The sequence below is a fragment of the Amphiura filiformis genome, chromosome 2 (assembly GCF_039555335.1).
Source record: "Amphiura filiformis chromosome 2, Afil_fr2py, whole genome shotgun sequence".
Lineage (NCBI taxonomy): Eukaryota > Metazoa > Echinodermata > Ophiuroidea > Amphilepidida > Amphiuridae > Amphiura > Amphiura filiformis.
Genome location: NC_092629.1, coordinates 60,844,859 through 60,916,947, shown reverse-complemented (window position 1 = coordinate 60,916,947; position 72,089 = coordinate 60,844,859). Strand labels below are relative to the sequence as shown.

General features: G+C 36.4%; 3 protein-coding genes across 3 annotated transcripts; all 3 read right to left on the bottom strand.

Annotated features, from left to right (window-relative positions):
* Positions 1-11,311: 11,311 nt before the first annotated feature.
* On the bottom strand, positions 11,312-23,624 carry LOC140136474 (b(0,+)-type amino acid transporter 1-like). Its single transcript, XM_072158197.1, has 12 exons — positions 23,339-23,624; positions 21,360-21,507; positions 18,638-18,892; positions 18,288-18,413; positions 17,968-18,073; positions 17,262-17,306; positions 15,791-15,914; positions 14,712-14,815; positions 14,192-14,288; positions 13,823-13,972; positions 12,587-12,755; positions 11,312-11,679 (listed from the first exon to the last, which is right to left on the bottom strand). The coding sequence occupies exons 1-12, from the start codon at positions 23,453-23,455 to the stop codon at positions 11,618-11,620; spliced, it is 1,503 nt and encodes a 500-aa protein (XP_072014298.1). The 5' UTR covers positions 23,456-23,624; the 3' UTR covers positions 11,312-11,617.
* Positions 23,625-32,623: 8,999 nt separating this feature from the next.
* LOC140141856 (b(0,+)-type amino acid transporter 1-like) lies at positions 32,624-48,588 on the bottom strand. Its single transcript, XM_072163730.1, has 12 exons — positions 48,475-48,588; positions 46,172-46,319; positions 41,627-41,881; positions 40,395-40,520; positions 39,171-39,276; positions 38,666-38,710; positions 37,355-37,478; positions 36,461-36,564; positions 34,183-34,279; positions 33,860-34,009; positions 32,882-33,050; positions 32,624-32,685 (listed from the first exon to the last, which is right to left on the bottom strand). The coding sequence occupies exons 1-12, from the start codon at positions 48,586-48,588 to the stop codon at positions 32,624-32,626; spliced, it is 1,500 nt and encodes a 499-aa protein (XP_072019831.1).
* Positions 48,589-50,804: 2,216 nt separating this feature from the next.
* Positions 50,805-59,368, bottom strand: LOC140141847 (b(0,+)-type amino acid transporter 1-like). The gene is made up of 12 exons (XM_072163718.1): positions 59,255-59,368; positions 57,425-57,572; positions 56,149-56,403; positions 55,908-56,033; positions 55,312-55,417; positions 55,090-55,134; positions 54,286-54,409; positions 52,964-53,067; positions 52,636-52,732; positions 52,102-52,251; positions 51,544-51,712; positions 50,805-50,866 (listed from the first exon to the last, which is right to left on the bottom strand). The coding sequence occupies exons 1-12, from the start codon at positions 59,366-59,368 to the stop codon at positions 50,805-50,807; spliced, it is 1,500 nt and encodes a 499-aa protein (XP_072019819.1).
* Between the last annotated feature and the right edge of the window lie 12,721 nt (positions 59,369-72,089).

Here is a 72,089-nt window from a genome sequence, read left to right as displayed (position 1 = left end):
TTATTGTACCGTTATTTTCCTTCTGGTTTCTTCAGTTATTGTATATGGTCATGTGTCTTATATTGGGACCCTTAAGGTTAGCAACTATTTTAAACTGTTGCGATTGGTAGTGAGTGATCATTTCATAGCGAGTTGTGTAGAAGAATTCAAATATCACAGTTATACTTATGTACCTCCTTCTTTGACCAAAAGCAGTTACTGGAAAGTATTTAATCACAGCTAATTAGCATTGAATTTAACCTTTTGAATAATTAACAAGGTCCGATAACGAAGCTGATTTTTTATCACCCTGAATACATATATAGAAGCAAGCATCGCACCTTATATAAAATATATATTTTTGGTGGGATTTTCAAACTCTGTTTGATTTTGTGGTCCTCAGATTGTGAAGGAGAAATACGCACAAAAAAATTGCAACAAGTGTCAACTTGTAATGTAATAATTATTCTCTTCGAATAGAGATAAACTTGTTTTTGCTATAGACCTGCCCTTCAAATGTTTCCAAAGCTATTGGCCCTGATGGGATATCTCCCAGGGTCTTGAAAGAATGCGCTCATGAAATTGTTTTTCCTTTGTGTCACATTTTCAACTTATCTTTAAGTTCTGGTATTATGCCTGAGGCCTGGTTGAAAGTCAATGTTGTTCCAGTTTTTAAAAAATCTGACAGGCAATGTGCTGAAAATGACAGACGTGTGTCATTATTGTGTATGTGGAAAAGTGATGGAGAGAGCTATTTCTTTGCACCTTTGATGCAACTTGCATTCTCCCCCTCTAAATTTATGTTTCCCTTCCCTTCTTTTTGGATTTGGTGGGGCGGTCTTAGAGGTGCGTTGCACCTGTTCGCTCCAGCTATTCACTGGACTTTTTTTTAAATTGTTCCTTTTATGATACTGTGTAATTTTTGATGTAACTTATGTGCAATATTATATTTGTGTAATTCTGTGCCAGTGTTAAAGTGTAATAAATAAATAAAAATAAATAAATAAATAAATAAATAAATAAATAAATAAATAAATAAATAAATAAATAAATAAATAAATAAATAAATAAATAAATAAATAAATAAATAAATAAATAAATAGTACACCATGAATATTGACTTCAGGTTTGGGTCATTAATTCTGTTCTTCCTGCTTTTCCAGCAATGTATGCTTTTACATACCTGTAATTTGTACATAAAGTGGTATATTATAATTCATCTCAAAATTGATGGTTTCAGCTATGAAAATAGCTTATCACGAAAGAGGGTCCGAACATGTGACACATGGCACATAATATTGTTAGTAAAATCAAACCTTTTGTGATCTATTTAGATATCATTATTCAATATAAATATTTTTTCTATATTTTGTATATACCTTTGTATATATTCAGGCATTTATTCATGTTGTGGCTCGTTATGTTTGTAGATCCTGAAAGCTTGAAATAAAATGTTGACCAAAGTTGCTACTTCCGACTTGAATTTTTCCTTATGCGAATACAAATGTATTTATTCAAAGCTCTCAACGGTTTTCGAGATTGCTAAACTTCTCATATAGAATTTTATATTTATATAGTATTAAAATTTTATTTTTTTATATCACTATTTTATTAGGCATATTTTATAGTATTGTTTTATTATGTATGATAGAACTTTTAAATTAACGATTACAATTATGACCATCGTTAGAAGTAATTGCTTTTTGATAGGTATATTTAATATATATTTTTTTTTTTTGTAGACAGCTGATTTTATTAAAAGTTTCTTAATACATAATACTGCCACTAATCAGTGACCTTAATGTACATTTACATGCATTTGATTAATGACATAGGCATTAACAGAGAGTTATAAGAGGATTGGAAAAAAGCAACACTTCAAATTAAAACTAATCAATGCAGAGCAAAATGGGAAACAGAGCACCAAAATGAAGCGAATAGAGCCCAATGCTGACAACTACTGGATTACGACTCAAATTGAGTAGGCCTATCAAACACACAATCAACACTGAGCTCCACCTGTCTCACCCGCTGTCCCGCTCCCCCTCACTCAACATTAAGCAATTTTTACTATTTAAAAAAAATTAAGAGTGAAGCGAGTTTACAATGGTTAAAATACACAGGGATTAAATTTTTATCATGCCATTAACAGTTACCAGGATTGCCACCTTTTATTAAACTTTTGTAACGGTAAGCTACATTTTGCTTGGTATTTCAAAACATTGTAATAACATTTAACTTCCCTTTTTAAAACATCGAAATTTGGTCGTTTTTCTGTCATCTTTACTCTATACAAATGAAGTTTTGCCATAGTCAAAATCAGTGTTAAAATAAAATCATGTGTTGATCCAAACAGAATTAATTGAGGGGTCATAGCTAGATCTATATTAAGGTTCTCTTTTATCCAATCTTTAACGTTATCCCAAAAGTTTCTAGAAATAGTGGAATCCACAAAGAGATGCTTGATTGTTTCCGGATTTGTCTTACAAAATGTACATAAGTCATCATTTCTCGTGTTCATTTTCAACAACAAAGTGTTTGTGCCTATGATACTCTGATTAATTCTATATTGAAACCATCTCATTTTAATATCAGTAGAAAATTTAAAATTTAAGGTACATTTTTTTCCCAATCATCATTGTCCATTCCAAATTCCGTTTGCCACTTACTCATTGTATTCTTCATCTTTGATCCAATAGAAATATCATAGAACACTTTGCACCCTTTTCGTTGCTTAAAAAGTAATTCCATATTATATGGCTGAAAAGGCGAGGCTAGTTTGGAGCCTATAGTACCATTGTAATTAAAGTTTGATTGAATTGCCCTGACAATACCATTGTATTACAAGAAATTGGGCTTCCCTTTATAAAGTTTTGTAAATTCTGCACTAGACAAAAAAGATCCGTTTACTTTTAAAAGATCATTTATAAACAGCACACCCCTTTTCTTCAATGGGCATAACAAACTGATTTACCACCAATCTTTATTTTATCGTTCCACCACAAGTATTGTTTTGCAATACGATTGAAATCAGATTATTATAATTTACAATGTTTATAAGCGAGGACCAAGAAAGCAGAGTATCATACCAGAACTTGTTATCGATCATGTTTTTCATGTCATTAAAACGATTCATACCAAAGCAACAAATATCATCACTTATTACATTCAAACAAAAACGAAATAAGCTTAACCCATTTTTGATCACCACAGGCAACTCTCCGAATCAATTTACCTTTAGAGCATTTATATGCATTTCTACATTTGGCATCTTTACTCCACCATTTTCATAATTTTGTATAAATTGGCTTCTTTTTACTCTGTCTGGCTTGCCGTTCCAAATATATTTATATATCTCATCATTTACCGTTTTGATAAACTCCTTGCTTGGGTTTGGTAGCATTTGAGCAATGTAACTTATTTTTGGCAAAGCCAATGATTTCACAACTACAACCCGTCCCAACACAGTTAAATTTCTTTTTTTCCAACTTGATAACATTTTTCTTATCAAAAGAAGTGCATTATCATAATTATCATTTACCATTTGAGCAAGGTTTATACTAAAAGAAATTCCTAGAAAATCAAAGCCACCATTGAAATTCCATTTAATTCTTAAATTGTTACTAATTTTAGTATTTCTGAATTTCTGAGACCCAATCCAAACTGCAACCGTTTTATCTATATTAATTTTCAAACCAGACATCTCATAAAATGATTGCAATGTTTTAAAGGCACTTTCCAGTGATTTTTCTGTACCATCTAGTATTAATGTAGTGTCATCTGCATACTGCGCAATTTTAAAATTTATGTCATTTATGCAAATTCCTGTTATATCCTTATTTTGTCTTATGGAAGCTAATACCTCCGCACATAAAACAAAGACATATGTTGAGAGAGGATCGCCTTGTCTACAACTGCGCTGAATTTGGAATGGTTTAGATATATTTCCATTTATGATTACAGAAGAGGATGCATTCTTATACAAAGCTCTAAACCATTTGCAAATGTCTGATCCGAAATTAAATGCCCTTAAAGTTTTAAGAATAAAATCATGTGAGACCGTGTCAAAAGCTTTTTCAAAATCAATCAGTAAAAGCATCCCAGGAATTTCTTTAACTTCGGTATAGCTCAACAAATCATAAATAAGGCGAATACTTTCACCAATGAATCTATTCGGGACAAAACCTGTTTGGTCCTCCGAAATTAAATATGGCAAAACCGATTTTATGCGGTTTGCAATACAGGCAGAGGCCAATTTATATGATACATTTAGAAGTGATATAGGCCTCCAGTTTTTTAAGAACTGGCGGGGCTTATCTCCTTTCGGCAGGAGAGTAACATGACTCCTTTTTTGAACTTGAGAAAGAGACCCATTTTTAAAACCTTCATTTAAAGATCGAAGAAGAAAACTGGATATTTCCAACCAGAAACATTTGTAAAATTCCACTGTAAACCCATCCGGCCCAGGTGTCTTATTGTTCTTCATGTTTTTCAAAGCATAGGTGAGCTCAGAATGAGTAATTTCGCCCTCTAAGGTATTTGATTGTATTTGCGTTAATTTGTTTATGCAAGCATAATCATCAATTTTAACATTATTATTTCCACCTTTTTCTTTATACAGATTTTCATAAAACGATACTACTTCCTTTTCAATCTCATTTTGAGCCGTTACCTCTGTGTTGTTACTTCTCACAATTTTTACCATTTGTTTGTTTACAAAGTTTCTCTTTTCAAGATTAAGAAAATATTTGGTCGGTTTTTCTCCCTCCTCTATCCATCGGGCCTTTGTTCGAATAAAGCATCCTTTAATCCTTCTACTACGAATATCTTCAAGCTCATGTTTAGCATTATCTAACTCATTCTTTAAAATTTCAACATTAGGGCTATTTTTCAATGAAGCTTCCTCGTATGACGTATTTAAGTTTTCTATTAATTTGTCAAGTGCTTCTTCAGACTTGTCTATCTCTTTCTTTCTTTTTGATGAGTATGCTATAGTAGCCCCTCTGATTTCCAAAAGCAGTGTTTCAAAAAACAGTTGGTCATTAATAGTTAATTCTAACTCATTTGGATCAATATTGTTTATATTTTCTCTGTCATACGGCGAAGCAGCATAGATTTGTTTCACTTTAGTTATCGAGTCTTTAAAGGTGAACCTCATTGAAAATAAAGTTATATATCAATGGAAAGCTTATGATGTCAGGAAGCAGAAAAGAATATTTTTTATTTGCATAGCGTACCAGGCTAGACATAATCTCCATGCAAAGATTGGATATTGGCACCCCCCCCCCTAAATTACAAAACGAAATCGTTCAAATTGGGCGCTTTCGTTGATGACGTCAGCCCAGGGACACACAGTTACTTCCGGGTGTGATTGTAAACACAATGTCCGTGTATTACTGTGGCATGCATCGGGCCAATGCAAGAATTCAGTCATTGTCAACTTACTTTACATGAAAAATATCTTCAATAAAATAAGAATAACATGAAGGAAATATCATGATCAAATCAAGAATGAAGTTCCTGAATAAAGTGTGTGGATTTAAAATGGGAAAAGTGCTGGCCGGGGTGATTTGGGATAGGCCAAGCCATCCACGATATGCATAGGGAATATTACAGTAAAGCACGAAGAGCGGAACCGGAATGAAAACAGATTGCAAAAAATAACTGCTAGTGCTACCAGTTCAGATCGTCACACCAAGTTGAGATGAACTTATCACAATGAGAAAATGAAGGAATAGAATAAGGTACATGTACAGGATTTTTTAATTATTTCTTAGCTTTACAACCGGTCATGTATGATAGGCGAACTCGTATAGATACATACGGGATGAGCTCAGTGACTGACTGAGTCTCACTACGTCGAGTGTTCAGTATCCGCGACTGTACTGTACTTGCAGACAAAATGACCGATTTGATATTCACATTCTGATATTTCCAACTTATTGCTACTTCATCAGCAAAATTTATTCCTGTAAATGTTCCAAATATAAGGGAACGATTGATCAAATCTGCTGAAACACCCCATGAAACACACAGCGCAAGTGCTACCGGGGAGAGCCCCGAAGCGAGTCGCTGTGTTTGTGCATATCCGTCCCTGCAATTTCTTCAGCAATTTACGCATCGTGTTCGGTAATCCATAAAACATGAATGTTTCACTTTTTCAGTACCGTACACTGATTGTACTATCATTAAAGAATCGTGACACAAGTGACAATATTTTAATTTGATTCAGATTTCAGAATTCCATCAAATAACGGTCTACTAAGCCTAAATTGTATTTATTTTATAATAAAGTATCTGCCCGAGTATCTGTTTCTTTCAATCGCGATTGTGTGGAAAGAATGTATTACCGCAATGCGCTAAATATGAAAACCTTTATATGGGCTGGATTTGATGAAATCGGCGGTTTTTTATTATTTTTTTATTACTGCAAGACGATCTTTTTTTAAATCAGATATTTTAAAATGAATCAAGAATAGGGAATGTCACAAACAAGTATTTAATTTGTTATTCGATCATGTTTATTCAGTCCATGACATGAACGGTAGCAGCAAGCATTTGCGCATGGAATTGATCCCAGCGCGAAATTCAAACTCAATTAGCCAGTTATACCCAGCCAGTTATGACTGATTTTGTCAAAAATTTACGGAAAATTTATGTGTTGACAATAATTATATTATTTCTAATATACATAGAAGGAACCAGCAACTTGAAGATTCCTCTAATTTCAAGCTTTATCATGTTTATTGTGAAAATCAGACTTGCCGGGCAGCTTGCAAAGTACAGGAAGCAAGTCTTGTTTACGTGTTTCCGAGTAGGATCACGTGACTGCGAACCCTGAGCTCACGTCACGAGCATTCTCAAGGTCATAGACGATTGATTTGGGTGCTTTTTGGGCGCCTTAAAAAAGACCAAAAATTCAATAATTTTTTTAATTTTTCAGCTTTATTGGCCATCAAAAAAATCGGAAAAAATAATTTTTAGTATCCTGACATCATAAGCTTTCCATTGATATACAACTTTATTTTCAATGAGGTTCACCTTTAACCACTTTCACATATTCATCATCTTCAATTAAATCATTATTCAACTTCCACGAACCTCGTCCCTTTTGTATATTATTGTTCTTACTTAGACCAATGACTACCATGGAATGGTCAGTCCTATAACCTGGTAGAATGTCTGTTTGACCTATTATATTCAAAATTTCAGAAGAAATCAAGAAAAAATCCAGCCTAGCTTGTTTTATGGGATTGTTTCTTCTCCAGGTAAAACGTTTTATATCTGGGTTCATAATTCTCCAAGGGTCACACAGACTCAAATCTTCTTTTATTTGTAAAACAGTTTCTTTTGCCTTTGGATTATTAATATTCAAATAATTAAATGTATCTTTATTTTGATCTTGGACTAAGTTAAAATCACCACATATAATACAGTGTGGGTTCCCAACGTTTTTTAATATTTTTATGGTTATATTGAACGCTAGTGTTGCGCGGCTTCGTGCCTTTATCATCTAGCATAACGGGTGGAATTGATAAATTCACGGTATGCAAAGCATTGACAATTCTATGTGCGGTATACAGTTATTTTAACTCATGTTATTTAGATAATAATAATAAAACATACGAGCAATTATGTTATACCGTAGATCATCTATCTATTTATGATCTATGGTAATACGTATGTGAAAGATATGCCAGATGTGCCAGGGGGAATTCTTTGTTTCTTTGTGTCAAAACCTAAAGATAACGCACTCCGGAAATACTACATGCTCACATCGCACACCGACATCGCCTGGCTAATAATTACTTTGTCAGCAGAGATACTAAAATAAATACCCGGGATCGATACACGTGAATTTGCTATGCACGAGTTTGATATGAGAAGAAAATCTTTGGATACCGGGGTAGAAATTGATGAATATCTCCCGTAAATGATTTCGTATAAAGAAACCAGATGTGGTTCCTTGCACTTGAATATATATTTTGAACAGATATGATAGTCGTTAGCTTGCGTCTTGAGAAAGTAGCTTGCGTCTTGAGTCCAAAACTGACAATAATTCTGCTTTATATGTGCCGAATTATATAGCGCAGTGTATAGGCCAATCGTAGACTATGCCAATACCAACTATGCTAATACCAATTTTATTAAAAATATGTTATTATTAGTCATGATGAACCCATTTCGTTGAACTCAAAATTATACAGATGTTTATTAAAATTAAAGTATTCAATAGTAAAATGGTCATAAAGAGTTAAAAATATCAGATGATTAGTGACAATAAAAGTAATTGAATGCAACATTATCTTGCATAATTATAATGGCTCACTTTAATACTGAACAATTCTGATTTTGGAATCTACCAGTTTATTGATAGCGAACCCCGAAAATCCGACTATGGACTTTGAATTTTAAGCAGAACTTTACCCCGGGACTTTGCTCTCTAAAAACACACTGTCAAGCATACTTGTTTATCAGTCCATTAACCACAAGTACTAAGCATGGTAGAGTACAAGACGCGCTAGATGTTTGATGAGAGATTAACTTTCGCGTCAACACAAAAGCGCCGCAAATACCACAGATAGTTGTGTACGGTGTAGTTAATTGTAATGACGCGGGCCCGGAAGATTTTTATAGCGAGATATGGGCGACCAATCACAAGGCAGATCCATTTAAAGATGCATTACATCATGGCCAATTTTAGTTAGGCCAGAAATTGGCCTAACTCTCCATAGAGTCCCGTGTTAAAAATATTAACCGCAAGGCAAAGTCAGTAGTTCACTTGGGAAGCTAACAAACAGAGGGAGTGCGGTGACTGAAAAGATCAGATACAGATATGTGACAATCTATCAGCTGCACACAAATCAATATAAATCAGAGTTTTATGCTTAAATGTAATAGCCAGAGTATGGAAAATGGGCAAGTGGACTACGGAGAAGTCTAAGGCCAATCGTGGAGGTAGTCTAAAAGCATATGACCTATAGCGTACCATGCTGGACTCAAACACAGCGAGGTCAGTCACCGAGCTAATCGGCGCTATTGTCAGTAGCCTTAGTCAGATGTCCTTCGGCCCATTATGCGACTCAAAACTATTAAACAGGTCGATACAAAATGGCCATGCGTGGCGGTGGATTCAACCTACCATGGCGATTTCTGCCATGAAGATATCGGGGCGATGACACTGTGCATCGTGCACAGGGGTATACACGTTTTGATCTCAATCTATTTCGTTAGGGTTCAATTTTTAGGATCATTATTAGAATATGACCAAGGCTTAGGGTCATGACTTAGGGTTTTGATTTAGAGATTCAGATTAAGGTGTAGGTAACCTATAGGATTTATTGTTATGATATCTGAACATATGCGCCGGAATCAGGGCGGGGAATGGGGGTGATGGAGGGACACTTTCACCTAATTTTTTTCTACGAGGGACGCCCCTAAAAATGCTAATAGAAGAAAATTCAAACAATATTTGTCCCGTGCATCTTCCTTTTGGACCCAAAAACAACATGCTTTCGCGCAAAATAGTACATTATCCATGACGTCATAAAGTAAGTGCGCCCTCGCAAAATTAGGAAATCTTAAATTCTTTAACCTGGGACACTAAATCAGTTAATCATCTGTTCTTCCTTGAGGCCTATATTATTATTATGTGAGCGTAGCGAGTAGAAACTTTTAAGACTTTAAGTCCCATATTCAGTAATCCCAGCGCAAGTGTATCAAAATAACACAATTTAATTGTTTATAAATTACTTAAAAGTGAATTTGGCAGCAGTATTGACGAAGTTGAAGCCCCATTCAAGTACGTATAGCTAATTTATATACTGTCAGCATGGGTGGTCAGCATATAAGTTATATAAATTACAGATTCATGTATAAATGCCTTGTTTTGTCCTAAATACACGGCTTTGGGTTGAACCACTAGCAGGCTATGTTAGCACATCTATGACAATCACAAAGGTACCAACATCTGAATTTTGATGATTTTTACGATCATCCGGATGAGCAAATCAATGAACATGATGAATGGGCCTTTAAATTGTTTCTGCCCAGCAAACACAAAAAGTTTTAAAAAACGTTTTAAATAAGTTATATTTTGGCTTTTGGTTTAGGTAAAAACATTAACAAAAATAACATTAAAATGTCGGGTTATATGAAGGTCATGAAAACGTTTTAAAACGTTTTGTATGAAAACACACTACAACAATATTTTAAAAACGTTTTCAAAATGCTATTGTAAATTATTTTTGCAAACATATTTTGCCAAATATTTGGTTAACACTTAAATAACACGATATTAAAATAGTTGCACCCAGCAAACACAGAAATGTTCTTAAAATGTTTTTTTTTTCAAAACGTTTTAATAACATTTAAATGTCGGTTTATATAAAGGTCATGAAAACGTTTTTAAAACCTTATTGCAAATATTTTGGGCAAACATTTTTTGTAAAATATTTTTTCAACCCCAAAATATCAAGTATCAAGTTTTCAAAATTGTTTTTGGAATGTTATTAAAAGTTTCATACCCTTTATATAACCCGACATTTAAACATTTTTTGTAAAACATTTTGTGTTTGCTGGGCAGTAGATTATCAAAAAATGTTAATGTTATGAAAACGTTTTATACCCTTAATACACCCTTTATATAACCCGACATTTAAACGTTTTCTGACAACCTTTTATAACCTTTTACGAAATGATGTCGAAAACGTTTTTTGTTTGTGGATGGGTGTATGCTTTTTTAAATTGTAATATTGAAAATGTTCATCCGACAATATCATGGTGACGTAAGTTGCATGAAAAAAAGAAATCCAGATTTGAGACCGCCTCTGGTTCAATGACAGAATTAAAGATATTTACTCAATATATGATCAGTAATTTTAATACTTGGCCGACTTTTTATTTAAACCCAGGCTGAGGGACCATTGAGAACAAAATGTCCTTCTCACCGATACATGTCTTTGCTCATCAGAGTGACATAACTATTTTTTCCCAGCTTTAAAATTTACTCAGAATACACAAAAATATACTAAGCCTTGCAAAGCCTTGACTGAAAATCCCAAGGCCATGGTCACGACTTTTGTCAAAGCCGAATGCCCTAAAGTAAAGCCAAGAATTTTCTGCTTTACAAATGCTAAATTCCGCTTTTCTCCGCTTTGTAATTTTAGCACATTTCTGACATAATAAAATTTCACAAGAATCTTGTGACGATCATTGCGATTTGCAAAGTTGGGATGGGTAATTGGGTATCATGGCTGCAATGGGGCGTTGTACGGTAAATTTTATGACGGATTTTACTTTATTTTGATGAATTTTGAAGACCCATTTCATTTAGTATTTTATTTATTTCTTTTCAATTGTATTTTTTTCCTTTTTCTAGGTCATTTTTGATTATTTGTTTTATTTTTTTCTCAGAAATGCGTTTTCCGCTTTACCTCCGAATTCCGCGATTTTCGCGGAATTTCCGCAACGCGGAAAATTCTTGGCTTTACCCTAAAGGTAAGCCTTTAGGCAGCCTCAAGGCCAAGGTCTAGGCCGAAAGCCCTATAAAGGCAAGCCTTTGGAGGCAAGCCTTTAGGCAGCCTAAAGGCCAAGGTTCAAGGCACTACATCATAGAATAAATTACTTCAATCATAGTTCAAGTGTTGTAGCCTGATGGTGCAACTTCAAAGAATAATTGCAAATATAGTGTCAGCCAATCTGTTGAGTAAAATCAGCGTAAAAAACAACGTATTAGTAATTGTTATTGTTGATATTAAAGATGATGAAGAGGGGTATTATGATGATGATGAAGATGATAATGATGATGAAGATGATGATAATGACGATGATGATAACGATCATCTTAAGGTTGGTCTGAACCCTGGAATTATGGAAACTTTCGGGCCTCATAACTGCTAAAGTGTTGGTGTAAAGTATATAAAAGTATACATATTTAGAATGGCAAAGACTTGATAAGTTCATCTGTGATGTCAAATTTGGGTCAAAATGCTCATTTTTGGCCTAAAATCCCAAAAAACGGTTTTTTGGCCCCTTTTTTTTCTTCGTGCAGCGTAAAAAAAAATTCTTGGGCCAATTTTTTTTTATTAATTTTTAAAAAACTAGACAAAAATATCTAGGGACCGTTTTTAATTTTTTTAATTTTGACCAACTTCACCAAAAATATTTGAAATTTCGGCGAAAATCTGGCTTTTTTACGATTTTTTGAAAATTTAACATTTTTTTACCGTTTTTGGTGCAAATTTCTTGAAGTTGGTCGAAATTCAAAAAAATGAAAAAACGGTCCCTAGATATTTTTGTCTAGTTTTAAAAAATTAATTTAAAAAAAATTTGGCCCCAGAATTTTTTTTACGTTGCACGAAAAAAAAAAGTGGGCCAAAAAACCGTTTTTTTGGATTTTGGGCTAAAATGAGCATTTTGGCCCAAATTTGACCTCACAGATGAACTTATCAAGTCTTTGCCATTCTAAATATGTATACTTTTATATACTTTTTAGACCAACAATTTAGCAGTTATGAGGCCCGAAAGTTTCCATAATTCCAGGGTTCAGACCAACCTTAATTATAATACACGTTCTTTTGTAATAATTATTATTCAAAAGACATACCCATAAATGGTGGTCTGTACTTGTAATACGCAAGAGGAAAGTAGACAATTAGCCCAGCTAAAACGAATAACGCCGCGAAGAGGTATTCTAATGACGGGTTGTCAATAATGGGTGCAGCAATCAGATATAAAGAAGCTATAATCATAAGAATAGGGACGATGAGCGGAACCTATGGAAAGAGATAAGTATTGTCATGATTGTAGAGCATTTGTGAGCCAATCAGTAAAATGACGACAATGTCAGCAAAGTTGTTTCTGAGATGAGCTAATTTACACCTCAAATCCTTGTGTACTTATTGTTCTAATACCTAATGATTTGAAGCATCACATTTTGAAAATCATGCTGATGATCAAATTACAGGCTTTTGTAAAGACCTTTTGCACTGCTGTCGAGTGTTAACCGATCGCGTAAAAGAACTAGGTCGCGCCTGCGTCATGTGATGCTATGCAGATCGATCGGCGAATGTGGTCATATGATGAAGATGTGGTCCAATTAGCCAACCAGAACACGACTTCATATTTACGCCATAAACTGCGGATAATCGGGCACTGCGAAAGGTCTTTGTAATTACAGAATAAAGGTATTGTTTTTAGCCGCTGGAGTGTATCTATCGGCTCATATAACACGGACGACATCATTATTTTAAGTTGTTTTACGCCAAAAATAATGATGTTGCGTGTTATATGAGACGATAGATGCACGACAGTGGCTAAAAACAATACCTTTATTCTCATTCTTAAACACTTCAATTAAAATAAATAAATTAATCATAAGTATTATATAGGCCGACCAAGTGTTAATCAAATTAAATCCTACATTTACAAGAATTACCTAGGGCTTAGAATCGATCAGTCCCATTGTTACTATGCACCTTCGATTGGTTCACATAACGCGTACCGAGTATCCCGTGGACACGCAGGCGCTAAGTGTGTGTGATATCGGGTCATATCACACGGGTAAGAACCAATAAGATTGCAAGGACATTCTCAAGTGTATAAGAAATGAGTGTAAAGCCGATTAAAATGTCTTTATCTGAACAGAGTTATTCCCCAATATTGTCATCATTGCCTGCCATCACCACCACAAATACCAAAAAGTAACAACGAAAAATATCGATGTAGAAAGAAGATAAATCATAATGCAGGAATGCACAATAATTACATTGCAATAGTGACTTAAATTGCTATAATTATCAGTTAATTATCTTTATAGAAATAAAATAATAAAATATTACACCTTTATAGGTCTCTCCCATTCCGGATGTTTGTAACGAAGCCACAGCAAAGCAATGAATGAGCTTCCATAAACCAACCAATTAACAAAGCTGAAATAATTGAGGAGAGTGTCTATTGTTCCAGGTAGTATCATGATAGTCACTAGCGATACCTAGGAAGATAGGAAAATAAAATCTTGGGAATCATTATATTCAAGTATTTACGAATATCACTTTTGATATTCAGGTTAAAAATTTATCAACATGAAATTCAAATAGGACTGTTCTTCGATTGAGAATGTAACCGAAGTTGCAGTTAATAACATGAATATGAACTATGTTGCATGGTTAAACCAGAGATATGAGACAAACATATCTATGGTTAAACTTACCAGAAATACAAGTGCTGGTACCGGGGTGTATCGTCTAACGTGAATCATAGCTAATATTTGAGGCATGTGTCCCTCGCGTGCTGCTACATACGGTAATCTGAAATAAGAAGAGACAAACTACGTTCCAAAAGACTACTGTGATAAGAAGTTGACAGAAAGCAATTTTAAACAAACGTATTTTCAATATGGCACAGTTGCGTAGCGTCATAAGGGCACGCTAAATTGCAAAATTTAGAAAATTCCATAGGAAAATTGCCAAAAAACGGCTAACCTTGTGCCCCCCCACCCATCAGACCCGGTGCCCCCAATCATGGTCCCCCCCCCCATCGGATGACCCACGCTACGCCACTGATATGGTATTTTGACTAAGCTAAGCTTGAGGCATAAAATATGCCTAATATGACTATGTTCCTCGACTTCGCCTCAGGGCATAGTCATGGTTTTGAGATCACCGCAGGCCTATAATTTTAACCATGGCCCCGAATATAAAGCAGACAATATTTTGTATAATATACTATACCTCGCAGAAAATATCAATCCTGTGGTTATCACGCCGAATATTGATAATATTACTCCAAGAGGAATTATCCATGATACCGGGCCTAAGGTCCTTAACGAAAACGTCTGTATTAAGGTAAGAAAATACACAATTATTGTGAAAAAACCCCATTAAAAGTCATGCAATAGATGGTTGAAGAAGCCATCAGGCATGATGACGAAAGTATAAAACTAGTGTGTATTTTGGATTAAGCAATACAAAAAAATCTATTGAAACAAATTCATCAGGTGAATATCGAGAATGTGGCTTCATATCGCAGTGATTAATTTTTAAATAGCCCCAAATTGCAACTTCTGTTAACCATAGCGGTCAAGGATCATTCATATCCACCAAAATACAATTGCTTAGATTTTATTTCTCAGGTCACAAGGATTCAAGAAAAGTATAGTTTGACCTATCTGTGATATACCGTTTTCAAGTTATTGGCTCCGATAATCATGGTCTCAACGTCTTTACATAATGTTCGTATTAAGAGGTTTCACATAGGATGCTTTATTCTAAGCTTACATCGCAAAATAGATAATGTTCAATTATGTATCAATAGGAGTAAATGGTCTTTGACCTAATGTCCTTATTTTGATAGGTAAAACTATACTTTCCGTGAATCCTTATGATCTGAAGAATGCATTGGTGTATTTTTGTCACAATAATGATATTTGCAAACAACGGATTTTCCTCCCAGCTACATCCGCTTTAAGTACATATCATTAGATTTAGAAAGTTTACTCCGAAAACTGTTTTAACGAAATGTAAAAAATGTGAATTTGTATCAAATCGAGAATTAAAAAAAATTGAAATTATTTAATACCAGAAGGCCATTTCTCGTATTCAGAATGCATTTGGATGTGTCTGATGTGCTCTCATGTCCCACAAAATACTGTGTAAACTTGGCTATCCGTGCCCTTAAATCAACCAGGAGTATGTCAGAGGGACAATATTAGTGATCTTTGTCCTCTTGTAAATTGCGCGTGCTACGACAGGGATTTTTCCTTTTCACAGCAATTTCATTTGTTGTTGGGAATTTACCCCAGAAAGCTTACCACTGCGACTGCATCTGACTGTAGCAATTCTCCCGGTGACAATACCGTGAAGTATGCAATATTCGTCAATATATATACCACCGTAACTAAAGGTACGCCCATTAAAATCGCAAGTGGTAAATTCCTTCAGATAAAAGTATTCACGATAAATATTTGCATTAATAATTGAATACATGAATACAAAAGCCACCCAAGTCCATGGGAAGTGATTTTGAGAGAAAAACCTGTGTATCATTTTAATTCCTTCAGTTAGATTTACCTGGTCAATATGGTAAGTTTTACGTGCAAATGAGTGGATTAACCTGTATTAGGTATGACGATTAGCATTTCAGGGACTTCGTGGGGTTCATTTTAAATTTTGGACTTGGGTGGTTTTTTAATCATATACAAAGACAACAAAGTTATAATGAGATTACCACTAGTAAGATAATACAAAATAAAGCGCACAGGTATGTATAATGTTGATAAGCATTCTGCCATGTAATATAAACCACACACTTTCCTTTATTAAACCCATTTTTTTTTTCAAAAGTCACTCTCTAGCAATGAATGTGTTACAAGTGGACTTTTATACATACTGGATTTTAATCAATGTGTTACAAGACTCAAATCATGGAATTGGGTGATTCTTTCATACATGCTATTTTTCACATGCTCAATAGACACAGAAGATGAATTTGAGTTGTTCTTTCATACATATGACAGGCCTATGTAAAGCAACACTTTCCCATGCTTAACTCAATTTGGCTTAAGTATGGACTTGGGTGGCTTTTGTATTCATATATTCAATTATAGATCAGTAATATTATGTTACGTAACATTTTGTACCAAATGCTAGTATAAAAGTCTAAAATGAGTTTGAACAGGGCCGGATTTACCTTTTTGGGGCCCTGGCCAGGCCAAAATTTGTAGATCCCAAAACTCACTGTGAGGAAGGCATGTGCAGTAAATTGACCAAAATTAGCGGCTGAATTAGGTTTAAGATCAACAGTGGACATGGAGGAGGCGCAGTGGATGCATTAGAATTTATAGTATATTTTGTTCAGATTTTACTATGACATTTGCGCGACAAAAATGAAAGTAAATTTTGCTTCTTCAAGGGCCAGTGCTCGCGAAGCGCACAAAAGTTTGCAATTTTACCCTATTTTGGCCCAAAATATGGTGTTTCTCGGGCTAGGATGTCTCGAAACTACCAACATGCGACTTTACGCTTATTTCGTGGTAGCAGGTGACATTTTGCTTGCAGATACTTGCTTTGTGGGTAGTCTCGCAAATAAAAAGGCAGTATTATATTTTTAAGACATTTGCAGATGCTATTTTACTGAGATAAATGTGATGGTAAGTTCGTCATGTTCACTACTTCATTGATGTTAGTCTTTATTATCATTATTATCCTTATTATTATTATCATAAAGCAACATAGCATAAAAGGCAAAAATAAAGAAATAAGACTCGTATCTCATTTACCTACCTATACGGGTTAATTAGTTCTTCAGTTAGGTATGTCAATGTATTCCTGCGTATAAATAAATTATTCTCGTGATTTTAGTAGTGTGGAAATGTTATATTTTGTTCTTAATTTATTCATATTATATTTTTTTTAATCAGGTAATATTTACTCAATGAAACAGCTTGCATAGTTTCAAAAATCCAATGTAACATTTATTTCTGGTGCGCTCTTTACTGTCATAAAAATACCAAACCAGTCTCCATATTAAAATGATAGTATAAAGCATTGTACATACAGAACTTGAACATACAAGCAATTTAGTGTAGCGCCATATATTGAGAAATTGGTGACGAGCTGTCTATACCGAATAAAAATGATATCCATATCAAAGAAAATCAGTTACTATTGTTTTTAAAATGACCCATTGTTTGGAACGTTCAATTTATAATGTGTCGTACATGAATTAGTGTTAAAATCGATCGATAGCTTGCCTCCCGGGTTCATGGATTTTTCGGAACCGACGTAATTTGTCATAGGTTTGCATTGGTAAGAGAACAATGTGAATTCATATGATACACCACAGTGAATTCATATGATACCCCACATATGAGTGGCGTGAAATCGTTATATCATATAACATCATAACGTGTTCAATATGAACACTTTAAGACCTGTTTGTTTTTTTCAAATCATTTTAGTTGAAGACACTGGATTGCAATATACATACCATCCATCGTACGGAAACAGACCCTGGTAAAAAGCCACACCATAAGCAAACACGTTCGTAGCTGAATCGTCAAAAGATGTTTTAGGATTCAAATGCTCCGTATAACCTGATAGAGAACAGAAGTTGTATCACTGAAAGTTTATATAAATATATAAATATGAAAGCTGTGAGTCGTTTCCTCAAACCTTGATTTTTAAGCACTTTACAATCGTGTAAAATCAGAATATAAGATAAAAAAGAGGGAATTCTCCTCAGCAAATATTACAATATTGTTTCAATTATGTTTTTTCATTGATATCCTTCAGACAGCTCAGACTTACCCTGTGAAATCCTGACAATTCCAACAACTATTATAATGGCGAGGGCTATTAATTTCGATATGGTGAAGAAATTGACGAAGTTGGTGCTTAGCTTGACGCTGAAACCGTTGATCATCGCTAAAAACACTACAGGAAAAATAACACCGATGTCGTCAGTGTTTTTTAAACATTGTGACCAAGTCATTGGACTATGGAGTGTGTACATGCTATTCTTCTTCTTCCTATTAGTGCCTCCCTCATATGTATGAGTATTATATCGTACTGCGTACAGACAAGATGTACTTATTTTTTAGAGTAGATGAGTGTATTTTAAAGTACAGTTACCTCAAAATTCATGATAATTTACTTACAAAGACAAGTTATTGCAATCAATTTCATTGCATTATCTGGCGGATCACACGTATTACCCGTTCCTTCCAAAAATGGCGCCACGGCATAGTCAGCGAAACTGATACATACAATAGCCAGCCCAGCCGGTCTTATTATGAGATTGGATACCCATGAGAATAGGAATGCGGGTGCGCTGCCGAATGCGGTGTAGAAGAAAATATATTCACCACCAGATTTGGGTATCATTGTTCCTAGCTCAGTGTAACACAAGGCACCTGTAAGATGGAGAACAACAAAGAATGCATTAAAGATGCGTTAAGTACATCGATATTATTTTGTCTTGACTTTTTCGTTCTCTGGATTTCGCCGCATCTGGGATTAATTAAATCCATTTGCATCTGGCCAGGGAATAGAGGTTATGCACTTTAATCATGCGTGACTTCTAACAAAAGGCGCTGATTCCCGTAGTATTCCTCATTCAAACCAATTCAATACACGACCTCGGAGTTACCTGCATGACTTTGGCGGGCTATTTTGAAGCAGTCTTGTTTGCACATGTAGGTACTTCTTTTGAAAGTCCTAAACAAGGTATAGCAGTCGCTGATAGGATATGCAACTTATAGAACACGGATGACCTCTATTGCCTCTGACTCAAGGTCACACAAAGTCACGTGGTCCATAAGTGGTATACCATGTCTATAATAATAACTGACATAGGCCAGCATACGGCAATAGTATATTGACATAACCAGCATAAGGCAATATCCGTCCCGACATGCTAGCTCATGCTTAGTAGCCAAGTCCGTATTGTTGTTTGTTTTATTTCTTCTTTTCATTCAGTGGATGTTTTAAGGAAGAATAATATCTTCCGTAGAAGATATTATTCTTGTGATCCACACACTATGTACAAATAAATGTACATTTAGTCACATTTTGTTATACGATAAATACGGTTAGGCCCTATACGATGGAACTGGTAGGCATAGGCCTATTATAAATTCGGGATATTAAATATCCTCCTGACGAGCCAGAATATGGTATGGGTGGAGTTTCGGTAAATCCCATAAGTCTTTGCGAGTACACCTGAGAACTCGTCATTTGACGTCATGCCGACTTGCAATGCGCAGTAACAATGTTCGATAAACGATGTGCGCATTGGCGCAGATCGGCGTGATAGGTATCAAGCACGTCAATCATTTTTATCTGCGCATGGTCATTTATCTGCGTCCTGGAATTAGTTAGAACAGGAACCATTCGTATAATGAACAAAATGGCTGTTGGTGGTATATATTGTTTTCGCATCGACTATGACCTTTAGTCCCCGACATTGCCCTTATGAACTCTCATCCTCCTGATCTGGCATTGTTAATGGTGTTCAAGTTATTCCGCACAATTATTTGACCTCGCAATAAAACCTCATTTGAACCCATCTCGATCTAAGTCAGTGTTGCCGATGCCTTATATAAGCATTGAAAGCACAAAAGCGTGGCGAGTCATCAACCGACCTCCCAGTCGGCGCCAAATGTCCTCGGGTTAAAAAATGTTACGTTTAGCCAACGGAGGAACACTTCATTGATAAACCATAATACCTATGCTCCACCAAATCGTAAAGAAACATACTTTCAAACAATATCCAAAACCGGGATCTAAAGTTAAAGAGTCATATATTTTGGTGAAATCGTGGTAAACGATTTTATGTGGCGCCTTAACAGCGTTGTTGGCAATATTGTACCTTATTGTATCGCTTTTGTTCTCGATCGATTAAAATCGATGCAGAATCTTGTTAGCTTCAATTTCATACCAAATTTGCTACCAAACACTCTAAACACTGATACCAGTATATGAACGTTGGTGCATTTTCAAAAGTTGCAAATCCAAATTGCTATGCGTGGTCAAACTTGCTTGCCCGCGATGAGTCCGTGCCGACTATCCCAATTATTCAATTATTAATTTGAAACGCATGGATGATGAGAATGAAGGTTTAGCACATCAAAAGGAACAATATTAGAAAAGCAACTTGTTATGATAACGGGAAAAACAATTAAAATAAAGTCCAGGATAACGTTTAAACAGCCTTACCCATCCTAACCAAATCAAAACCATAATACACGCGCTCTAGAAATGTTACGTTTAACTGGGTATTAAGAAGTTGCTTTCTATCGTTCAAGACAGAAAGGTACATACAATTTAAAAACTCGTGGAAGCATGCTTTAACAATTAAAAGCATAATAATGACTCTGTTCAAAAAAAAAAGAGAAGTAAAAGTGTCATTTGATTTCTGTTGGTTTGTAAAAATGGTTCAACTCAATATCTTTTATATCCACAATTGGTGTGTACCACGGCCACACAGCGGCACCCCATTCTCATCTATTATCCATGCGTTTAACCGCGCATTGTACCAACATTTGGGATATTTGCCCATCGCGGGCAAGCAAGCTTGACCACGCTTAACAATTTCGGCAGTGTGAATGAATGAATGAATAAATAAATAAATAAATAAAAATAAATAAATAAATAAATAAATAAATAAATAAATAAATACATAAATAAATAAATAAATAAATAAATAAATAAATAAATAAATAAATAAACAAATAAATCATGCGTTTAATATACTCTATTGACAAATTGTCATAATTTAGTGCAAAAATATACTTTAACATAAATATGATGTAAGTATTTACTCAAAAACAAAGTAACAAATGCGAACAACAGAAGAGTGACTTTCAAATATCATTTTACCTAGCAACGATATCAGTCCACACAATGACCAAACAACTAGACTCATTCCCACACTTTGTGTCTGTCTTAGAACACCTTTTGGTGAGATAAATATGCCAACCCCGATGATATTTCCTATTACTAGGCAAGTCGCTGTAAAGAGGCCAATCTGAAACGAAGGAATATTATCGGTTAAATTATCGTTTATTTAATAGTCCAATAGCGAGTTATTTAGTGTTTACAGCCTCTTGACATCAGTAAACAAAGTTCTTTGTACCTGATCCTGCAAGTGCTGAGAAGTGACTGCTTACTGGCAACTGACGTTGTTCCCAGAAGCAAGAAGTGATTTGTGCAAGTAATACCATTTTGGAAATTGTCATTGTGCAAGAATGCAAGTTTACAATGCACTTTGTTGGACGAGTTTAAAACATCGACGTCCGGAACATTCAGTGCAACAGAGCTTTTATTATTTGTTAAGGTCTGTGATTTGTATGATTTATAATGTCCATGCATTGTCCATACATACTGCACTTGGCAATAAACAGTTTGTTAGCCCACATAAACATAGAGGTTTGTTGTGCTTTAGTCATGTTAGTGAACTTGAGTAAAAGGTGTTTCTTGCCCGGGTCGTTGCAACCCGTATAACAAGACATACAAGCGCTGAATAAAGGAGGCTGAAATAAGACATAAACAGAACATTGATGGACAGTATCACCTTGGTCACATTTTCTATGAGCTTCTGCAACAGGAATCAAGCTAATAAATCCCCAGAACAAAAACTACCTGGCAACTCTACGATCAGTGCTAAAATAGGAGAAAACCAAACGCTTATAGCAGGCCTTCTCAACTGGCGGCGCGCGCGCCACATGTGGCGCTTGGAGTTAGTCGAAGTGGCGCATGAAGTGACGCACGGTAAATTTACTAGATTTTTCCTCATAAATTGTTTACAAAAAAGGGGTGAAAATACCACATCTGAGCCTTTAGATAGCCTTAAAATCTGAGAGCTTCCGGGGGCACAGCCCCCTGGACCCCTACGGCTGGGGCTTTCACACTGGAACCCTACAGGGGCCATAAGGCGCGCAGACCTCCTGGACCCCATCCGCTATATGCGTTCGATCGCGCACACGCTCCCTCACAAAATGCTCCCTAAACATGTTGGCACTTCATTATCACTAAAATATCGTTGGGCCAACGTTGTCTTGCTATCTGGGTGCGGACTTTCTTTATTTGAGGTGTTTATTTAAAATTAAGAACAATTAAGCAGAATGCTTCTAGTTAACATTAATAAAAATCGAGTGCCCAATGTTTATGTGCGGGGTACTCGTGGTTAAAATAAACTAAACCTGTTGAATGAATCAATGGTATAGCTTTAAAATTATACCAATGGCAGCATTATAAGGTCAAAAGGGTCGATCAGCAGGCCCCGCAGCAGGTACTGTAAAGTTGCACCGAGTGCCAATAGAGCAAGGAAAAATATAAAAGTAAAAAAAAAAAACCGATTGGTTAAATGAAAATGATGTAGGGTTTAATACCTAAAATACAAAACACGGGTTTACCATAAACAACGTGTTTCCATCTGTGATCGTGGTTCATGTAGTTGTAGAGTTGACCATCTTGTTGAATATAGTGCAAATCAAACGAAATTGAATGTGTTAACTCTTGTGAAGAGAAGGCATATATTACCACCGACAAGTGTGTAAGCTTGTGTATATTAACACTTTAAATGTTAATATTATCACACGAGCCTGTTGAAGCATGTTTTAAATACAATACGTTCGTGTGTTAATATTAACACTTAAATGTCTTAATCGTATTCTTTAAAACGTTAATGATATGTAATAAACATGAACACATCTATGTATTTATTAAGCTTTGTGTGCAGTGCGGGATGCAGCGTCAGCTATATTCACAGTTATTTACAATAACTCGGAGCGGGCAATCTACAGAGCAAGGAGTGGATTTTCCTAATGATTTTGTCCTTAAACTTACTGTCAACATACCTGCCTCTTGAGGTGGACTTTGTGATCGTCATGGTGCTCATCATTACATAAGGTTGGTTCCTCAGTGTGGCTCTTGCCTTCTTCGCTTACGGATTTCTTCTGCCTTTGCGCGGCCATCCTGTGTTCTTTTTTGTTTCAAATTCCAAAGCAATAACGTATCTGTATTGGAATAGGCAAACTATTTTACGTTCCACAACTGTTCGGAGTAACAGCTAGTAACCTTTATATTGGTACAGGTATTATTATCAATTGACGTGTTCACCGACTCTATGCCGCGGGAGGAAATCAATAATACTTTTTTCGACAAGAGTCGAAGTCCAATGCCCTTTAACCTTTTCCCAACACTCCAATGTATTACAGAATCTAGTATTAGTCGAAAAACCCAATTACATTGGGTCTTGTGTATAATATTATACCTATCACCGAGTCATAGCTCACATAAAGCGACTGTTTTAAATGGACGTGAGCTGCGTTATGAGCATGCACAGATTCCGATATGCTATACGGTGGTTTTAACGGCTACGATGTTATGCACGGATTGCTTGAAAATGATACAGGATATGCAGATGAGTGAGTGATCTGCCAATTTTGATATTTTTTCCAAAAGAGCATTTTTGACTTGCATAATTTTTTGTGATTAGAAACCCTAATAGTCTTTGTACACATATTATTTTTGGCATGTTGGCAAGTTCATCAAATCAGCTTAATTTATGAAAACAGATCATTTGTTTAAATATGATTTTCCCTCCTTTATAGCAACTGCATAAATCCAGGATATTGGTCTTAACAAAGGAGGTATTTGATGGTAAAGTCAACGGTGAAAGCTTGATAATGTGTGCCCAACTCGTTTTCTGGACAATTTAGTTAGTTGGGCATAGCGTTTCAGCCTGAACTAGTAAAGAAACCAACTAAGTTTTTCTTTTATCCAAGATACTAGTGATTCCACTGCACATATCATTGATGGCATGATCCCTTTTAGTTTTTTCTGAAAGGTGAAATTGCTATTTCATATATTTTTTGTTCTGCACTTGGTTGTTACGCAGTAATGATAAATAACATTGTCGCAATCGTAGAAAACTTATCGCGCAGAAATGTAGCATTAGAGAGCGGCGTGGCTCATTGGTTAATGTCTTCTGAATCTGGTGCACAAGGTGTCCGTTTCAGTCCACGGCGATGCAAATATCCGCTCTCTCCTTTACCAGTGTTTAGTGCATTTGAATTATGGGGCAGATGCAATGAATGACAAAGTCCTCGCAGCTCAGGGTACTATATATAGCTGTTTGTACACCACACCGTGGTCCCTAGGCATCATGAGACATCTACCAGCACAGTAAACATGGTAAAGTTAGACGGATATTGGATATTGGACATTCAAAGTACACAGATAATGATGTTCGTTCTAGATGGATTGGATACTAATAAATGAGATTACTCATTCTGTCATAACAATGTGCTAGCTTTCCATGTACAAGGACGGAGTACTGAATAACATTTGAAATTTAAAAGAACTTTGCCAATGCACTTTTTGAGGTAGAGGGCGCTGAATATTCAAAATGGAGCTAATATGAGAAATTTTCATTTCTTTTCGAAAAGCAAAAAATTGAGTCCTATAACGACAATTTTTTAGCTTTACACGTACAAGGGCGGAGTATTACTATATGGAAGGAAATGTAGTTTTTTCTTCAAATTTACACCATTTCAAGTGTTCAGCGCCCTCTATCTCAAATCTCAAAAAGTGCATGGGCAATTAAAGGGCTTATATGCATTGCGTGTAAGTTAAAGCCTTAATGTACGATCTTTTTTCAGAATTTACCTTTATTTTTTTCAAAACCTATTTTTTTGCATATTTGTAATACTTACACATGTTCTAACTTAAATCTATGAGCAAACTGTCAAATTCGCCCTATTTGTAGTAAAACGGGATGATTTTCTGTTGGTCCGACATAAAATCATAATTTTTAGATTATGATTTTATGTCGACCACGATCGCAAACCGTAGTCTCCTACAAAACTAGTTTGGTTACGCTCCCTCCACATGTGGAGGGAACGTAACCAAACTGGCCGCGTAGGAGACTAACTCTGAGGCCGCACTCGCTGTCCTAATCCAAATAGTGCGCGATGTTTCGAGTGATAGAGGTGAAGTTTATGATGTTGTTTCTTTGCAAATTCCCAATGTTTTTCGCGTCCAAATGTATTGGGAACTTTCATAATGATTGCATATTATCAGTTTGGAAGAAAAAAAGAAAAATCTAAAAATTTAAAAAGATCGTACATTAAGGCTTTAAATGCTGAAAAATTGATATGCTACGCCCCCGGCTACGCTTCACTTTTTTGCTATATTGTTAAATGGAAGGAAAGGTACTTCAATCTTTACAAACTTGAACCACTTTAAGTGTTCAGCGTCCTCTATCTGAAAAAGTACACGGACAAAGTGCTTGAACGTTTTCCAAGTTATTCAACACTCCTTGCTTGTAAGTTAGATATTGAAAAATTTATACAGGGTGTCCCAAAAAAAGATGCCCCTCATTGCGCCCTCTTTTTCGCCTATTTCTGAAAAGTTGATCAAATATATTTTGGTATGTAAAGAAACCTTTAATTGTTATCTTTAATAAATCAAAACAATTATTTCAATCGGCTCACAACTCTTGAAGCTATGCCCTTTTAAAGACAAGTACCCGTTTTTCACTCTGTCCACGGATTCCAAACAGAGTGGTTGGGATGGGCCATGCTGTAGAGTGGCCTGCAAGATCACCAGACCTCACAATGTTTGCCCGTATGTAACCTATGCAAATGTTCTCATACGTTCAGGGTTGATTAGTTTTGATTTGCTTTATTTCAGCATATGCATTATAACAATCAACACATATAAAATGTTGCATGTAAAATATAGTTTCATATGGAAAGGTTTGGCTAAAAAACAATTCTCTTATAAACGCATCTATGCATAGTTTCCACCTCGATACACCCGAGCACAAAATTTCGTCCAAGCAGCAGTACATTGTAGAGAACACAGTCTGTGTCTACTCTACACGGTTGAGTGCATAGCATCATAAGAGCTGTGAGCTCCTAGCTGGAAAAATATCGAACGAAAGCTAACACTTCCCGCTAAAAACACTTTTTTATTAGGTCAACAGATGGCGCAATTCAAGGCGAATGTGGTAAATATGTTGAAAACAACATATTCACGCACAATTTTTGACCAAAATGTAGGTTTTAAAAGTCATGGAGCTCAACCAACATGGAAAACCACCTGAATGCAGACATCTGTCCCAAAAACCTCATCTTAAAAACATTATGTTTCCTAGTATTATGAAATAAAATCGAATAGCGTGCAACTCTACTAGTCTCATTACAAGACTACCATACCCCAACCATAATCCCTAAACCTAAATTCCGTAAGCGAGAACTGGACTCAAGTCCAGCAAGTTGTACCCAGTTCGGTAATTGTACCATGAAATCATAGCAGATCATGAGATTAAACCCTTAATGTACGATTTTGATCAAATTTTAATTTGGTTATTCTTTGCCAAATATTATTAGTAAAAACTGTCAGGAAAACTTTTGGTTATTTTAAGCCAAACTGATGAAGTAAAAATAATGAAAGAAAACTCACTTACTATCGTAGCCGCTTAATTGTGGTGTTCTATGTGGAATTTAAAGTCATAATTATGACTTTATTTCAAACTTGTTGTCCAAAAAACACCGTTGGCAAAATTCAATTAGGAGTAAGTTGAGACATATGTAAACATTACAAATATTATGCCAACAAATTAGAACAAATATACCAAACCCATTTTAAAAGATCGTACATTATGCTTTAAGACGAAAGACCCAACAGGTTGTTTTTCTATCCGAATTTAGACTGTCATAATGTTGTTTATAAATATAATACTCGTATAATTTATCTCACCTTTCAATCGGATTCCAGCTTAAACCCAGATATGGTTTTTACCAAAAATACAGTACTTAGTTTCAGAAAGCGCTATAATACAGGTGGTGGATGACATGATCGAGCCGGCAACTTGTGAAACCGCCCGGCCGTATGGCATTTTCCAATATACTCGGTTAGTTTTATGGCGTTCATTATCGAAACCCAACAGTTTTAGCTTGTATTTATATTATTTATCAACATAGGCCTATTTGTTTGTGATATTTCAAGCGTTTTAGAATTTCAAAATAATCCCATTCAATTACACGGTTGACGATGAAAATTTACTGAATTTAGAGAATGCAATACGGCCACCACCTGCTATAATACGTGCGTGAAAGGTCAACATTGACAACTGACCCGGGGCCACACAGTTCCATATCTAGTCAGCTATCTCTGCACAATTAGTGATGCCAAATGTGATCTTTGATCCAGGGCCGTATATTTTGAGTTCGATGATCACTACTAAATGACCTTTTGTCATCTGTTTTATAATTATTATTATAAAATTATTATTATACTCCGACTTACTTGCGGACATTCTGCCGTTTGCGTTTCGGCCTTGAATTTACGCGCATGTGATTACCCTTGTTCAGTGCTTCTAAACATTTTAGACGCTGCGGACGACGCTGGTGGGATCTAGCCTCTGCGTCTATCGCTAAAGTAATATACCGGCAAGACGTCCAAATATACGATGAAGGCTGTTAACAGAATGTTCTTCTTGCCAAAACCAAATATATACTGACCTAACAGTTTCGGCCATCTTGGTCGAATGCCATCATCGGAGTGATGGAACTTGATCTTTCCTTTTGGTTGATTGGTCACCAACAGAGGGCGCACTAGCGCCCAGAAGTGGATCGTATACGTGACTGAGAAAATGGGCCCCTGATCTCTGTTCATGGAGTTTGGAGCTCTCTTTCTTATCCACATGGCTTCTTTGATGCGGCGAGTCCCCCAGATCACATTCCTTGTCGAGAACTTTTGCGCCATCCCAATTGATAACATGATTATGTTGAACTACGTGGTCTGTGATTGCTGATTTGGATTGTTCGCTTTCAGACTATTTCCTGGTTTGTCTAGTAAAGATTCCTTTACTTTGCTACTTTCCTTGCTACTTTAAGTTGTCCGATTCCTTCTTATGTTCACCCAATCTAGTTTCAAAACGACGATATGTTTCACCCACATAAGAAGTATCACAATTGGCGCAAGGTATTTCATACACACAATCGGTCATGCAGAGAGGGTCTCTTTTGTCCTTGGGGTGAACTAACAATTTTCTCAGGGTAGTATGAGGGCGTATCGCGGTGGAAATGTTATGCTGGTTGACCAACAAATGTTGGTGACCAATCAACCAGAAGGAAGGATCAAGTACCATCACTCCGATGATGGCCTTCGACCAAGATGGCCGAAACTGTCAGGTCAGTAAAATATATTTGGTTTTGGCAAGAAGAACAATCTGTTAATTGTATCAAACAAACCTAATGAAGTTCTTCAAGAAGGTGAGGGCTATTGTATAATCCGACGTTTTACTTGTACAGGGTGGTCCAAAAACAACTTTACCCACTTAAAAAGGTTCATATCTCAAAATTGAAAAGTCTGCTTCAAATTATTTTTTAAATATTCGTAAAGAACATCTTTTAAAGAGTATTTGGTGAAAAAACTATTCAAAAATGTATTAAATTAAAAACGTGACGCTAGTTTTAAATCAAAGGGTCAAAATTAACTTTGTCCACGCAAAGGCCTACTGGTTGTTGCGTCACATCACTTGCAATGAGAACCACTCAGTATACGCACACTTTGTTCAGCAATTTTATATAACACAATCAAATAAATCAAACATAAACAATTTAATTGTCAAGCTACGATATTTGTTCACGATATGCAACTTTCATGCTGCAAAGATATAAAGACAATTCTCTTCAAATATGCACAAAGCAATTGTAACCTCAGACCTCATTTTTTGTCATTGCGAAATGTTATCTATAACATGTACAAGAAAGTTAGAAGTTATTACACTTATTGCGTTCGTGGTATATTCGGCAAATTATTACGTCGAGAACTGACTCTGGGGTTAGCTGCAAGTTCCCTTTGAACCGCTGCAATATCTGCAGCTGAACGGCCAGTTCTTGGACGTCCGCTTCGTGCTTGGCATCTATATATTCATCACACTTTCGAAGTTGTGAAAGTTGTTCGTATGTGGAGTTATGGTTGGTTTTAGCCGGACTCTTACGTTCGGGAAACAAATCCGAAATTGACGTTGCACTTCCAAAAAGCTTTCTGTTCTTAAAGGTCAGGTATATTGCTCGGACAACATCATATCATTGGCAAGGTAATATTATGAGGACAATGAAAATGACTCTTTTTTGGAGAAAATAAGACGTTTAAAATTGATATTCCGCAAAAACCAACTTAAGCGATGAGTTCCTTCGAACGAGACAGATTTGGCCTAGAAAAAATTGAAATGACTGTGCCTGCTAGAAGGGACTATAAACATTCTCAATGCACAGAACGTATACTGTTGTTGTTCACAGAAAAAAACTAAAACAATTCATATGTATATCAATATCATGAGATATATTTGGGCTAAAAAATAAAAAAAATAATTTGAGCTTAGAATTTCAGTGTGATCAATCTGAGACTAGCATATAAACCGTGTTAAGTCCACAAACTCATGTATCTGATTTCCCTGTGCGATATTGCAATATACTATAGTTATTATAGTTTCAGTTGGATGAAATATTACAAAGCGAACGCATAGGAACAATAATGTGTAACGCATTGTTCCCCAAATGAGAACAATTATAGTCTGCATATTGTAATGCAGCATTTTTATGGTAAATAATATATAGTACAACTCATTGTTACTAATGTCAAACTTGTCAAAGTGACTGTGATTGTATGATGAGAGCATGATATAGTGTCCGCTTCATTTACCTACGTCATCAGCCAAACGGGGGAAGAACATGTACGCTTCAAACGGGGGAAGAACACGTACGAGTCTGAACTTTACGCACACAATTTCTCCTTTTTCAGGAGAAATACGCATAAAAAAATTTGCAATAGACCTGCCCTTTAAGTAAACCCGCCATAAAAGTCCTCTCTTGTGTTGTGAATTGCTTTATCTTGACATCTTGCAAACCTATTTAGAAATAAGCCTAGCAGTCACAAAATGCACGAAGGCCTATTTAAAATTCAAAAATTGCGACAGGTGAAACCTTTGTAATTATATATATTTTTATGCAAATTGTTGGTCAATGACAGGAGTGAAGTTCGAGTACATGACATGTAAATATGGATTAAAATCGAATTACAACTTTTCAAAGACGAGCCAAACGTGTTTACCAATTACACGTATGCTTAACGCATATGCATTACTAATTAGCAATCGGACACATCCCATCGAATTACCTGTGGACAAAGTGATTTTTGACCCTCGGACGTAAAACTAGCACAATTTTGTTAATGTAGCTTGCCATCTGGTCACGTGCGCATTTATAAAAGCGCATTTATATATATAACCGAAGTCCACTGATATGTAACAATATCATGAATAGCTTTTCTAGAATTCGAGCAACCACCCTCTGAAATTGGGTAAAGTTGTTTTTGGACCACACTGCATTTTGCCATTGTGACACACATATGCAGATGTTAATTGTCTGGAGCGTCTCCCGCTGCAGAAGACGTCAATACACAGTATTTTTTTTAAACAAGTTGTTTAATAATTTAAACAACCGCTGACAAACGGACCAAACAGTTTACCAACACAGGTATTGGTATTGTTGGTCGAAGCAACAAAAAAAAATCGATTTTCATAATCCAAATCAATATATTATTGAAAAATAACACTTGCAAAAGTTCATTCTACAAATAACATACTTTGAAAACTTGCTTGATTATTGTCGTTAATGAGTTACGTATATGTTTTACAAAACTGTTGTTGTTTCAGCCCTCTTTACAACATAACTCAAGAACCACAGGACCTACAAAAGTATATCTGTGATATTTGAATTCTTCTACACGGTCCCTATGAAATGATCAATGCAATTTTTGCCAAAGCTCACTACCATTCGCAAGATGCTGTAAACTACCAAATCGCAACAGTTTAAAATAGTTGCTAACCTTATACAAGACAACAAATAAACACGAATCCCGATCGGCACAAGGACGCCCCATCCATTGTACCACAGACACCTTAAACAAATCTGTCGCATTTTAACGTTCTAGATGAAAAGGCGATATGCCGCCTCATAACCCATTCACCCATACTATATCTACGAATATGTTATTGAACATTGAGTGATAATTATGTATGTCGAGAATTATATATAGAGAGAGAGGATGTCGTAATTTGTTGGCAAGATTTACTGCAATAGATTAGATTAAGAAAAATATTTTGTTTGTATGAAAATATGAATAAATAAACATAATTTTCACCAGGCTCGCCGTCGCCACCGTTTTTCCATGAATATCTACCTATCTTTTTATTACATATTTGATAAGGCCAAAAAAAAAGGTTTGTCTCAAAGCTCGCGCACGCATTTGTAAAATCGTGAGATTTGGAAAAAAAGAAATGCGGATTTTTTTTATTTCATTTTTTTTTTTTTTTTTAGTTTTTCCAGAAAATCACCAAATACCATGAAAAAAGTCAGGAATAATAATAATAATAATAATCGCATTTCGCATTTGTTTTCAAACCACTCGTGAGCTTTGAGACAAACCATTATTTTTTTTGGCCTAATGCCGTAAAAATCTAATAATTGCACTTCCTATCCACGTGTGCATTTAAATGGCAATAGACCGTGTAGAGTAAAAGCGATTGTGCAAAACACATTTATTTCATAAAAATAATAGTAATATTTATGTATGATGTAAATGGACTATAAAGATATTATTTGAATGCATTATTGTGCGCTAACCATAAAATTCAGCTGTGACATTAGCATATTTCCAACATAAAATATAACATAAAATATACTTCTTGCATGAACGCTATTTGGTTATATGCCATAATACTTTTTGTCTTCCAAAAGTAACGAAATGAAAGATGTTTCACTTCGTTACTTTTGGAAGACAAAAAGCATTCCATGCAATAGATTCACGCCCTCTACAGATGAGTTCGGATTCCCGGACTTTTAACCAGTTGTGATTGCTGAAATCTTCAAAGTTTCTGTCTGCGAAAAACAATCCAGCAAAAGATAGTTCGCAATCCAAAATTCAAATTCCATGTGCTCACTTCGGACAATTCCGGGATCCTTTATAATATTGCATTTCTAAGCATTTTACAGTAACATTGGCAACTGGAATTCCAGTCGTTTTCAGGATGTAAACCTGGAAATCCAAACATATAGCCCAATATATCAAGTGTTGTAGCCTGATGGTGCTACGTAAAAGAATAATTGCAGGCATAATGTCAGCCGATCTGTTGAGTAAAAATCAGAAACAAAGTAATACTATTGCTGTTGATGATGTTAATGTAGTATTTTGATGTAAATGGTGATGATGATGACGATGATGATAATGTTGTTAGGTAAAGTTGATGATGATGATGGTGTCAGATGCTGATGATGATGAGTAAACCAATACATCTATCCTATATTATTATTCAATAGACATACCCATAAATGGTGGTCTGTACTTGTAATACGCAAGAGGAAAGTAGACAATTAGCCCAGCTAAAACGAATAAGGCCGCGAAGAGGTATTCTAAAGACGGGTTGTCAATAATGGGTGCAGCAATCAGATATAAAGAAGCTATAACCATAAGAATAGGGACGATGAGCGGAACCTATGGAAGACAAGTATTATTTTTTTTAATGTATGGTACATATATTAAATATGTGTAAACGTATTTATTACGCAATTATACCTAATATTTTGAACCACCATAACTTGGCTAGGGAGGTCTGATGAATTATGGGAAGGGCGACTGACATTACGTCACGATTCAAGAACATGTTTCTTAGGTCCAGACTATAGGCGCCATATTGCAGGAGGGTTAGTGTTCATAGAGCAAACGTTAAAGGTTTCGTCGTTTAACCTGTTGATTGGCAGACACTGTCTCTAATATTATCCACGTGTTGTAATACCGGTAGGTAACATTGATTGTTAAAAATGGTCCCAATTCCTATTATTGACCCCCGGCTCCCCCTGGCTACGCCACTGATAATATTGCTGTCATCACGGCTGTCAACGCCAAAAAGCAAAAACGAAAAGTCGATGTATGGAGAAATGTATAAGAAAGGGTATAAAATATATATGATGGTGAGAGCAAATTGGGATCGTCACATCAACCATAATTGTTGTTGTTTAATAGTTTATGGAATGATGTGGGCCGTAGTATTCAGCGAAAATCTGTAAAGTGTGCTGAGGTTTGTGGCTCAACGTCTAGGCGTTGTGCATGTGCGTAGCGCACTATAAATCACTGCGCTTTTTATATATAATACTAACTCTAACCATGATCTCTTAATCCCAAATACTAATTTTAACCATAAAACCTAGTCTCTAAAGTTTTGTTACAAGATTAGTCCTATAAAGGAGATTGGTATATGCGTAAGAAGTATATTGCAATTAGATCAAATAATTAATATATTACACCTTTATAGGTCTCTCCCATTCCGGATGTTTGTAACGAAGCCACAGCAAAGCAATGAATGAGCTTCCATAAACCAACCAATTAACAAAGCTGAAATAATTGAGGAGAGTGTCTATTGTTCCAGGTAGTATCATGATAGTCACTAGTGATACCTAGGAAGATAGCAAGATAGCAGCAACATCAACATAATCGCAATGGCAGGATATTTACGAATTTCTCTCCTGAAGTACAAATTGTAAATTGGACTGTTGTTTATGGTGAGATTGAATATTAGTTTCCGTTAATTATATGTAATTACTTTACTTATTTCTTTGGTTAAACATACCAGAAATACAAGAGCTGGTACAGGTGTGTATCGTCTAACGTGAATCATAGCTAATATTTGAGGCATGTGTCCCTCTCGTGCTGCTACATACGGTAATCTGAAATAAGAAGAGACAAACTCTTTAATGTTGGGGGAGCGGGAAGTGGGGCACTTAAGACAAATCACCATACGGGTTTGCTCCCCCGCAAAGACCTCTGATTTGGACATCGCAGTTCCCAGAGACCGCAGAGTTTGACCAAAACAAGCGCTGAAAGACCCTTGATTTTGATAATTTCAACTCTAAAAAGACCCTTAAGTTGCTCATTGTTGGGGGTTTCAGCCGATTTTCAACCAGAAACCAAGAAAGACCCTTGATTTTCACCGTTCGAAGCTCTGAAAGACCCCCCTTTCACTCTTAAAAATATTTTACTCAGCTTGAGTAAAAAGGTCAACACTGAGCTCATGTTAATAAATAATACCATTATAGCAGATAAAAGCTAAAAAAAACTTTGGCATGGTTGTAACGCAACTGTTAATAAGCACCGAACTACCGAACTTGTGGCGAACCATATAATAGCACACCACTCCACGCCATACATAAATTCTCCCAGTCACATTTCCCCAATATGAAATTTAAAAAAGTAAAATTTAAATTTTGCTTCTTTTAAAGTTTGGCAGAGGCGGGGTTCGAACTCACGGCGCACTGCGGCGCTTATATGCTCTATGAGCCTAGCGCCTTAGACCACTCGGCCACTTGTCTTGATGGCATCCATTTGAAACTTATTTGAAGATATAATCGCAACTTCAATATAGGCCTACCACGTGACAAGCAAAAGCAGAAAACGTACCATATTTTGGAATTTGATTTGCCTAAAAACATTAATGTGTATTAATAGCGCTCAATTGTTGTTAATCCGACCATAAACATGATAAATGCGCGTCTATATGGACAATACATGATATCGATTTTGACACGTGCTCTCACGGTGTCAGTACATTTCCATGGTCAGTAAAATAGTATAGAGGAACCTACCATTTTTCTTGTATACACGTTCGATGTTTTTATCAATTACATAAAAAATCCATTTTAGACCCCAAATGTTTTTTCAGGAAATAAAAGATTAGATTACCATAAAAACGAAACAGTAATCTTTTGCCGGGTCTAATGTTATTTATACATAGGATTTTCAACGTTTTTTCTATCCTTATTCTTGCTCAATTAAAAAATATTTTGGCGTATATAAAATTGAAATAAAATTCTCTGCCTCATAAACGACATCAAATGTGCCACAATTGGGTATCACGAATCGTTATATATGATGTGCAGTTAATATTCATATTTTCTTTTATACAGAGGATGCTTCAGTTTTGACAGGAAAAATATTTTCTTGAAAACCCTCTCACTCGGTTATTTTAAAAAGGTAACCACGCTTCCCTAGAATGTGCAATAAATTAGCATTAAAATTTTTCTTATTCTGACAGCAAGCGTTTCTAGAATGTATTATAGCGAAATGTGGTGTATTATAATAGTATGAGATGAAGGCGGAAGCAAATGAAACGAATTATATACCTATAGATTCCTGTCATCTGATTGCCCGGGCAATAGTCTTTTTTACCATTGCCCGGGCAATAGTCATTTTAAAATCTTTTCTTCTCGATGGAATAACATCGCTGTTTACAATGCGTCACTGCAAAGTGCGATATTAAGACTGTAGAAGAGACTGATTTTTATATTGGATACGCCAACACCGCGAGTCTTGAAGCTGTGAGCATTGTGCAGAGCAGTGAAATATGAAAGGAATCTTTTAAGCTTTAGCGAGTTTAAAAACTCGCTAAAATTAGGCTTAGGCCTAAGCTTCAAAATAATCGTCACGGAGTTTGAATTCTAGAAGAATTCACATTGAACGAGCCCATTATATCGATTGAATGACAATACCGTAAATATGAGGATCATCTGGAGGAAATAGTTGGTAAGAATAAACAAATGCTTAATTCCAACCATATGCCCTAGCTCTACATATTGAGGCCTTGCCTTGGTCTACGGTCTGGGACCGAGTCATCACTCTCTGACAAACTCGCGCTTGCCCTAGTAGGTAAACAGCAAGTCTAGCCTAGCATATTCTTTTAACCAATCAAATGACAAGAATCTATTTTATTCGGTATATAAAACAAATATTGACTTCATTATATTCGGGCATGGTTAAAATTATAGACCTCACCTTGGGCCTATAATTGAGATCACCTTGGGCCTATAATTTTAACCATGGCCCTCATAGCAGTCAATAGCTGTATGCTATACCTCGCAGAAAAGATCAATCCTGTAGTGATCACGCCGAATATTGATAATATTACTCCAAGAGGAATTATCCATGATACCGGGCCCAAGGTCCTTATTGAGAACGTCTAAGTAATGAAGACAAAAAATATATCTTTATCGTTCTGTGAATTCAAATACTCTTACTAATTTCTTACTGCAGTTTTAGATTTGGTTTCAAGGTGCTTACATACAGTTATTTATATTGTTGTGGTTTAAACATCTTCCAATTTCCCATATATTACAAGAAGATAAGAAAACCAGTGAACAAAGTTATGGTGAAGGTTTTTTGGATAATTCTGCATTATTGCATCATTTTGCGCTGCAAAAAAGAAAAAGAAAAAGAAAAAGAAAAAGAAAAAGAAAAGAATTGATTATATTTATTGTTCTTGAAGAGAAGAGAAGAGAAGAGAAGAGAAGAGAAGACAAGACAAGACAAGACAAGACAAGACAAGACAAGACAAGACAAGACAAGACAAGACAAGACAAGACAAGAGAAGAGAGAGAAGAGAAGAGAAGAGAAGAGAAGAAGAGAAGAGAAGAGAAGAGAAGAGAAGAGAAGAGAAGAGAAGAGAAGAGAAGAGAAGAGAAGAAGAATAAATGCAGATAGAATTTCAATTTGCACAGATGAATTTGAAACAAATAGCTCATTAACTATCTAAATGTACCAAACAGTCTGCCTAAGTGTTTTATTTGCTGCCAAAATTGAAACAAGTGAAAAGTATGTGAAATTACACACCCCGGGTATGTCAATGCATAGGAATTCACAGCGCCCCGAACTGAAATGGCTTTAATAGGGATTCGTCAGTATGTTAATACCACAAAAAATAGAAACGGAAAATAGAAAATAGACCTTGCAGGTTGTATTATAAGACTCACCACAGCGACTGCATCGGATTGTAGCAATTCTGCTGGTGACAACACCGTGAAGTATGCTATATTTGTCAAAATATATACAACTGTCACAATAGGTACGCCTATTAAAATCGCAAGAGGCAAATTCCTTCAGATAAAAGAATGAAACAGATCGAGAATAAGTTACATGTTGTACCAAGTGGCAAATTAGAATGCAGAATTGACATTTAATATGGAATACTTTTTCGCAAAATTCCAAGACTGGTCTGGTAGAGGTCTGCATAAATACGGGCTAAATATTATTTGGGGTGTGTCGGGAGATGGTGTAAAATAATTGTTTGACAGAAAATATGCTTTCAATTAGTTTACATTATGACGCTCATAATGAAGAGAATTAGCCTAAAATGGTGGATTTAAGGAGACTGAACTTGATTATTGTGGGGGTAAAATTTGAGCAACATTATTCTGATATTATCAGTTTTGATGTGATTTTACTGAACCTAATAAGTTTATTGCATCATTTTGCGCTGCAAACAAGAAAAAGGAAAAGGAAAAGGAAAAGGAAAAGGAAAAGGAAAAGGAAATCTATCGTAAGGTTTTTTGGAAATATTAAAATATTTTGCCGTGAGGTTAACATGTTAATTAAAATAATACAATTAATAGGATTGCGTAATCAATTAAATTTAACATTGTAGTTTGATTCATTGGCACGGAATTGTAAATAATTTATCTTGAAACAATTTGTTATCAAGGAAACTTGATTTTTACACCACATTTTGGTCTAAATTAAATTTGAAATTTGGATTCAGAACTGTAGCTGCAATGCATTATGGGATGCACTTGTACCTGATTAGGTACATTACCAAATCAGGTAATTTGCCCGGACTGTATATGGGTGGGGGAGGGGGGGGGAGGGGACATTCACCCCCAAATATTTTTCTTTCCCCAGTCCCCTATTTTTCAGGCAAAACCCCCAAATCACCTAAATTTCACTTTTGCGGCAGCCGGCAATTTTATTTTCCCCTTTATCCCCATGCCCCCGAAATAAAATTCCTGGCGCCGCCACTTCCCCCACCCCAGGATGGCTCACGCTACGCCACTGAACTCAAATTTGAATCATATTATATACAACAGGCTGTGACAATTATTTATTTGGTAGTCAAAAATAAAGTCTTGTCTTTGTTGCTGATGACAATTCTGATCTCATACTTCACTTCGATAAGTTCAAAAAATAGACTTGCAAGTGTACCCCTTCGTTTATGTTCGTCTTTATTATTATCATCAAAAATTCAAAAGGAGAAAAAGAACTAAGACTAAGATATCTCATTTACCTACCTATATGGGTTAATCAGTTCTTCAGTTATGTATGTCAGTCCATTCCTGTGTAAAAGTAATTGTTAACCATGGTTAATGATAATAATGGTTTCTACGGTTTCAGTGGCGTGGTTATGTGATATTTTTTCCACAAACTATACATCTTTGCATTATATCATTATTAACCGAAAAGATTCTCATTAACATATAATTCGAAGGCTACAAGGCTGTGATTCGAACCTGTGATCTCATCTCATGCTATCAGTGCATTCCAACGTAAACGTTGTGACCATATAAGCCAGTAAATCGATTACGTTCGTAATGGTCGTGAAGACATAAGTTAACAAAAAGAACCAGCCCAAAATGTCTTCTCAGAGGTATAAAATCAGGTATAAAACAACACAATATTTGGACCAATAAGCAAAACCGACACGCATCCGCTAATACTGCCCCCAATGAAACATCTACCTGTAGTCTACATGAAGCATTTTCTGGAACGCGCTTTACTGTAATACAATATACATACCATCCATCGTACGGAAACAGACCCTGGTAAAAAGCCACACCATAAGCAAATAAGTCGGTTGCGGAATCGTCGAAAGATGTTTTAGGATCCAAATGTTCCGTGTAACCTGATGAAATATAATAAAATTTAGTTGCATTATAATGCCATGATGCTATTCAGATATATTCTCCTTACTCCATAACCATATTTCTAATAACATTAATGCTAACACTAAAAACTAACTTTTCTCTTAGCCGTAAAACCTAATATAAAACCTAAGTAAAAACGCGCTCGTGAAAAGAATGATAAAGCCAACTCACAAGAAACTGTGTCCGAGTCCGCAAGCCTTTACAGTCACCTTGCCTTACATTGAAGGCACCTCTGAACGACTACGTAGAGCGTTCAACACAGCAGGTGTGCCAACTGAGTTTAAACCACATCAGACATTACGTCAGACCTTGGTATCCCCGAAAAACAAGGTAGACAAGTTGAAACAATCGGGAACAGTCTACAAAATTGCATGTGCAGATTGTCACGCAACATACAACGGGTAGGAAGCTGGAAAAGCGACTTGTAGAGTGTAGAACACAAGTCGAAAGCGGCGGGCTCCAAATCGGCTGTACAAGAACATGTAAAAGCGAGCAAAAATACGCACAAATAGACTGGAACAATGTAAAAGTACTGGAGAAAGAAACAAAAGAATTTCCCAGGAGGGTCCTGTAAGCTATCCAGACCAAGAAGCAGGGACCTTCATTGAACCGAGACACAGGATTGGAATTAAATCCTATGTGGGACAACCTTATCAAACCCAGCGGCACCAGGGGCAGGAAACTTCCGACTTCGGTGACGTCATCAAGTATGATGTCCCCTGGTTGGTCAGGTTGGTCTCTATAGCCGTTTCCAAGAAAACATCCGAGCTAACAACATCGGCTGATGATGAGAAAGTTCATCAAAAGCGCTCCCGGGAAGCGAAATAAACAAGTAGTGTTAAAGTTTAAATTAATAATTTTCATTGTTATTACCACTGCAATTCTATAGCCTAATAGAAAAGAAGATGAAGAAGGAAAAGAAGAATAGAGAAGAAGATGGAAACGGCCAAAAAAGAAGGACGAGGAACATAAAAGAAAGGAGGAAAAGAAGAAAAGAGATAAACAAGAAACAGAACACGTTCTCCGAGTCGGAGGGTATATGTACGTGACTATAGGTTCTAAATGAATATCCTTCATACCGTTCATTTTGACTTACCTTGTGCAATCCTGACAATGCCAACTACAATGATAATGGCGAGGGCTATTAATTTGGATATAGTGAAGAAATTGACGAAGTTGGTGCTAAGCTTGACGCTGAAACAATTGATCATCGCTAAAAAGACTGTAATAAAATCACAAAACCGTAGTCACAGTTATAACCTGGATCAACTCGTAATTGTTAAACTTTTGTACCACTACGCCGAAAAGTAGACCAACTTTGACCTGCATGGTCTATATTTTGCGTGTTAAGTATAGGACTTTAATTAATAAATTGTGATGCTTCTACGCTCTTAAAAATATTTTATTCAACTGGATTAAAAAGGTCACAAAACTCAACAAATCGATTAAAAATTACTCAAATTAAATAATACCCAACATTGAGCTCATATTGATAATAAATACCCTTAATGTTGGGTAATATTTATTTTGTTGGGTATTATTTACTCAATTACTAATTTTTACTCAATTTGTTGAGTTGTGACCTTTTTACTCCAGTTGAGTAAAATATTTTTAAGGGTGTAGCGAGATGTCACAAGACAATTCTCAAATTAAATTTACTGACCCGATGTTATAAGGTCCGCCGATTAAACTGTAGGTGCAAAATGTTAGCTCTTTTTCGAGCTACACCCGTTACCTTCTAAGTTTGTTTCTTCTGCGCACACGAAAAATTGACATGATTGGTTTACTAATAAATAGCATTTCTATAATCAGTCCAGCGGTTGTGACGCCCTGTTTGATTGACTCTCAGGTCACTTTTATCTTGACAAAAACAGATCTTGTATTTTTCTCAAATCATTCTGATTACAACTCAGTTCCGGAACTCCATAAACTCCGGAATATTTTGAGCAATTTAGGGAGCGATCGTTATTTATGGCAGGGGGGGGAATGGGTAAATTTAGAAGGGAACACGAAATTTTTTGTGGTCTTGAGGGGGGAACCTGAAATTTTTAGTTGAACCAAGAGGGGGATTGTTAAATTTTAAATGGAGAAAATTGGGAAAACAAGGGGAACGCGAAAATTTTGAGCGGACGCGAGGGGGAACGCGAAATTTTTGTCGATATTTTGCCAAAACACCCATTCCCCCCCTGCCGTAAATAACGATCGGTCCCTTATCTTGACATAGGGGAAAAGGACCTCTTTATCATGTTTATTGGGTGGAAATGGATTGTGGATTGTGTACTTTACTTGTTACTATACGGAACCCTCCACAAAGTTCACGATACTTACAAAGACAAGTAATCGCAATCAATTTCATTGCATTATCCGGCGGATCACACGCATTACCACTTCCTTCCAAAAATGGCGCCACGGCATAATCAGCGAAACTAATACATACTATTGCAAGACTAGCCGGTCGTAGAATGAGATTGGTTACCCACGAGAACAGGAATGCGGGCGCGCTGCCGAATGCGGTATAGAAGAATACATATTCACCACCGGATTTGGGTATCATTGTTCCTAGCTCAGTGTAACATAAGGCACCTGTGACAGTTGAGAAAAACAAAGAATATATTGAAGCAGGTTGATATTACCTGTTCTGTAGTTTGAAGTTCTTATAATAGAAATTACCTTGCGTCTCGAGGTAACAGGTATTAAGCTGCAGTAGCTCTAGTCAGCTGTGCCAGTGCCGGGGGAATATTGGGTTCCAGCAGCGCGCTGCTAATGGCATGGTGCTGCAGCGCCATGCCATTAGCAAAGTCATTTAACATTTCAGCTGGATGATGCTGTCTAGACTAGAGCGACGAAGGTGTGTTTACGACTCCCGAATCGAGATCTAATGGTATTCTTCAGTACAAAGTCTACTAAAATACACATTAATATTGTATAATTAAATAACAAATTGAGGTATAATTAAATATCAAATTGAATTGAGTTTCATAAAACTATTCAACTGGACTCACGTTTATGAGAGGCTGTGTTATCGCACCTTCAGGTCAAAGACCAATTGCCACCAGATCAACAAACGGCTTGAAGATGCACCTATGATACAGTGCGATGTCGTAATCTCTCAGAAATGCGAGTCCAGTTAAATAGTTTTATGAGTTCAATTTCGGAATGGAACCAGAATACCATTCTAGAGTGCTTCAGTCAATCTCATCTGTGATTGCATATTTGATCGGGCAGAAACGTGTTTAGTTGTTTACATAGCGCTTATAGTAGGTATATCCACTAAAAATTGAAATACTTTTAAAACATTTTGGCGTTTAAATAATCTTAATCGGGCGTTTCATTCCAGAGATATGGCCTTTCGAGTGTCACGGTTTTATATAGGGCTGCTAGAACATGTTAAAAAGTTTAAGTCCAAAAAGGAATACTAACAGAAAGTGCAACATTAAGGTGTTTTTCTTAATCTATTTATTAACTAGCGTTATCTGGAACATTCCATTTGCTTATAACAACATCCTGAAAATTTAAGCGATTTTGTTGACATGCAACAATAAATATAAGACCTCAAAACCCATGGTTTGTTTGGTGGAACCTCAAATATGACCATAGATGGCTGCCATGGAAAATATCTCCATAGAGGAGGTGAACAATAAGTGCATTATTTCAAATGAATAGCGGTAGTCTTAAACATTGTTCAATCTTTTAAGGTTAGCACATTTTATCTTCAAATATGATTATATTTCATCATGACATTTATAAGTTTATTTGGTAACATAAATCACTACCAATTTTGAGAAATTTGCTCCAACTCAAACATGTTTGTCAAAGGTTATCTTTCCTACATTGAGCAATATACTGTGTGTGCATGGAAGCCATGATGGGGAGCATATCTAAAATGCACATGGTGGTCAGAAGTGCATAATTTGAGATGGGTTTTTGGCAGGCTTAAACATTCTTTAATTTCTTAACATCCTGTACATTTCGTCTTCAAAAATAGTTAAATTTTCTGAGTATGTAGGTTTGCTTGTCTGAATCAAATTCGGAGATAATTGCGTTTCAAGACCTGATGCACAGAATGGTGTCACTTCAACTAGTTCTCATCTCATTATTTTTTTCTTTAAAAAAGTTGATCTCTTGATAAAGGAAGGTCTTCTCTATTTACTGACCAATCAGGAAAGAGTTTGGTTAATGGTTTCTGATGGAATCAGGAATTTTTTAAACAACCTGTTTTAGGTCTAAATCGGGCCAATGCAAGTACTGCATACCATGGGACTTCCTGCATTGATTTATTTTTGCATTGACAATACACAAGTGAGTGCACACAACAGTAAATGGGGAACCGTTCTAGCATTAAATTTATTGACAGTGGGCATCCCTACTTATAGTGTTACCCGCAGCTTCTCTTATTCCATCATGTTGTAGCACTGTGAACGTAACTTTTCTGCATGTTACCTCGACGAAATCCAGCCTGGTTGTTTTTAAGATGAGGTCAATATGATCTTGAGTTCCATTTAACATTATCTTGTTTAATGGGTAGAGAAACAATGACATTTGTGGTACATTGTCGAAGTGGTTTGAGAGTACTGTACAATATGCAAACAGTGCAAACACCATGGACAACATCTGCCATTGTTTCACCGCCATTCTATAGAGTGCTTCAGATGTGATTGCAGTGTCAAGAATTGCGGCCGTGTTATTCTTCATTTTGTATATGGACTCCAGTGTATCCTCACGTATTGGTGGATTGACATGATTGGTATTATGTCCTGAGCATTACATTACATTACATTACATTACATTACATTACATTACATTACATACAAGGCATTTATAGGGCGCCATTTCATAAAGACCACGGCGCCAAGATGGAACACAAAATATTTGAAAGGCAAAATAAAACAGCAAACTGAAACAAAGCCACCAGATTATTGTGGGAACAGGAAGGTTTTGAGACTTTTCTTGAAACTTGGCAGAGAAACAGCAGTACGGAGTTCAGATGGAAGTGAGTTCCAGAGTGCAGGTGCGGTGAGAGAAAAACTCTTGTCGAAAGCTGATTGCAGGCCTTTAGGGTTGAATTTTAGTACAGAGAGACGTGTAGTGTCTGTTGCAGAACGCAAGCCGAGACGAGTTTGGTTGTACAATGAAATTGATTCAATGAGATAATTTGGTCCATATCCATGCAGGCATTTGAACACATAGAGCATGATCTTATATAAAATTCTCTGCTTCACAGGGAGCCAATGAAGTTCTTGCAAATACTGGCTGGCATGGTCATACTTAGAAGCAGAGAAAATTAATTTTGCACTCCAGTTCTGCAAGCGTTGTAATTTCATGATGTAAGCTGCATTAGTTCATGCTAATAGTACATTCCCATAGTCTAGACGTGACAGCACAAGAGATCGAACAACATGGGTGCATGTTTCATTATCAAGAAAACGACGGATCCGAGTAATATTGCGTAAGTGATATGTGATGTTCTTTGACAGTGAAGTTATCTGCGGCAACATACTCATAACATCATCAAAGATAACGCCCAGGTTTCTGACACTAGTGGAGGGGTGGACGATGTCATCTCCAATGTGAAGGCATATATCAGGCATCTGGCGTTTGAAGTGAGGTGATGATATGACCAAGAATTCCGTTTTGTCGTTGTTTAATTTCAAGAAATTAAATGTCATCCATGTTCTGATTTCTTTGATACAAGATGTTATTGATGACAAAGCGGTTTCAATTGATGATTGGTTAGATGGCTCAAAACTACAGAAAATCTGTATATCGTCCGCGTACATGTGGTATGAAAGCGAGTGGTTTTTGATGATCCTGCCTATTGGAATTGTATACACTGTGAAACCTCAGGGGCCCAAAATTGAGCCCTGAGGTAGTCCATAGTCCATGGTCTTTGCCATTGAGTAGACACCATCAATCACAACAGTTGTTGTTCTACCAGTAAAATAGGACCTCAACCAGTCAAGAACAATCCCAGTCAGGTGGAAGAAGTTCAAAATAGCGGTTGACTATTGTTATTGTTGAGAAGAGAGCTAAAGTATTCTACAAGTAGATGGTTAGCATTTGTCACGGAGCACAATCTCATTTCTTGACCTGTCACTGGATTTCCTGTCTTTTTTTCCATGTGGTAGTATAGTCACACATCAAACACAAAACGTTTTACAGAAAATGTTTAAAGGTTATATAAAGGGTGTAAATAACATCCAAAAACATTTTTGAAAACTTGATGCAGAACATTCTAAACAGAATGTTATTTAAAGGTTGACAAAATATTTTGCAAAAATGTTTACCCAAAATGTTTTACAATAACGTATACAAAACGTTTTCATGACCTTTAAAAACCGACATTTAAGTGTTATTAAACGTTTTGAATAAACGTTAAGAACGTTTTTGTGTTTGCTGGGCCAATCTGGGATAGTCCATCTGCTTGTTTAACATAGCCGATTCATCTTTTTTCAATGGCACATTCAGGCTGGTATTGAACCCGCCATCTTTCTCTGGACTGTTTATACCAGCAATAGTAATTTACATGTATAATAATGAAATACCAGTAATAATTATTTATCTAAATCAACTATATAATGAATATTTATTTAATAAAAAAGAGATCGGTGATTATGATTAATAATGTATATTATAATAATTATATTATACCGGTATATCAATATTATAATATTATTTCATATATTATTATATTATACGACATGATTGGCAACACACTGAGAGTTTATTAAGAAATATGATTAGGAAGAAAATTATGTGTTATGAATCATTATAGATCGTTCAATGAGCCTGCTGAACCCAAAAGATAAAGGATATACTAAATAATTAGTTAAACAAACAGCAACAACAGAAAATAATTATAAATTGTATATTTACCTAGTAACGATATCAGTCCGCACAAGGACCAAACAACGAGGCACATTCCCACACTTTGTGTCTGTCTTAGAACTCCTTTGGGAGAGATGAATATACCAACCCCAATGATATTGCCTATTACTAGACAAGTCGCTGTAAAGAGGCCAATCTGAAACAAAGGGAAGTATCGCAACAATTAGGGGGCTCACTTAATATCTAAGTTACATAAACCTCACATGTGCAACTTTGCTTTTTGTCAACTTGAAGACAAAGGTTTATCGATTCAGTATATATCAAAGCCTTAATGTACGATCTTTTTTCAGAATTTACCTTTATTTTTTTCAAACCCGATTTTTTGGCATATTTGTAATACTTACACATGTTCTAACTTAAATCTATGAGCAAACTGTCGAATTCGCCCTATTTGTAGTAAAACGGGATGATTTTCTGTTGGTCCGACATAAAATCATAATTTTTTAGATTATGACTTTATGTCGGCCACGATCGCAAACCGTAGTCTCCTACAAAACTAGTTTGGTTACGCTCCCTCCACATGTGGAGGGAGCGTAACCAAACTGGTCGCGTAGGAGACTAACTCTGAGGCCGCACTCGCTGTCCTAATCCAAGTAGTGCGAGATGTTTCGAGTGATAGAGGTGAAGTTTATGATGTTGTTTCTTTGCAAATTCCCAATGTTTTTCGCGTCCAAATGTATTGGGAACTTTCATAATGATTGCATATTATCATTTTGGAAGAAAAAAAGAAAAATCTAAAAATTTAAAAAGATCGTACACTAAGGCTTCAAGTCTTTGGGCTGAATTGACATAGGTCAGTCCTTTCCGGAATAGTTGGGAAGCATGATGGCCTTGGAATAGCCTTCATCATCATGATCAGAAGGGTGAGAGGCCATAACGTTTCTAGTACATTTCGATTCGATTTATTTTCATGTTCATCCCACAAAACAAGTCACTGAGGTACATGAACATGATTGTAATGATTTATAGTGATACCGCACAACAACACATAACGCAAGCTCTCACTAAGTGCGGCTACCCCCAATGGGCTTTCAATAAAATCAACAAACCCAAGAGCGTGAAATCAACCTCTAACAGGGACAGTACGGTTACATCTATAGGACAGGTTGTACTACCTTACATCAAAGGAATTTCGGAAGCCTTTCGCAGAAATTTCCAGAAAGTTAGTATAAGAGTGACATTTAAACCTACGAGAACATTGCGCCAATTTTTAGTAGCGCCTAAGTACAAAATCGAGAAAAAGGACGTCACTGATCTTGTATATATCTGTGATCGGAGAGACCGAACGTTCTCTAAAAACAAGATTTCTTGAACATAGACGTTCAAGCACTACTTCGTCCGAGGTTTCCAACCACATCCATATTGAGTCACCGGGCCATCACGTTGGCTTGGACAAAGTCCAAATTTTGGATAGAGAGCCCCGCTTGTTCGAGAGAGCCTCTGAGGGGAGTTAAAGGGAGTTTCCGACAATCATAACATTATGTCATGTATGTTAGAAAAATAATTATCAAGCGCGAATCACGTGGTTTTATTTAAAATAAACTGAAATTGACCATAAAAACGAATAAAAGCAGTCGGCTCTCAACACGCGATTTCAAACTCTCCCCGCCGAAATTGTCTAACTGCAATGACGTAATGGTTATTTGTGCTCAATTGTCGTCAGCCTTCATTGTATTACTGGGACGTCATTGCACTCGAATTGCACCCGGGAATTTTGAATATCGCGTGTTGCGAAACGGATGTTTTTATTCTTTTTATGGTCACTTTTGTTTTTTCAAGTTTGTTTTAAACAAAACCACGTGATTCAAGCTTGATAATTATTTTTCTTACATATAAGGTATATAGAGATTACCGGAGACTTCATTTAAGGAAGCCAAACACACCAGGGCCAAGCAACCATCTCTGAACAAGGACGGAGGGCGCTACAAGTTACCAATGTTCTATGACCCGATAATTACGTCACACTTCAAGTGTGCTCGATCAGGTCACTCCGCTAAAGAAGGCTGTAGTAGCAACAGCTGAAACAATTGAACAGGCCAAATTCAAACCACACACTAATAACCCGCAAAGCTGACTTTTGGTATACAGAGCACCCTCTTCACAAAAAAAGCATGCACAGAATACTGGTTTGATCGAATGAATTCTGTTGTTACATGAATCAGAAAAAGCTCAGGAAAAAGTGCACCATGAGTCTTCCGTAGAGTAGGCTATAGAAAAAAATAAAATGAAAAATAAGTTAGTATGTTTTGCCTAGAATAATGATTTTGTCCTTAAACTTACTGGAAACATACCTGCCTCTTGAGGTGGACTTTGTGATCGTCATGATCGTCATCATTCAACTTCGGTACCTGTGTTTGGCTTGTGCCTTCGTCGCTTTCAAATGTTACATGTCTTTGCGTTGCCATTCTATATTGGTTTGTGTTTCACCATCAGTAGCGTATCTGTATTGAAATCAGTAAAATCGTCGTGTGTAGAGTATGATGTGTATATTATCCCGTTACAGCTCAGCTCAAAGAGACCTGAAGTTTAAATGAAAATGTGGTAATATATTATATCGTGTGTTGTAAACACATATTCCAAACGATACTATATTATGTTCCAGACAAATTTGTGCTTCACCTAAAAGTATAAGATATACTTAGAATTGTACTTAATGATGAGTGACATCGTATTGCATGATTTCTATTGACCAATTTGTAAAGATCTTTATCAGAGCTCGGGAGAAATATACAATCAACCGAGTTGGGCATGTGATTGAAATAACAAAGGAATAAAATGGGACCCAGTATGCTGCACCGGGGAACACCGCATGAAAGTAACCTTGAGTCTGAATCATTTCATTCAGTATAATGTGTAAGGCGTTGAAATAGTTGTGGATGGCAATTTTTGTTTAAGATAATTCGCTGTCGTAGTGCACGTTAGAATATGACCGTTGCTAGGTTAACTGGATCACGCTTTCTTTGTTACGAACCACTGATCGAAATGATCACAACACAAAGCCTATGGCATATCAAAATTCGGAACAGGTGTATGAGCCCAGGCTTGGAGCAGTAACCAATGGTTACTAACGTGCACTACGACAGCGATTACCAAAACAATGACGCACAAAACGAAAATTACCCAAACGAATTAACAAAAAACTTAAACACCTCAGTGATTAAAGCAGCCAAACTGCCACAAACAGAGAAAGATCATTAAAGTAGTTGTTGAGAGCAGTTACTAAATGAAAATTGGGATCAGCAATTTTCTCTGGTTTATCCCTGTTTTTCTAAACCATGACCGGCAGGGCCACTAGCGATCTGATATACTAACAGCAGCAGTAGGTGGACAAGACTTGCAGAGATCAGAATAAAAATAAAAAGAAGAAGAAAAAAAACACCATCCCAGGCGCCGCTAACGCCATCCATCTACCTCTATGATTCAAAATATAATGTCATCTTACCTTTCAAATGGTTTGCAGGTTAGCTATTATCAGCGCAAACCAGAATAGTGTGTTTGCCATTTAATAGTACAATATTTTAACAAGATATTGTTACCACAACAATCCATACAGCGTTGAGGAATTCAAATCCACGCATTGCGATCCGAATCTATAATACATACGTGAAAAGTACTTGCCCATTCCCGGCTTCACAAATTTGAACACAAATGTGACCACAGACCCGGTACCACACAGTTCATAATGATCTTGTTTGGTTCGGTCATGGTATCCTGATCTCTGTAGTGTTGATAAAATGCGATCTTTGATCTAGTGCCGCAGGAAACTCGAAAAATCAAAGTCCGATCGTTGCACTCAGAGGGCTACTATAGATGTATGTTTATAGTTGTACATGTGCGCGACTATTAAGTAGCAAATACATTTTGAACAGAGTGTGCTACTCTCATGATTTAAAATTCTAAACAAACTTTTAGCTAATGCTGCAGTGTACTTCTTAATATTAATACATTGATCATAACAGAAATGCGCCGATGAAGTCAATAATCACATTTATATTTCCAGATGTCCTGCAGATCTTGAATTAAGGCCAATAATAAAACGAAAGTTTTTGGCGTTTTGGCCCATCCTAGAAATTCACGCATATGGGGCGGGAATGACAATACTTATTTCAAGCCTTGAGGATCTCCTTATAGGACCGACACGATCACGCTGAAACATAGGCAACACAATTCCCTCTTGCATTACAAGTCTATGGTATTACATATTTTTAAAATGTAGCAAAGGCATGATGCCATTTCTATACAAAATACATTGCAACCCGATTGGAGCACGTCAAAAATTTGACGTCTTTTACAATACCTTCAACTGTAGGGAGCATAGACACCAGCTTTAGTTTTCTAGGTTGAGGTAGTTATAAGGATTCCAAAGTATTATAAAAGATGTAAATATTGATGAATAAGAGTCGTAATATTAAACGGAATACGATGCATGTTCATATAATTATTTATTATGATAAGTTAGAAACTCGTGGATACAAATAACTTGACAGCCCTAATGTGGAATATGGAATAAAATTAATAAATGTTTAGATATGTAATATGGCTAATAAATTGACTCAATGTTTTGTAATTATTGTGAGTGCAAGTGCAAACTTAGAATGCTCTTTTGAAGTGAAAATTAAATTCAAGTGTTGTAGCCTGATGGTGCTACCTCAAAGAATAATTGCAGGTATAGTGTCAGCCAATCTGTTGAGTAAAAATCAGAAAACAAAGTATTAATGTTTGAGATACATCTTGTGTTAAGATCATAATTTTAAATAATTGATTATAATAATAATAATAATAATAATAATAATAATAATAATAATAATAATAATAATAATAATAATAATAATAATAATAATAATAATAAATATATAAGCTCGATGATTCAGAACAGAGTACATTGTGGGTAAAAATCTGGCTATACACCGCTTCGGCAGTGGCGTACCGTGGCCGCCCCTTCCCCGGGGGGCTGAAGAAAATCCAATTTTGCCGCCCCTTCCTCAATAGCCCGAAAAGGTTGCCCCAATTTGTTTACGGTCGTTTGAAAAAGTGAAGAGCAAAATAAAAAAAATAAAAAAAGGATTTATAGACGCTACCGCCGCAAAAGCAACACATTTTGATGTATGGTACAATTTTTTCACATTTTCCGCCCTTTTTTCTTTACTAATTCTTTTTGCCGCCCCTTCTTCTTCTTCTTCCCGCCGCCCTTCGATTTGGCCCCCCCCTGCTTTGCCCCCGGGCTGGCGCCCCCAACCCCCCCCCCCCAAATACGCGTCGTTGTTTTATTGTATCGTCCATGTTATATGAGGCGATAGATACACAGCAGAGCCTAAAATAATACCTTTATTCTCTAAAAAATTATTATTCAATAGACATACCCATAAATGGTGGTCTGTACTTGTAATACGCAAGAGGAAAGTAGACAATTAGCCCAGCTAAAATGAATAACGCCGCGAAGAGGTATTCTAATGACGGGTTGTCAATAATGGGTGCAGCAATCAGATATAAAGAAGTTATGATCATAAGAATAGGGATGATGAGCGGAACCTATGGAAAGAGAAAAATATTATCTTTTAAAACGTATAGTAGATATATGAAACATTTGTGAAGCGATCAATCAAAATGAGAACAATTTCGTGTTAACCATTCCCTTTCCCGTTCATTATTCCACCTCTTTTGGGACTTCAAATCCAGTATCTCTCTCTGCCTTTCCTTTGAGTAATTACACAGATGAGCTTCATAACACTAACTTTAATCCTTTCCTTTAAATAATTCCTTATATAGCTTCATAATACTAACTTTAATCCTAAACCTTAACCGAAAACCTAATCTCTTTGAGGTTTTCCGGAAGATTAACCACATAAAGGAGATTAGTAGATATTAGAATTATAACGCCTTCTGACACTTTTCAAGTTGGTCCAATTAATATATTACACCTTTATAGGTCTCTCCCATTCCGGATGTTTGTAACGAAGCCACAGCAAAGCAATGAATGAGCTTCCATAAACCAACCAATTAACAAAGCTGAAATAATTGAGGAGAGTGTCTATTGTTCCAGGTAGTATCATGATAATCACTAGCGATACCTATTAAAAGATAGGAAAATAAACTCTAGAGGAATCATGTGTTAACAAATTCGCTCTTGATATTTAGGTTTAAAATGATCAACGTTATGAAGTCCAAATAGAATTGTTTATAGGTTGAGAATGTTAGAGAGTGTTAAAACTTAAAAGTACGTTTTAGTCATTAACATGCTATTGAAAGGCGAGTGGCATGGCAGAAGACATAATCATTATGCTCAGGTATTTACGAATTTCAGGTTTAAAATATGATCAACATATAAATGAAGTCCAAATAGGATTGTTCGTGGGTTCAGAATGTTATAGATTATTAAGTTTCATCTAATAAATGAAACTCATAAAACTTAATTAAGTAATTATGTAATTATTAAGTCTTTTGGTTAAACTAACCAAAAATACAAGTGCTGGAACTGGTGTGTATCGTCTAACGTGAATCATGCCTAATATTTGAGGCATGTGTCCCTCTCGTGCTGCTACATACGGTAATCTGAAATAAGAAGAGACAAACAAGCTACGTTCTACGGTAGTAAGAAGCTGACGAAGTAAATGAATTTCCTTAAATTATTTATGTCGTCCAGCCGTCTCATGGTCATATAGCAGGTAATATGTGCTACAAAAGTTATAAACTATAACTTTTGTAGCACATATTACAGGTCTGCTATAATTTTCTTTAAACATGCATTTTTACTGAATGTAGAAGCAAATAAACGTGATTTACCTCGTAGAAAGGATCAACGATGTGGTTATCACGCCGAATATTGATAATATTACTCCAAGAGGAATTATCCATGCAACAGGGCCTAAGGTCCTTAATGAAAACGTCTGTTTGGTAAAAAAAGACATAATTATTATGAAAATCATTCAAAAGTGTGTCTAAACTTTATGGGTTCATGAGTATTATGACCCGAACAAACGAATAATAATAATAATAATAATAATAATAATGTTGTATCACATAATATTGTCGCATCAAACGTGAATGACAGCCAATTGTTAAAACTGGATTAATTGCGCTTCAACCAGCTTGTCTGCCTCCTCCGTGATAACTTTGTCCTTTCTGTCCATTAATGTACGAATGTTAAAAGAGTAAAATCAAAGAAGCCCTGAAACTATGTGGCTACCCTGAATGGCCATTCAAAGACGTAAATAAAAAGAAACCTCAGAAAAAAAACCAGTCGAAGTCAACCACCAGAGGCATGGTTGTGCTCCCTTAAAAGAGGGACTTTCTCAGCGAGCGAGACGAGATATCATTCAAGTCACATCAAACTCTTAGAAACATTCTGGTTCACTCCAAAGACAAGCGCGACATACTATAAACAGCGGTATGTGTCTACGAAATTCCTTGCCTCAACTATGAAAAAAAGTACGTAGGTGAAACCTCAAGAGTATTCGGCACACGTCTCAAAGAACATAAGACCGATGTTGACAAAGCCTCAAGTAAGACCTTTACGAGATCACAGAGAAAGGCCTCTATTACTGAAGAGGTCAACAAATCAGCCATCACAGCTAGACCACGTAGCGGAGGAAAACCATGTCATAGGTTGGGAGGACGCGAAAATCAGAGATAGAGAGTAAAACAGAAAGAGAAGACACATTGAAGAACCTATTTTGATCCGGCAAAGGGGAGGGGGGGGGGACCACATTCAACCGAAACGAGGGCAACCACTTTCTACCCCACATTTACGACCAATTACTTCACTCCAAAACGCCACCAACGTCAAGTTCAACAGGAAGCAGACGAGAATTGATCAGTCAATTTGAGAAAGTACTACGATGTAGTACGAAGCGTCATTAAGGTATGTTTAACATCTTTATACCGAAAATAAATAAAAGAACCTTTGCAAATAATGAATTATGGATAATCCAGATGAACTTATTTATGGATTTCGACGCTCAAATTGTAAATTCCCGTGTTGTCCGGTGAGCATGTCAGCAGGACAATTTATCCCTTTAGCTTCGGAAATTTCACGCGTTATGCCACTGATTGCTCCCTTATTTCTTTGTTATAAATTTGCCAGGAAACTTTGATTCAAAGCTTACCACTGCGACTGCATCTGACTGTAGCAATTCTCCTGGTGACAACACCGTGAAGTATGCAATATTCGTCAATATATATACCACCGTCACTATAGGTACGCCCATTAAAATCGCAAGTGGTAAATTCCTTCAGATGAGGGTAAGGAAAAACAATTTTTTTGCAATTATCATTATAGATCAGGAATATTATGGTGCATATCATTTATAGTATATTACTAGAAGAATAGGCTTAATTGTTATCCGATAAAGAGAGAGAGCAATAATGCATCATATTGGTAACTTGACACGTTTGGTTCTGAAGGTTATCAAATACAAGATCCGCATCAATTATTGCACAACTAAGTATACGGATTTGCAAATTATCGTCATAAACCTGGTATATTGATAATTCCTATTTTGTGTAGCAGACCTCTTAATTCGGATTACATGCTCCTACAAAACCCGGACAAATTCGCCATCGCTTTATTTGAGATCCAATATTCATGAAACAATAGAACAAATCATAGAAAACAAAGGAATTGGACAAATCTCCATATCATGATTTCCAGACTTAATCTGGGTTTCGTGGGAACAGCTCTCATAATATTATTCCAATTCTGAAATGGGTACAGAAACTTCTTATGCGTTGGTGTGAATCAAATGCAGGCTAAATCAATTTTACACTACTTACTGGATGAGGCCACAACAATCTAAACTAAATACCAGTGAATGAGATATTCGAAAGCAACATCAACATTTATGTACAATCCGTATTCGTTGTTATGAATCAAAACAAAAAAGGCGAAAAAAAAAAGACTTTTTACCTACCTATAGGGGTTGATTAGTTCTTCAGTTATATATGTCAGTTTATTCCTGTGTAAATAGAATTGTTACAATGTTATTTGTGGTGCTGGTTACCTAGCATAGTGAGTACTGTATTTTCATTTGAGAGACACATATTTGGAATCAGTCTGGTCCCTACGTAAAGTGCAGTATCTGCTATAGTATTCATTTGCACATACATTCTGTATATTTGGGAGCTATACATACCATCCATCGTACGGAAACAGACCCTGGTAAAAAGCCACACCATAAGCTAACACGTTCGTAGCTGAATCGTCGAAAGATGTGCTAGGATCTAAATGCTCCGTGTAACCTAATTTAAGAGATTTAAGAGAATAAAATGAGTTGCAATATAATATGATAACCCTCAGGTTGATCTCTTAATCTTATTCGTACTACTAACCCTAATTCTAACCTTACTATCGTAGCTACAAGGTAGCAGTGTATCCTTAGGGCGACAACAACAGGAAATGCACACATTTGTTTTCATGTATAGAGGAATCCAAAAAATAGAAAATGAAGAACAAAAACAAGAACAAACAAACATTAAAGGAGGAAAAGTGGCAGAAATAGAAAAAGGAAAAGAAAAGAAGTAGAATAAGGAAGACGAAGGAAAAAGAAGAAGGAGACACGGATAATGGAGGAGCAAAAGAAGGAGAGGAGAAACAAAGAAGGAGACAAACAAGGAGAAAAAAGACGAAAAGAAAAGGAAACCGAAGATGAAGAAGGAGAAAATGAAGAATAAAATGAAAAACAAAATGGGGAAAAGATGATGAAGGCCACGTAAGGAAATGGTGACTTACCCTGTGCGATCCTGACAATGCCAACTACAATGATAATGGCGAGGGCTGTTAATTTGGATATGGTGAAGAAGTTATTGAAATTTGTGCTTAGGTTAACGCTGACACCGTTGATCATCGCTAAAAACACTAGAACAAATAATAAACAGTCGTCACAGTTAGGTGTAAATGTTTTGGTTAAGTTTAAGGGTTGGAGAAAAGATAGCTACTCGACGGAAATTTCCACAGCATTAATCATACTTACAAAGACAAGTAATCGCAATCAATTTCATTGCATTATCCGGCGGATCACACGCATTCCCCGTTCCTTCCAAAAATGGCGCCACGGCATAGTCAGCGAAACTGATACATACAATAGCCAGCCCAGCCGGTCGTAAAATGAGATTGGATGCCCAAGAGAACAGGAATGCGGGTGCGCTGCCGAATGCGGTATAGAAGAATACATATTCACCACCTGATTTGGGTATCATTGTTCCTAGCTCAATGTAACACAAGGCACCTGTAAGTTGTGAAAACAAAATATTTCAACAACTTGATATTGCATGTGTTTTCAGTTTTTAGTATAAATTTGAGATTTCTTTTCCAGCGACTACGCCAGTGACCACTCGGCTTTGTTATGATCATGCAGTTAATGAGGCTCATGAATAAGTAAGTAGCCGTTCTGCAATACTCGTGCGTTATATATATATATAGGCCTATATATAGTTTGGCTACAAATAAATACATCCTAAATCATAAAATATTGAGAAATTCATTAATGCCCATTATTGTATAACAATAAATAAGCGACGAATATATAGAAAAATAGTAGCTCATATCACATACTTGATTACGTAACAGCATTAGCATAAAAGTAATGGTCTACTGGTGGGTGAGAAAGCAATAATTTTGGTCATTACTAACAACAAATAATGGTGATGTTAAAAAAGGCCAAGTATTAATTATAGTTTTCCCTTTTTTTTCAGAAAGTCTATGTCTCACTAAAAATGTATGAGTGGAACTGTGACTGTAACTGTAACTTACCACATAACTCGCCGCAAAGGCCATTTATTCATTACACCTTCGGGTGGCTCAGTTTTGATGTTATCGCCAATTTTCTCTGCCTGAATTTAATGTTCATCGCTTACCGAACTTGCTTCCCGATGTATGGCAAATCACAGTTTTTGCATAGAATTTAGTAGATGACGTCTATTGAGTTACGAGGCTCCCGCTAGTCCTTAGAGTGGACCAGAAGCCGGGCCGGGCCGTACTATTGGGACAAATGGGCCCGGGCCCAGGGTACCGAAATTTGGGAGCCCCCAAAATTGCCCTGTGCATCATTCTTTTTAGCCCGAAAACGCCATGTTTTGGGCAAAAATAGGGTGGCATTGCAAAAAACTTTTGCCCGCTTCCCGCGCGCGCACTGGCCTTTATAAAGCACAAAATCACCTTCATTTTGGGCTGAAATAGTCTGAAATTGAATTTTTGCACGCGCTTCGAGCACAAATATACTAGTCAAATAAACTAGTCAAAAATAATACCTAGTAACGTTATCAGTCCGCACAACGACCAAACAACAAGACACATTCCCACACTTTGTGTCTGCCTCAGAACTCCTTTTGGTGAGATGAATATGCCAACCCCAATGACATTTCCTATTACTAGGCAAGTCGCTGTAAAGAGGCCAATCTGAAACAAAATAAAAGTATTGTAAAAAGTAACGTTAAAGTAAAAGTTAAAGTCCGAAGGTTCTCTAGTCCGAAGAGTGGCTAGTTCAAACATCAAATTAAGGTCCTCTAGTCCGCATAAGGGTTAGGGTTAGGGTTTAGGGTTAGGGTTAGCGAGCCTTATTCTATATACGGACTAATGAACCTATTTATTATTCGGACTAGCAAACCCTCGGACTAGAGAACCCGATATTCGGACTATCGAGCCTTTGTCAGAATTCTGACTAGCGAATGGTAAATTACGTGCTCGGACTGGCCAACCTTCGGACTAAGGAGCCTTCGGACTAGGGAACCTTCTGACTAGAGAGTTGTCGCCGTTTGAAGTTTGTTAGTGAGTAACTAACTTAGTGACACCTCAGACACATTATTTGCGTGTAAAGGATAATGTATTACCCGCTTATTTCTTAAATAATTAACACTCGTTGTCCATAACAAGAGTGAAATGCATCATAGGTATGTCGAACTAGTATTTCAAATGATTTAGCAGGACCGCCTCGAGCCATTACGGGCCGGCGTATCCAGGCGCTGATTCAGGGGGGGCCTCCTCCCCCCAAAAAAAGAGGAAAGGAGAGAAGAGAAGAGAAAGAGGAAAAAAGGAGAAAAAAAGAAGAGAAAATTTAAAATTTTACAAATTGAGGTCGGGTCCTTTTTTGTTTTAAAAAGCAAAAACATTTTACACAATTATAGTGCCAAAATGGTCCACCATATGGCTTCAATTAGGTCAGACACCCCCAGCTGCGTGCGCAACTTTATGTTTACATCTAAAGCAATATCGGGTAATTTATAAATGTCAAAACTTGTCCACGAATGACTTCAATTGGGCCGTCATTTCGCAAATTTTCGGCCTTTTCAAACTTAAAATTTTACACAATAATAGTGCAAAAATAGTCCACCAAACGGCTTAAATTAGGTCTTCATTTTACAAACTTTTTCTTTCTGAGGGGGAACATCACCCTCAGACACCCCCTGCGTGCGCAACTTTATGGGTACATAATTATAAAGCAATAATTCAGACAATAAAAGTCAAAACTTGTCCACAAATGGCTTCAATTGGGCTGTCTTTTCGCAAATTTTAGGCTTTTTCAAACTAAAATTTTACACAATAATAGTGACAAAATAGTCTACCAAATGGCTTCAATTTGGTCTTCATTTTCAAAAAGTTTCTAGGCTTCTCAGGGGGGCACATCCCCTCAGACACCCCCAATGTTGACAAAGTTGACCCAAAATCATCTACGATGATCAAGTTCATGAGGTACAAACGCAAGCTAATTTTTTTTAAAGAAGGAATGCAAAACAATACATGTTCTTGTATTCCATTACGACACCAATTCTTTGTCTGTATATTGTGACTTTGATATCCTTAACACACTCATAATTCGGAAATCTGACGGCTATTTGTATACAGAGCGCCCTCTTTTATACCAATAAACGTGTGTCATCAGAACGTTTTTTGATTGAGTAATTTCTGTTGTCATGGCTGTCACATGAATCAGTCAAAGCTCAGAAGAAGAGCACGTACCCGGAGCCCACCTTAATTATGACTACCAAGAATATGCTATGGAAATGTCCAAAGATCACACGAAAAATAAGTTAGTATGTTTTGCCTAGAATAACGATTTCGTCCTCAAACTTACTGTTACATACCTGTCTCTTGAGGTGGACTTTGTGATCGTCATGGGGGTCATCATTCAACTTCGGTGATTCAGTTTGGGTTGTGCCTTCGACGCTTCCATACTTTTTATGTCTTTGCGTTGCCATTCTGTATTCATTTTTGTTTCACCTTTCAAACGAATAACGTATCCGTATTATAGACTAGTTGGGGTTTGTGTAATAGTATCATGTATATTATCGAGTTACAGCTCAGCTAAAACAGTTTAGAGCCAGATTCATTGTTGAAAATAGACCATAAATGGCAGAAATTCTAGATGAATGTTAATCTCATTGCTCTTACCACTAAACATTCTCATGCTAAAATTCTCATAGGATATTCACAACTCAAATTATATCAAAACATATTTAAATGGCAGTCATTTGGAAAATAAAGATGGTTGCTATTTACACAATTAAATTAAATCGAAAAGGTGTGAATTTATATGCATTCACTTATGTAATTTCGTTATACTTCTTCTTCGAATGTGTTTAAAAATGAGTAAATCGTTTATAAAGATAGTTAAAGTCTTTGCCACACCGCTAAAAGGAACTTTCTAACGGCTCAACGCGTTGTCAGCCAATCACATTCCAGGAATCTCGATAATGTCATAAGAATAATGTGTGTTTTGTTTCTAATTTTAGCCGACATTTCATTTAGCTATCCATATTTGGTACTATTTAAGCCCACAATGCAATGGTCATGAGGGGAAATCCACATTCATGAATATTCACAACAAAATGGCAGTGTGTTACATCGAAGCGATGAAAAGTACCTTTTCTTTCTTCTTGTGAGTATTGAAGTCTCACATATTCACGATTTCTTGTGTGTTTCTGAACGTCAGTTTTGAACACCATGCAGAAAATGTGTAATTCTGATCGTTACAATTGTGAGAGAATTTTACTGTTAGCACACATTGACGGTAAAACCAATAACGGAAGCCCGATGTTTGCATTTGAAAATTTTGACTTATTTTATATGAACACAAAGAGCTCTCATCTTACCTTTCGAATGACTTACAGGTTATAGTTATCACCAGCGCAAACCAGAGTAAAGTATTTTAAATGCATCGATACATACAGCGTCGGAGTTATTCAAATCCGCACTCGAAAATGTGAAAACAAATTTGACCACAGACCGGGACCACAAAGTTCATTGCAAGCTCATTTGGTCCGGTCAAGCTATCCTGATGACAATAATTATGCGATCTTTGACCAAGGGCAGCAGGAAACGCAAAAAACCAAAGTCCGATCGTTGCACTAAGAGGGCTACTCCAAACGTATGGTTTTTTTCTCTTTCCACAAGACACAAAGTGCGCCGTGCTTTTATTTTCATTATGTATTTTCAAAATCACAAGAATCAATAAAAATCACACAAGAAAAATCACAAATGCAGCATCAATATAAAAATGACACATCATATATCTAAAAGTCTACTTTACCAAATACATGTAATTAAACGCTATCTTCAACACAGCCCAGTACATACACAAAAACAAAATTAAAGGTCAAATCTCCACTTTTTATAATGAGCGGAAAGTTTACCCTTTTTTTAGCAATGTAATATTCGGTTTCCCTATTATTCTTAATATAACATTAAATTCTTTCAAATTGGACTTTATTTTATCCACTATATATTTCAAACTTCAAATAATTTTACTTTGTGTAGCAAATATGATTTTGAATTTCCAATTCATTATCCAAATAAATACAATGTTTTAGGACAGACTTGTTGCAGTCTAAAAAGTTTTTTTATTGAATTATCAGTATTGTAACATGGTAGACTTGGAACAAATCTTAATTAATTTTTATTCTAAGAAAAAACATAGATAGCATTAAAATGAGCAGAAATTTGCATAATTTTGGCTAAATTTGGATTGGTAATGATTAGTAATATTAAATCCTACAATTGTATCACAGATGGCAGATATCAAAAATTGTTTAAATGATTTTAATTAGCATTTTTATAGAGAAAAACTGGCATCATTTTCAGTGATGTGCGCCCTTATAATAATTTGCTCATGCGATATCTGGCGATTTGCACGATGGTCGAATTCAGCACCTTTGAAGAGCTAGCGCTTGAACTTGAAAATCACTGTACTGTGAAAGCCGAATAGATTTCATGATGGAATTTGAATGTCTGTGATACTAGTGATGTGAGTAATTATGATTGTGTGTGTGGGGGGGCATAGACCTGTATGTTCCGTAAGCTTATAGATTTCATGCACGTGAAAATGCAATGCTGTTGATAATGCACTTGTCAATAGAAACCCTGACCCTGTGATACTAGTGATGTGAGTAATTATGATTGTGTGTGTGTGCTGGGGGGGTACATAGGCCTGTATATTCAGTATTTAAGCTTATAGATTTCATGCACGTTAAAATGCAAGGCTGTTGATAATGCACTTGTCAATTGAAACCCTGACCCTGTGATACTAGTGATGTGAGTAATTATGATTGTGGGGGGGTGCATAGGCCCGTATGTTCAGTAGTTAAGCTTATAGATTTCATGTACGTGAAAATGAAGACTGTTGACAATGCACTTGTCAATTGAAACCCTGAGTCCCTGACCCACTCCAACCCCTGCCTGCAGTGCAGATCAGTACCCGGAACAAATAGCCGGGCAGTTTATTATAACATACGGGCATTGACACAAAATTTGTCCCTGTAGGGCCGGCCATGTGTTGTTTCCTGTCGGTCCGGGACTTGGCGGGGAGTTTTAACATTTTTGAAATTTAGCCCTGGTATAAGTCCCAGCCACCCATCCCCCTGGTACCCTGGCCATAAGGGGGGGGCTGGGCTGAAATTCACAGCTGCATATAGCCATATCTTTGACAACATGGACAAGTATAGTGATGATGTACATTATACAAATGATGAGATATCCTCTAAATAGGCACAATTTCACGGCTTTACCAGACGCGTAATGTTGCGAGTAAATTAAACGCCATTTTGTGCGTAGGAAGTTGCAAAAAAAAAAACTGCGATAATTTAAAATGACTGCAATTTGCAATGAAAAGCAAACCACCAAAAATTTCTCATTTGTAGATGTACACACATTGGTATGCATATAGCCTCTGGCATTGGCCAATTTGTCCTTGTACTATAAAAAGACCATGCACATTCTTCATATGAATCACAGGCCTATATTCACATAGCCATACATGTACAGTACAGATGTACACACACCCACACAAACAACTGTATTTTATCCAAGGTAATTGCAGACCCCTCCTACATACGGTACCCTATAACCCTAAACCCTAAACATGGGCCATAACACTAACCGTAATTCTAATCCTAACCCTAATCCTAACCCTAATCCTAACCCTAATCCTAATCCTAACCCTAACCCTAATCCCAACCTTAACCCTAACATACCCTTAACAGGCAAACCCTAATCCTATATCAACTTCCTAACCTTAGTCCAAATCCTAATCATATAGCCTTGGAAGGGGGGTGCTCCTTTTGGAATGGATAATAAATTGGACATTCAAAATCATACTTGTTACACAAAGTGAATTTAATTTCAAGTTTAAAATAAATCTGGACTTAGTAAAGTCCAAAATGAAAATCATCTCTGTTGTAATATGTAATCTGACAAGCAAAATGGATAGCAATTATCCATGCTGGTCAGCACTGGGATGGATAAGAGCTATCCATTATTTTCCCATTTCACTTGTATGCATGGATAACTGCTATCCAAGCCTTGGGCCAAACACATGTAAACTGAGAGGCAAAATGGATAGCAATTATCCATGCTGGTCACTCAGCACTATGGATAAGAGCTATCCAATGTCCATTTCACTAGGGCTATCCATGCATGCATTGGTCAAACATGGATAACTGCTATCCAAGCTTGAGCCATACACCTTAGAACATTAAATTCTTTCAAATTGGACTTTATTTTATCCACTATATATTTCAAACTTCAAATAATTTTACTTTGTGTAGCAAATATGATTTTGAATTTCCAATTCATTATCCAAATAAATACAATGTTTTAGGACAGACTTGTTGCAGTCTAAAAAGTTTTTTTATTGAATTATCAGTATTATAACATAGTAAACATAAAACAAATCTTAATTAATTTTTTTTTTTAAAAAAAAACATAGATAGCATTAAAATGAGCAGAAATTTGCATAATTTTGGCTAAATTTGGATTGGTAATGATTAGTAATATTAAATCCTACAATTGTATCACAGATGGCAGATATCAAAAATTGTTTAAATGATTTTAATTAGCATTTTTATAGAGAAAAACTGGCATCATTTTCAGTGATGTGCGCCCTTATAATAATTTGCTCATGCGATATCTGGCGATTTGCACGATGGTCGAATTCAGCACCTTTGAAGAGCTAGCGTTTGAACTTGAAAATCACTGTACTGTGAAAGCCGAATAGATTTCATGATGGAATTTGAATGTCTGTGATACTAGTGATGTGAGTAATTATGATTGTGTGTGTGTGTGGGGGGGGGCATAGACCTGTATGTTCCGTAAGCTTATAGATTTCATGCACGTGAAAATGCAATGCTGTTGATAATGCACTTGTCAATAGAAACCCTGACCCTGTGATACTAGTGATGTGAGTAATTATGATTGTGTGTGTGTGCTGGGGGGGGTACATAGGCCTGTATATTCAGTATTTAAGCTTATAGATTTCATGCACGTTAAAATGCAAGGCTGTTGATAATGCACTTGTCAATTGAAACCCTGACCCTGTGATACTAGTGATGTGAGTAATTATGATTGTGGGGGGGGTATAGGCCCGTATGTTCAGTAGTTAAGCTTATAGATTTCATGTACGTGAAAATGAAGACTGTTGACAATGCACTTGTCAATTGAAACCCTGAGTCCCTGACCCACTCCAACCCCTGCCTGCAGTGCAGATCAGTACCCGGAACAAATAGCCGGGCAGTTTATTATAACATACGGGCATTGACACAAAATTTGTCCCTGTAGGGCCGGCCATGTGTTGTTTCCCGTCGGTCCGGGACTTGGCGGGGAGTTTTAACATTTTTGAAATTTAGCCCTGGTATAAGTCCCAGCCACCCATCCCCCTGGTACCCTGGCCATAAGGGGGGGGGGCTGGGCTGGAAATTCACAGCTGCATATAGCCATATCTTTGACAACATGGACAAGTATAGTGATGATGTACATTATACAAATGATGAGATATCCTCTAAATAGGCACAATTTCACGGCTTTACCAGACGCGTAATGTTGCGAGTAAATTAAACGCCATTTTGTGCGTAGGAAGTTGCAATTAAAAAAACTGCGATAATTTAAAATGACTGCAATTTGCAATGAAAAGCAAACCACCAAAAATTTCTCATTTTTAGATGTACACACATTGGTATGCATATAGCCTCTGGCATTGGCCAATTTGTCCTTGTACTATAAAAAGACCATGCACATTCTTCATATGAATCACAGGCCTATATTCACATAGCCATACATGTACAGTACAGATGTACACACACCCACACAAACAACTGTATTTTATCCAAGGTAATTGCAGACCCTCCTACATACGGTACCCTATAACCCTAAACCCTAAACATGGGCCATAACACTAACCGTAATTCTAATCCTAACCCTAATCCTAACCCTAATCCTAACCCTAATCCTAATCCTAACCCTAACCTAACCCTAATCCCAACCTTAACCCTAACATACCCTTAACAGGCAAACCCTAATCCTATATCAACTTCCTAACCTTAGTCCAAATCCTAATCATATAGCCTTGGAAGGGGGGTGCTCCTTTTGGAATGGATAATAAATTGGACATTCAAAATCATACTTGTTACACAAAGTGAATTTAATTTCAAGTTTAAAATAAATCTGGACTTAGTAAAGTCCAAAATGAAAATCATCTCTGTTATATACACTTTACAAGCAATAAAAGAGGGCTTCTTATTTTGAAATTTACACACATAAATATAATATTTTACAGACAAGCAGACAAGCATAGATATGTAAGAAAATTGTCTTTAAAAACCACGAACACCTCTTTCAAAATTTGACATTGAAAAATTAATGTCATGTTTGTCTTGAATAACTTTTACTAAATCATCCCAAATTGGTTTTACGAGCTCACATTCACAAAAAATATGAACAATAGATTCAGGGAACTTTTTTACAAAAATCACAAAGAGGTGATAGCTTTATGGAAACCTTGAAATAAAATGAGTGGAACTTTGTATCAATAGAGCATTTAAAATTACGCAAATGAATTTCTTCCCAATCAGTGTCATCAGGGTCATCAACCACATTATCGACATCAGCGATTTTTTCCCAAAATTCAACACGGCTCTCCGGAATACATGTCTCTGTCAAAATAGAGTATGCAAATATTGGGACCTTTTGAGCAGTAAGAAGAACAGCTGTGACATCATCAAAAATATTAGAGTAGCGTAGGTCTTGGTGTTGCCAGTTGATTTTCCATCTGGGGATTTTCTTGAACCCAGTTCTAGAAACTCATCAAAGATGTGTGAGAGTTGATACTGTCCGTCGTCTCTGTATAACTGCCAAACAGAAATTATAAGGAAATTTATGATTTTAAACTTTTGATCTCAACACAAGATTAGGGGTGTCAAGGAGGCCATCTACATTAAAGTCAACCAACCTTCACTTAACCGTGACGGGGCCGATACCAGCTACCAAGAGTCTACGACCAAGTGTTGGGGTCAAATGTCCAAAAGGTCATTGATCCCAAACTTGGGTTGCCAGTCTCCCGATCAAGGTCGAAGTTACGACCGGAAATTTGAGGTATGTCTAATCTTGTGTTGAGATCAAAAGTTTAAAATCATAAATTATGATATCTATATACCAACACAGATGAACTTTCATGCTAGTAGAAATTAGAAGGGTCAATCATACGAAGGCCACAATGAACAAAATTGTTACGAACAAAAACTCATTACTCGTCGAGTGGTCGATAGACGTCCCAATAAATCGGACTTAGTCACCGGTCAGTTCTACACTAAGATATCCATGGCTAACGATGGTTAACTATGGAAACATGTTAAAGGACATCAAGAAAATTTTCTAAGTTATTTATTTTGAGCTCTTTCGAGTATCGACGAGTAATGGATATATTCTGTAGATTTAGGTTTTGTCTGTGACTGCTAATGTGAGGCCGTCGTAGGTCGTACGGGGCTCAAACTCGGTGGGTGGGTGTAGTTCTGTCCTGGCAAGAAGAAGTTTATGTTCGTTAAGTCATCCGACCCCGGGGCCCCCTCAAGGGGTCATTTGAGGTCAAATGACTAAAACTGTCATATGGGCATGAAACTAGGTCCTACAGGGCGGGCTCAAACTCGGTGGGTGGGTGTATTTCTGTCCTGGCAAGAATATGTTCATGTTCGTTAGGTCATCCGACCCCGCCCCCCCTCCCAGGGGTCATTTGAGGTCAAATGACTAAAAACTGTCATATGGGCATGAAACTAGGTCGTACGAGGCTCAAACTCGGTGGGTGGGTGTAGTTCTGTCCTGGCAAGAAGAAGTTTATGTTCGTTAAGTCATCCGACCCCGGGGCCCCCTCCCAGGGGTCATTTGAGGTAAAATTACTAAAAACTGTCATATGGGCATAAAACTAGGTCGTACGGGGCTCAAACGCGGTGGGTGGGTGTAGTTCTGTCCTGACAAGAAGATGTTTATGTTCGTTTTAAAGTCATCTGACACCGGGGTCCCCTCCCAGGGGTCATCTGAGGTCAAATTACTAAAAAGTGTCGTATGGGCATGAAACTTGGTAGGTACAGTCAACATTTAAAACAACATTTTTGAAGGTCATTTTGGGGTCATCCAAGGTCACCACGGGTCATCTGAGGTCAAATTAGTAAAACTCATATATGGACATGAAACTTGGTGGTACAGTCAACATTTAGAGTTATAAGTTTAAGTCATTTTGGGGTCATCCAAGGTCACCCAGGGGTCATCTGAGGTCAAATTACTAAAAACTGTCGTATGGGCATGAAACTTGGTGGGTACAGTCAACATTTAGAGCCAAATTTTTGGAAGGTCATTTTGGGGTCGCCAGGGGTCATGTGAGGTCAAATTAGTAAAAACTGTCGTATGGGCATGTCACCATCAGCCTGGTAATCGCGCCCAGCCGAGAACCGCCAAATATGGTAACCGCCTAGTCTATTTTAAAACTGATGCATCAATGACTATGTTCATCATGTCATTATTGTATCATTCTCACATACATTAGGAAATGAATTTGGAGAATAGAGGCCTTGCATGTGACATATCATCCCGTAAATATGGCGGACTACTAAAATGCATTCAACAAAAGCATGATTGCAATCAAATAGGTTGATGACAACATTTGATTGAATGGACTGCACTCCGCCATAACTACGGTGAGGACACCGGCTCAAATCCTTTGTTTGGAGCCAATCGATAATTTCATGCAGGGCCTCTATACTTTCTGTTAATAAAATACTATGCTGACCTCACACTCCAGTAATTTCAGATCATTTGAGCTCAGTAATACATCAAAGAATGTCTTCCAATTCATGAAAACAAATAGATAATCTGAATATCGGATTAAAAGCTTGAGGCATTTCAATTGCAAGGCCCATTACTTATACACCAACAACAACACAAGTGTATATAATGTAGCATGTGCACACATTATCATGTTGTGGATGGTGAATCAAGCTGCAGTCCCTACACATTCCCAAATGAATGCAGTGACCACTCATTCATGATGGACGTACTGATCATTATGTATGATTTAAACTCATAGGTGTTGTGCGCTAAGTTTGGCAATTTGGGAGGGGTGGGTTCAAAATGACCCCATAGGATTATACGGGGTAAAAATTTCAAATTGCTCAAATACCCTTTCAAATATATCAAATTATATTTAAATAAATAAATAAATAAATAAATAAATAAATAAATAAATAAACGAAAAAACAAATTGTAGCGTAGCATTAAAATCATAATAACCATTGCTGACGGGCGGATTCGAACCAACGATATTGACATTACCCGTCTGATGCTCTAACACTGAGCTATGCCATCATCTAGTAATGAGGGTCGAGTTTTTAGCGTATACAGTGTTTGTCTGTGAAAATGCCGCCTCGTGAAATAAATAAATATAAAATCTCAAATTTTAATTTAAATTTATTTGATAATTTTCTAACCTATGTTTTCTTTAGAGCAGGGACAAATATTTCCCCTTTTATCCAATTTGGCCGCTAAATAAGAATCTACTTCTTTTATTACTGATTTAATTCCGCGATTTGTTCCATTAAGCAATATCAAAGATTAATGTCAATCATCTCATAACAGATATTTAGTTGGCTTAGTGGTTTTGCACAGTGCTTTTTAACCGGGAGGTACCGAGATCGATTCCCACCTCTGCCTGCAATTTTTTTTCAAGACTGGGAAATAATAACCTGACATTCGCCGCTGACATTCGTACAGGATTTAGCCACACTTGAACAGGATTTAGCCAAACAAAGACTTAAGCTTTTTAATAATACTATACATAAGTATAAGCTTATTATCCTCTTCAACAATAGGATTAAAGATTGGTGCTTGACTGGAATTACGTGCTAGTGTCATTGGTTATTGTTAAAAGGCAATAAGGTGTGTATTTCCTCTGAATAGGAAAGACTCTATACATCTAACGAATTAAGCCCGATCCTGACTACACTTCGCAGCGGTATGCGATGCTGCGATGCTTTTCAAACATCTCAGCATCGCGCGATGAAATTAAAATGTACAGGTGGAGTCAGTATCGGGCTTTAGGAGAATGTATCTTCCAAACCCAATTCGAAATGATGCGCTTGAGAATTCAACAATATAAATAACGGTAGCTCTATTATAATACACATTAATGTTTTAAGCAGATAAAATTCCAAAATATAATACGTTTTCTGCCTTTGCTTGTCACGTGGTAGGCCTATGTTGAAGTTGCGATTATATTTTTAAATAAGTTTCAGATGAATAACAACAAGACAAGTGGTCGAGTGGTCTAAGGCGCTAGGCTCCTAGAGTACTAAGCGTTGCGCCGTGAGTTCGAACCCCGCCTCTGCCAAACTTTAAAGAACTAAATTAAAATTTGACTTTTTTAATTTCATATTTGGGAAATGTGACTGGGAGAATTTATGTATGGTGTGGAGTGGTGTGATAGGGCATGTACTTTAACTGGCCGGCGCGGTCCGGTGACTAAGTCTTTATTGGGCGTTTTATCGGCAGTCAACGAGTAATGTCTTTTGACCCTATCATTACCACCATTCCAAATAAATTTATAAAACATCTTATCCAGGACTTTGAAAAAATGCTTAGGGATTTTAATACACACAACTGAAAGTTGTGGCAAGAGAAGAGTTTTAATAACACAAATTTTACCGACCATAGACAGATTTCTTGCACGCCAACAATTTAAAATGCCCTCAATTTGTTTTAGTTTAACTTTATAACTAGTATCAAACATGTATGTAGACCGAGTATTCAACTGTTCAAAGAAAAGTTAATGCCTAATGTTTTGAATTGGTTTCTTTTCCAAATGAGACCCTGCTCTGAGAAAGGAAGATTTGAAGACCCTTTTTTTAGCACCAGCTTCTGATTTAGAGAGATTAATTTTACAACCAGAACAAATAGCAAATTTATTCAAAGTATCAAAAAGATTATCAAAAGAATCTTGAGAGCCGTCCAAAAAACAAGTCGAATCATCAGCTAAAAGAGAAACTTTCAACTCATTATCTCCAATAGGAATTCCTTTGATATTAATATTTTGACGGACTGCTATGGCCATCGTTTCAATAACCAACAAGAATAAGTATGGTGAGATAGGGCACCCCTGAAAAATTCCCTTAACCATATCGACTGAATCAGTTAAGAAGCCATTATTAATAATATAACTTTTTCTACAAGAATAGATAGTTTCAATCCAGGAAATAAATTGATCCCCAAAATTAAAATGTTTAGAGCTTGTAATAAAAATCATGACTGACACTATAAAATGCCTTTTCAATATCGAGAAGTAACAATGCACCAGGAATATCAATTGCATCAGTATACTGTAATCTACTCCCAACGTATGTTTGTACGTGTGCGCGACAAAGTGGCAGAGTGCACTTTTTTCATGCTCTAGTGTTTTAGGTTAAAACTGACATTCTTAGCAACCTTAACATTGAAACAAACTAGTTTCCGTCTAATCGTAAAAGAAGGATATTTGAAAAACGGACTGGCACCAATAATATTGACACAGCCTGTAAGATGGGCATTGGCTTCTTGTGACTCTGTTGTCAATGTAATTTTTGTCTGATTCATTGTCGCTTTGTCATTACTGTCTGTTCAATTAGCTTTGATTTTTGTATTTTGAAAAGTATAAATCACGTTGGGCCTAAAAGCTGTGATAACTTTCCTTTGATGACAATTTGACCACAATTTGTTTATTTTTTCAAATATCTAAAAAATATAAAAATCTAAGCTAATTGAACAGAAAGTAGTTATATATTTTCCCGTATTTAGCAAAAGTGCTCACGTCGTACCCGCTGTTTACATATTCTGCTCTTGCTCTGTTCACATCTTTTTAGATCAAACAGAAGCCATTTAAGTTAATATTATTTTATTTTATTTAATATAAACTGAGTTGTCTTTTTAAATCCGTTCTTGTTAACTTTGCAGTCAGTTTGTCAGATCATTTTAGTATTTTCTAATTTTTCTTAATTTGCATAAATTTGTAACTAATTTGGATGAACACTTGCACTTCACTGGTTCGATCCCCGGTAACATTTCTCTTTTACTGTTTTATTATATTATATATATATTTCTAAATCCTCAGTTTTATATTTTTGTTAAAGCTAAAATATACACCGATTGCAGTCAAATTTCAGTTAATTTTTTCTTTGCCAAAAATTACGCAAATATGTATCCAGGCCTAAGCAGACTTATCATCTTGACCGCTTTGAAAAAAAAAAAAAATCGTGCATGGCACACCGACATCGCCTGGTTAATAATTACTTGGTACAGCAGAGACACTAAAATCAATGCCCGGGATCGATACACGTGAATGTGCTAAGCACGATTTGATGATAAATCTTTGGATACCGGGGTAGAAAATGATGAATATCTCCCGTAATTTTTTTATTCTAAAGAAGCCATATTTTTTTCCTTACACTTGAATATATGTGTTGAAAGGATATGATAGTCGTTAGCTGGCGTATTGCGAAAGAACCGTGCGTATTGAGCTCAAAAACTGACAAAAATTCTGATTTTATATGTGCCGAACTATAGCGCAGCGTAGGCCACTCGTGGAGGCAGTCTAAATGCAGATGACCTCATCGCGCATACCATGCTCACTCACACACAGAGAGGTCAGTCACCGGGCTATTCCCTCAGCCCATTATGCAACTCAAAACTATTAAACAGGTCGGAACAAAATTGCCATGCGTGGCTGTGGATTCAACCTACCATGGCGATTTCTGCCATGAAGATATCGGGGCGATGACACTGTGCATGGCTGTGCAGGGAAGACCGTGGCAAAAACAAAAAAAGTTGCACGGAATTCCAAATAGTTATAAATACCGGCATACATTTCGTCGGGAGAGTACACGTTACTCTTTTTTCATGTAGCTAGGAACATATATTAGAAATGATTTCAAGTGGCGGTCACTCAATTCAACTCAATGCAACTATGTAGTTAAGGAATGTGCTCTATATCATCATATAAGCGTTATTGTCCGACGTGCAACAATAGGATTTTGCCCGGGTATTTTAAAAGACAACTTATAGCTGAATTTATACTTCATCGCTGAGCTATAGCGATTTGTTTTTAGCCAATGAGATTTTTTATTTATTTATTACATCATA

Bases quoted from the DNA above. Each gene is read 5' to 3' on its own strand.
- LOC140136474 (XM_072158197.1), bottom strand. From the start codon at position 23,455: ATGGCCGCGCAAAGGCAGAAGAAATCCGTAAGCGAAGAAGGCAAGAGC. The intron at 14,289-14,711 runs GTATAGTATATT...TTCTTATTTCAG, and splicing joins GGATTGATATTTTCTGCGAG to ATTACCGTATGTAGCAGCAC. The intron at 11,680-12,586 runs GTATGTCTTTTG...TTTACTCAACAG, and splicing joins GTACAGACCACCATTTATGG to ATTGGCTGACACTATATTTG.
- LOC140141856 (XM_072163730.1), bottom strand. From the start codon at position 48,588: ATGGCAACGCAAAGACATGTAACATTTGAAAGCGACGAAGGCACAAGC. The intron at 40,521-41,626 runs GTAAGTATCGTG...ATTTTATTACAG, and splicing joins GATTGCGATTACTTGTCTTT to TCTTTTTAGCGATGATCAAT. The intron at 32,686-32,881 runs GTATGTCTATTG...TTTACTCAACAG, and splicing joins GTACAGACCACCATTTATGG to ATCGGCTGACATTATGCCTG.
- LOC140141847 (XM_072163718.1), bottom strand. From the start codon at position 59,368: ATGGCAACGCAAAGACATAAAAAGTATGGAAGCGTCGAAGGCACAACC. The intron at 54,410-55,089 runs GTAGGTAAAAAG...CCTCATCTGAAG, and splicing joins GAACTAATCAACCCCTATAG to GAATTTACCACTTGCGATTT. The intron at 53,068-54,285 runs GTAAGCTTTGAA...TTTACCAAACAG, and splicing joins AGTCAGATGCAGTCGCAGTG to ACGTTTTCATTAAGGACCTT.